Source organism: Solea senegalensis, linkage group LG1 (assembly GCF_019176455.1).
Source record: "Solea senegalensis isolate Sse05_10M linkage group LG1, IFAPA_SoseM_1, whole genome shotgun sequence".
NCBI lineage: Eukaryota > Metazoa > Chordata > Actinopteri > Pleuronectiformes > Soleidae > Solea > Solea senegalensis.
The window spans coordinates 1,661,142-1,713,959 of record NC_058021.1 but is presented as its reverse complement, the minus strand read 5'-3'; the positions used below and the strand labels follow the sequence as shown (position 1 = coordinate 1,713,959).

At 40.9% G+C, this 52,818-nt stretch overlaps 3 protein-coding genes across 3 annotated transcripts; 2 read left to right on the top strand and 1 right to left on the bottom strand.

Annotated features, from left to right (window-relative positions):
- Positions 1-3,496: 3,496 nt before the first annotated feature.
- Positions 3,497-19,227, bottom strand: blvra (biliverdin reductase A). The gene is made up of 7 exons (XM_044045035.1): positions 19,082-19,227; positions 10,945-11,068; positions 10,040-10,159; positions 7,237-7,334; positions 6,835-6,942; positions 5,515-5,680; positions 3,497-4,179 (listed from the first exon to the last, which is right to left on the bottom strand). Exons 2-7 carry the CDS (start codon positions 11,061-11,063, stop codon positions 3,924-3,926), a joined length of 867 nt encoding a protein of 288 aa, XP_043900970.1. The 5' UTR covers positions 11,064-11,068; positions 19,082-19,227; the 3' UTR covers positions 3,497-3,923.
- Positions 19,228-21,082: 1,855 nt separating this feature from the next.
- LOC122781521 (cytochrome c oxidase assembly factor 1 homolog) lies at positions 21,083-29,700 on the top strand. Its single transcript, XM_044045223.1, has 6 exons — positions 21,083-21,165; positions 22,308-22,376; positions 22,615-22,712; positions 27,381-27,532; positions 28,670-28,746; positions 29,469-29,700. The coding sequence occupies exons 3-6, from the start codon at positions 22,619-22,621 to the stop codon at positions 29,602-29,604; spliced, it is 459 nt and encodes a 152-aa protein (XP_043901158.1). The 5' UTR covers positions 21,083-21,165; positions 22,308-22,376; positions 22,615-22,618; the 3' UTR covers positions 29,605-29,700.
- Positions 29,701-37,739: 8,039 nt separating this feature from the next.
- On the top strand, positions 37,740-43,387 carry ccr12a (chemokine (C-C motif) receptor 12a). The gene is made up of 2 exons (XM_044019769.1): positions 37,740-37,784; positions 41,809-43,387. The coding sequence occupies exons 1-2, from the start codon at positions 37,766-37,768 to the stop codon at positions 42,897-42,899; spliced, it is 1,110 nt and encodes a 369-aa protein (XP_043875704.1). The 5' UTR covers positions 37,740-37,765; the 3' UTR covers positions 42,900-43,387.
- The last annotated feature ends 9,431 nt before the right edge of the window (positions 43,388-52,818 follow it).

Below are 52,818 nucleotides of genomic sequence, written 5' to 3'. Positions count from 1 at the left end.
GTGGGGTTGAGAAAGAAGAGCGAATGTCATCTACTTTTTGTGAAGTAGTTGACAAAGTGAATTGGTAGAAGGGAGGAGGGAAGAGGGGGAGTGGGGGGGTCAAGGAGGTTAGAGAAGATCGAGAAAAGTTTTTTGGGGTTAGAGAAAGAGGATTGAATTTTAGTCTGATAGAAAGATTGTTTGGCTGCAGAGATAGAGGCTGTGAAGGTGGAGAGAAGAGAGTGATAGGAAAGCAGGTCGTCAGGGTTTGATTTCCTCCCATTTCCTTTCTGCTGCCTGTATCGTGGCTCTCTCAGCACGAGTCAGACAACCACGGGGCTGGGAAGGACTTACGAACCCGCCATGAAGTAAGAGGACAGAGAGTCAATAGAGGAGGACAGAGTAGAGAGGAAGGTGTCTGTGGCAGAGTTGGGATGCATGAGGGAGAAGGAGTCAGCTGAAGGAAGTGCAAATAGAACAGTTGAGGACAGAGAGGAGGGAGAGAGAGAGCGAATGTTATGACGGACAAATGCAATATCTATCTATCTGATGAGATCATCAGATTGGGAGAGAGTAGGAAATGAAGAAATGATCAGAGACATGAAGTGGAGTTACCTTGAGGTCGGAGGTGGAGCAGTTTCTGGTGAAGATGAGGTCAAGGTGGTTGCCAGCTTTGTGAGTTGGTGGAGAAGGAGCAAGTGAGAGAGAAAGAGACGAAAGTAGAAGAAGTAGATCGGATGACTTCTCTGACTGGATGTTGAAGTCACCAAGAAGAACAAGTGGTGGGCCATTTTCTGGGATGTTTGAGAGGAGGACATCTAGTTCCTCCAAGAAGTGTCCCAATGGGCCTGTTGGACGGTAGATGACAACAATGATTAGTTTGACTGGGTGAGTTACAGTTACAGCATGAAATTCAAACGACTGTGAAGAGAAGTGTGGCAGTGGGTAAAGAGAGAAAGTCCAGTTGGGGTTGATGAGCAGACCTGTCCCACCACCTCTTCCAGTGGATCTGGGTGTGTGGGAGAAGGAGTGGGCGGAGGAGAGCGCCGCAGGGGTGGCTGTGTTGGAGGGTGTTATCCAAGTCTCAGTGAGAGCAAGGAAGTCCAGGCATTGCCCAGTAGCAAAGATGGAGATGAACTCAGTCTTGCAAAAAGGTGTTGGATGTGTGTGGAGCGGGTGGGATAGATAAGTGAGGACAGGTTACGGTGATGCTGTGAGTGATTGTGAGGTTTGTAATATCTATGAGAAGAAACATGAACAGGAATGGAAAAAAGGCACATATGTGAAAGGTAGAAAACACTTGCAGACAGGTACTTAGCCTCGTTAGCCTCCTTGTGAGTGCTGCTTTTTAAAAGACACCTGATTAGGTGCTGATTGGTTGCAGCTTTGTGGCCACTCCCTGTAGCCAATGAAACTTCAGTGAAGCTGATTGGTTGCAGCTGTGTTGGCCACTCCCCTGTAGCCAGTGAAACTTCTTACCTGGTGATGGTGATGGCTGAATAGAAACTATGTCAAAACAGCAACAATAACAACTTTCTCTTTGACCTAGCAGACAAAATATCTTTAAAAACCTTTCACCTTAACTAAACAGACAAGTCAAAAGTCACAAAAGTCAAGCAACCCAGCTAGATACAATAGCAATTTATGAAATAGCAACCAAATAAGAAAGACCTACAGAAGTGATACTTAGCTTAACTCCAATAGTCCTATGAGATACCCAGATAGTCCAAATGCACACTCGCCGTGTTCGCACCACTTCACATCAGACTGCGGCCAGCGGTCGCCGTATTTAGTCAGCGAACATATTTCACCGACGTACAAACACACACATTGTTAGGAAAAGGTCAACTGACCATTCTGACCATTCTGACACATCCTAATTAAAAATATTTGTTCAGTATGTCCTCCATGACCGGAGCACAGACTCAGTCTGATACAGTCACATACAGCAGCTGTTTATGCAGCTCGCCACTGGAGATCAGTGGTGGCGATCAGTGGTGCTGTCCCTAAGTGTTTTTAACTGATTTACAGTCGGCACTGTTCGGCTTGATCCTTGATTCGGACGTCTCTTCCTGTGACGGCACTGTTTTCCGTGCATGCTGCCATGTTGATATTGTCAGAGAACTAGTGGAGGGAGGGGGAGAGGAATGGAGCGGAGGGAACAGGAGCTGAGCAAGTGAGTGCAGTAAAAAGGACAAATCAGAAACCCCCTGGAAGAAGTGGGGGGGTGTTTGCCTGTGTCTCATTTGCATGTAAAGGGACCAGGCACAAAACCGAGCGTTCTGAAAGGGGCGGGTTTAGCAGGGTTATTGAACTGCTATGGTGCTTCATCCTTACGGTATTTTGACCAAAGCATGTCACACACATGTTCATTAGGACACCAGGGAACTATTTTAACTTGGGGAAATAGGGTATAATATGTCTCCTTCAACAAACATCCATAAAACTGAAGACATCTTCAGTTGGTGGTAAACACTGCCCTCTTGTGGTTATAGTGCACCTGCACCACATTTCCAGCCCTATGCACCCAGTGGTAGCTGCAAGATCACGGCTTGTTCAAAGTCCGACCCATCGCTCTTGAGTACTGCGGTTTCATTTAGGCTGTGCTGTTTACATTAAGAAAAACAAAAAAAACAAAAAACATGTAAGTATTAAAATGGAATAAAAAGAGGTGAGTACTATGGCCCTGCACTCATTTGTAGTCATTTGGTCACATGATCTGGAAGCTATTGAGCTAAAATGCTAATATTTATATTAAAAAATTGATAAAGAAATATGGGAAGTCTTCAAATTGAATAAAAAGAGGTGTGTCCTGCGTGCAAAATCCTGTCAGATGATGTAGTTGGTGAAAAAAAAACCATATCTCTGTCCTGGTATCATTGACGTGCACATGAAAAACTATATGGGGATTGTTGCTTGGCAATCTGTCACGGCATGAAAAAGGCACAACTTGTGCTAAAAAAACACAACACACAACAGAAAATATTTTCTTTATTAGAGGGAAGGTATATAGAGCACATTGAGCAACATAATCTGCCAATTCAGATTCTGGACAAAAACCCTCAAACCCTCAGTTCAAGCAAGCCAGATGAATGAAAATAAAATGATAAATATTAGACCGCATGCAATCGTTTCCTTACAGTTAACCACACTGTGGAAAAAGACACAGTGTCATCGCCATGCGTCCTTCACAAATGAAGGGGCTCAACATCCTTGTTCATCACAGTGAACTATGCACACTGCAAGCACACCACTGGTTGGTGGGGGAGGTATACTGTATGACTGTTTCTCATAATGGGAAAAAAGAAATCAAGGGACATTTAGAATAGATAAAAATGTGTGATTAATTGCTATTTATCGCGAGTTAACCATGGCATTAATGGGATTAATCGTGATTAAATATTTTAATTGTTTGATAGCACTATATAATATAAATAGTCACTACTATACTACACTACTACACAGCGAGATCAAGTATAAGAGTATTATTGAAAGACAAGTTGAGAAGTAGTGCACATTTGAGGAGGTAATTTATATTTTATTGTTTTAGGAATAATTTAAATCCAACGCTTACAAAGAGGAAAAGCAAAGTAAAAACATAAAACAAAAGCCAGTAACCCAACATGCTCTCATTCATTACACACAATGCAACACTCTAATGTTTAGGTTGATTATTTGTTGTTGTTTAACTTGTTTGAAATAAAAATAATCTAGTGTGTGTCGTGGTCGTCTCTCTTCGACAAAGCACAAGTTAGCTCCACTTTAGACGACGACTTCCTGTGTTCAGAGGACAGAGTTTGGATGAAAGGACTGAGAAGAGGAGAGATGGATGTATCAGTTGCACTTTGTCAAACTGGTTATACTTCACTAAACGTCACAACTTACAGAGCCTGTGCTGAAATATGCTAAAAACTATTAAAAATTCAAAAATGAGCCGTCCCTGTTTATTTCTGGCAGATATTTTGTATCTTCTCTGCCAGCTCCAAGCAGTGCAGGATACGGATCTTCTCCCTCTGCAGGTCTTCGACGCCCACTTGTCCCAGAATCTTGCAGGAGAAGTGGATCATGTCCTGCATGAAGAGGCCCCCAGTGCCCCCCGCTGAGGGAGGTATCTGAGTCAAAGAGCAGGTGGCAAACTGAAAGTTGATTTTCTTGCCTCTGGGAAGTCCTGGTCCCCGTTCCTCAATCCACGTCAGAGGTCTGCAGAGACATATCAAATCAGCTGTTGTGTTGTGTTGTGTGTGGTTGTACGAGGAACAATCTTCAGAGATCAGAACAAAAGATTTCAAAGTGACTGGTGAAGGAGAAATTGCTGTTGGCAAGATAGAGCAGTGAATATCATGTTTAAGATGTTATACATGCAGATGATGTCTCGTCACTGTGTTCACACATGAAGAGTAAAATCAGTGATGGTTTGGAAAGATTCGTTTGAGTCGTTTAAATACCTTGAAGACTGTTTGGGTGACTAAAAGCTTTGACCAGACAAAAAACAAAATGACTACTTCCATTTTCTTTGAGTTTGTGGGGTTTGTCGTGATAAACTGTTTGCTAGCGAGCTGAGATGTTTTTGTTTTGGAAAACACACTTTATTTATTTATAATTCCTAAAGATGAGGAAATGAAGTCGAGAAGAACACAGAGGAGCAGACTCCTGCTGTGAGGCTGCAGTACCACTGATGGAGAAAGAGGGAGACAGAGAGCAGGACTACAGCCAAACCGGCTCTGTGTTTGTGTACAGTATGTCATCAAACTGACACTCATGGTGAAACTGTTTGATGAACAGGAAGACACAGGAAACCAGTGTTCAGGTTAGTATTCTGTACAGACACTGATGAACAGCATCAGGTGCAGGTGAACCTCGCTTCTCTACATGTTTGTTGAACAGGAAGTTCAATAACTGCGTTTAGATTTAGATCTTAGACAGACACTGACGAGCAGTGGTGTTTAGCATCTAGATCAGCTGGTGCGCTCGGCTTCTCCGGAGAATGTTGTGGTTGTGTTAATTCATTTCTAATGTCTGAAGTCCAGTCCTGCTACCTGGTTTGGCCAAAAGATGTGGCTAAGGGCAGAACCTTGCAGATGAAATGCAGAGGCCCTGGAACTGAGTCAAATCAAGAGCTGATCTAGCAAACGGGGGAATTTGTGGTTCTTTGGTTAGAGTGTGCTTTCTATGATGGTACGATCAGCCGCAATAGTATGTCCCCTTTCAGTTTGTTGAGGCAGTGTCATGTTTTGGTCAGTATATTTTGAGTACAGTTCTGCTCAGTTGGCCTCTTCAGATTTCTATTTACTTGCACAATTATCATTCATTTGTAATGTTGACATTTTTATGCTTTTGACAGCTTGGCCGAAACATGTCAGCACAAAATATTTTCCTTCTTAGTTTGGACACACGTCAACACGGTGGATCAGCTTCCATCTCTGACAGACTCTCTCACATTACATTACATTACAGGTCAATTAGCAGACGCTTTTATCCAAAGCGACTTACAATGGAATTGAGTACAATCAGCCAGGGGTGGAGTTGAACTCTCACCTGTTATCCCGTGTCAGCAGCTTTGCTGTCATCTTGCTGTAGTTACTGACGGCATCCTCTAGGGCGGCTGCGGTCACGACCAGCTCACCAAACAACTCAACCAACCAGGTGAGGCGAGAGATTCCGCTGAATGATGGGAAACCAAAGCCAGGTTTCAGAGGTCCACCTTCAACACACGCACGCACGCACACACGCACACGCACACACACACACACACACTGTTAGAAAATGTATTTAATCTCCATCAATTGCAAATTTCCAAGTCACTGTCACTTTGTTTGTTTGTGTGCGTGTGTGTATGTGTGTGTGTGTCGCGTGTAGCCGTGCAGTGATGACTTTGCCCACGTTGAGTAGGTACTATTTTGTAGTGGAAACATAACCTAAACGAGGAAAAGGGCTTATAGATAGTGCTGTGATTCATTAATTATGATATGTAATTAATTGATCTAATTAATCTCATTTTTTAAATCGCACCTAAAAATGACTTAGAAAAGCCCTCAAGTTTAAATTTTCACTTAAATTAATTATTACATTATTGTGGCTGATCAAACGATTGATATATAACAAAATAAATGGCTTTATAGAGTCATTTATTGCTTTAACAAACGTGAATTTACATTCCGCTGTGTTCTTTTTTCAAACTCCAAATAATTAGATTAAATACAAATCAGTTTAGTTTGGTGAAGAGCTTTGCTATGGCTCGATATACTGCTAACGTCTTCTATCGTTAGCTGTGGCTGCACTCGCGACTGGGTGCTTTGCATTGACGTGGTAGGCTAAACTTGGTAAGCTATCTCCTTCTATCACTTTACCTGTGTTAACGGTGCCGTTGGGGTGTTTTTGAAATGTAAATGTCCCGTTCGTTGGGCTGAGAACTCGCATACAGAAACTGTAAAGTTAGAGATTAAATTTTAATGAATTAATCGCAATTAACGCGATAATTTGACACCCCTAGTTATAGACACAGGCAGAGTGTGTTTCTTTCAGCAGGAAAACATGTCTGATTTGTGCCAATGGGAATGTACATTGTTTCCTGTGCTAGTTTTGTTTGGAAGAACTAGAACCTCGGGCCTGGGCACAGTAGACCTATTCAATAATCCACAGCTCATCACCATCACAGTATTATCAACATTTCTGCATATCCCATGATTTAATGACATTATTCATTTCTAGAGTAGCCTGATGAGGAAAACCAAACATTCATCTACTTAGAGCAAGACGAAAGCTTAGTAAAACATGGCTGTGACTGTTTAAAAATAACAACAAATAAAGTATCTTTCTTTTTGTTGGAAAACTCTGGGTTCAAAGTTCCACACTTACCTGTGAAGTGCAGAGAGCCCTCCTGCAGGCTTTTACCCTCCACCTCCTTCTTCAGTGCTTTGAAATCTCCTGTCAGCAGCTCAATGTGTTCCTCATGGAGAACCACACCTGACACACACACACACACACACACACACACACTTGTTTTCAGACAGTAAAATGGAGCAAAGTTGTGAGTTAATGACTTTGTCTTTAAGTCGACAAACTTGTCACTAAACTCAGTCAGAAACTTGCCATGAGAGAAATTTTTATGCTAACACCATAGAGGGCGCTATGAAGAAGAAGATATGAATCATCTAAAATAATTTATAAAAACAAGCAACATTTAAATAAATGGGTTGCTCTCTCTCATTACATTACATAAGATTAATATCAAATTGTTATTATTATTATTATGATAACCTTTGTCCTGAGCCAAATCCCACAGCTCCACAGCGGTCTTGTAGCTCATGGTCATCGGATACTCGACGCACACGTGTTTTCCTGCCTGCAGAAAAGCTCTGTCGATAAAGAACAAATGTGTTTTCCTGCTCAATGCAATGCAATATGGAGGACAATGAATGCCATAATAATAAAATAAAGAAAGAAATGAATTAAATGAATAAATAAATAAAATAATAAATAAAATAAAAAAAATAATAAATACAAAAATGTATTTAATACATGTATTTATGAATGTGATTTGTAATGTAATGGTAGATCTTTATTTAATTATTTCCTCATTTATTTATTCTTTTATTTCTGTTTCATATGCTTATTAGGTGGGAGGGTCTGAGGCTCAGTCTGAAGCTAGGATTGGTCAACTTGAGTGTGAGGATTCAGTTTGACTACTTCTGCCTGGTTTACCTCAGTAACTCTTGTTACTTCTGCCCAGTGGAGATTTTCCCACTCTGGGAGGCGTTTGTAAAAAATACTGTTTCAGGTCCTAAACAACGTCTCCGTGTGGACAGAACTCCTGTAGAACCTGAAATAATTTCCTGATAGTGTAATAAAAATGTGCACTTGAGTCCACTGAAAATGTAATAAAACCTGATAATGTAATAACTTCCCCATTATGTAATAAAGTGCATTTCCCAATAATGTAATACACTTTTTACCAATAATGTAATAAAGTATCACATTAACAGGAGGTTATTACATTATCAGGTTATCCTTCATTTCGCAGGTCCTGATAATGTAATAATTCCCCAATATTGTAATAATTTAACAGCAGACCACCCGTTACTTGGGTTCAAGTGGTGATACTGTGTAAGCAACGCAAGCTCGAGAGCTCTAGTGCCACCAACAGGACAAAGTTGGACATGCATGTATGTACATCAACTTTTGACTTGTTCATCTGCTTTTCACAAACAACGCATCACTGGGGAACCCTTGCCAAGTTCAATGCATCCTTAATGTTTTTTCGGCCATATTTGATTTTCTGCCATCTTTGATTTGATCCAGATTTTCTTTAACATATTTTAACCACACTTGGTACATAGATTCATGACATCATCATTTGGTGACCTTTGACCTCTGGAGGGATGTTAAACAGGAATTTAGCTTATAGCTCTGCAAGGTTTTTATTTATCCAAACCAAACTTGGCACATAGTCTTAAGACCCCCATCCTGATGATGCACAAATAACTTGGTGAACTTTGACCTCTATAGGAGCATTATAATCCCAGTGAGTGTGATCATATCACAGTCGATCTATTACTTATTAATTATGAAACTGATGTTAGCATGTTCCATCCAGTTCAAATGCTTGTGCTTGGAGACCACAAGGAGTGATGGAGGCCTGGATGCCAAAAGAAAGTTCAAATCCATATTAAAAATAGTCATGAACCAACCATAGAGTTCTAAGTTCTAAAATGAGGTTGCTTTTCTGGATATAAGTTACTTGTGTGTTGTGTGTGTACTGTTGTGTGTTGAAAGTCGGATACAGTCACATACAGCGGCAGTTTATTCAGCTCGCCGCTGGCGATTGACCGTGACGATCAGCGGTGCTGTCCCTAAGTGTTTTACAAATGATTTACAGTTCGGCAGTGTTCGGCTCGATCCTTATGTAGGACGTCTCTTCCTGTGATGGCACTCTCACTGTTTTCCCGTGCACGCTGCCATGTTGATATTGTCAGAGAAGTAGTGGAGGGAGGGGGAGAGGAATGGAGTGGAGAGAACAGAAGCTGAACGAGTGAGCGCTGTAAAGAGGACAAATCAGAAACCCCCTGGAAGAAGTGGGTGTGTGTTTGCCTATGTCTCATTTGCATATAAAGGGACCATGCACAAAACCGAGCATTCTGAAAGGGGCTGGTTTAGCAGGGTTATTGAACTGCTATGGTGCTTCATCGTTATGGTATTTTGACCAAAGCATGTCACTGACATGTTCATTAGGACACCAGGGAACTATTTTAACTTGGGAAATAGGGTATAATATGTCTTCTTTAAGTAAACAGTTTAAACACAGCGCCCCCAGAGGTCAAAGGTCACCATTTTTTGTGGTATCCCCAGGATGATGTCATGAATCTATGTACCAAGTTTGGTTAGCTATGTTAAAGGGTTGCAGAGAAATTGGCTTACTTCCTGTTTGGTGACCTCAACGTCACGTTTGATTGGCTGCCACGGCCAAGTGCCTTTGAATTTCAAGATGTTGAATGCATTCGTGTGGCATGGTCTGAAGATCATCTGAACGATGTTTTGAGAAGATTACACAAAATGTGTGACAAGAGAAGCCTTTAAAAGGTTATGGATCAAATCAAAGATGGCTGAAAATCAAATATGGCCGAAAAAAACATTAAGGATGCGTTGAACTCGGCTTGGCCCAAGGGTTCCCCAGTGATACATTGTTTGTGAAAAATGGATGAACAAGTCAAAAGTTAATGTACATACATGCATGTCCAACTTTGTCCTGTTGGTGGCGCTAGAGCTCTCGAGCTTGCGTTGCTTACACAGTATCACCACTTGAACCCAAGTAACGGGTGGTCTGCACCTCTGCTGAGAGGTGGAGACAACAAATCAACAAACAAACAATAGCAGTAGAAGAAATATGTTAAAATAAACCCAACAAGCGTTTCCTCTCGCCTCGCCTCGCCACGGCATGGCAGGGTGCCGAGGCGAGGTTTAGTACCTGCTCTAGTGAGGTTCCAAGCTAGCTGAGGCGATACTATAGGTATTATTTTGTATTGGAAAACCAACTGTGCCGTGGCGAGCCAGGGCTATACATTACCTGATGTTGTCCTCATGGGACACATTCTCAGTGCAGATGAAGGCCGCCTGAATGTCCTCTCTGCTCACTGCCTCCTCCATGGAGATCTGACTGACTCCCTGATGAGTGCCCACACTCCTCCTGGTTACAAACACACAGACAACACGTTACACTCGTGCTACAAGGTTCACTCACACGTCCACATTCTCTCAGTGAGAGCCCGTCTTGCATAAAGTACTTGAAAGCGATACTTGAGTAAACGTACAAGTATCTTAGCAGAAAATGACTTTGGTAGAAGTTACCTTTTAGAATATGACTTAAATAAAAGTCTAAAAGTACCTGACATTTACTGTACTTACTTTTATTTAAGATTTTCACAACAAACACACAATACAGACAATAACTAATCCCTAGTCACCACCACCCCCCACCCACCAGACCTGTACCATGAAATAAAGACAGTCATTTTGCATATTTGTTGATAAGGCAAACCATGTAAATAGATATAGCAGGGACACAAAGAACATATGTACCAACATAAATAAGAGGTTCTGTATTATAGGGTTACATATTCAGTTTCCATTTGAGTTTCCAGAGTCACTGCTTCAGGTTAAACCCAATCTTCCAGATACCATCATTTTTTTAGTGGTTCCATGTATGTATGTGTGTGTGTGTGTGTGTGTGTGTGCGTGTGTGTGTGTGTGTGTGTATTTGGACCTTGTCAGGACTAGTCGTCCTCACAGAGACTAAAACCGGGTCTTCAGGCAGAACATAATTTCTGAGGAACTGGTTGAGTTTAGGACTAGTATTTGAATTGTGGTTAAGTCAAGGTTATGGTTAGTCATTACCTGGTTATCGTTAAGGTCAGGGATAATGCTTTGTTTAGGCTGTCCACATGAATGGAGATTGATGTGTTAGTGTGTTACCTGGATACAAATCCTCTGACTTGGAGCTTCTCTGCAGGACTTCCAGCCAATGGAGCTAACATGTCTCTGATCCTCACGCCGCCTGCTATGCCAAGGCCAACCACCACAGCTCCAGACATACTGACTGAGAAACAAACATCAGAGGGAGGGATGGAACAGTATTGTCATGTTCATAATATTGCTTAATATAATTCATTTAACAATAATTGTAAAAAATGATGTAAAAATAAAAAATAAAAAATACTGCTTGTGTCAAGAACCTTCTAGGGACATATTATGATCATGAGAGTTAAAACACGGTGGAAGGAGGTTGTGATTCAGCTCACGTGCTGTCACTAAATACGCCAGACTCTTCTGTTAAAGATTAGGATTTTAGAAATTTCCTTGCGAAATGTTGGATATGAACATGTGTTTTTTCTGGATTTTTACGTCTTTTTACGGCATCGTGTGGTTTGATTCTGGTGTCGTGTTGGACTGTCAGGGCTCTTCCAGCTCTACCAATCAGTGGCTCAGCTGCTTGGAACCTCATCAGTGCAGGTTAGGGTGACCACCGCCGGTCATACAAAATGTGGGACAAGTAGTATGGTAAAGTGGGACAGACGTAATAAATTTAAACTTAAGATATATTGTCTATCTAATTTACCAAGAAACATTTTTCTTGGTGGGATTTTTTAAACCCACCGAACAAAAGATTAAGACACTACCTGACCCAAAATATAACCCAAAGTTTCTTTAGGCCTATAAAAGACAAAACACCTCGTCTTTATTGGGACTATCAAATTAGTCCCAAAACTGTCCAAAGGACCAGGCATTATGCAACTAAAAGAATGCTCTCAGTGAATCAAATTCACCTTAAAATAAAAGAGAGAATGGCTCTCTGGGATAAAAAAAAGAAAAAATCTTCCAATCAAGCAGACACATATTTCGCCTCAGTGTCAACACAATCCAGATTGTAGCAGGCCAATAGCATTCCCCAGCACCATGGATAGCACTTTTCTGAAACTCATGGGTAGCAGCAAACCAACCAAATAAAAACCAATCTACTGTAGCAAGAGAAGCACAAATGTATATCCGAAATTGTACACATTTACGAATGTTCATTTGACCTTAATTGTTGTTCTTCTTGAATTTATACTTTTTGTCTGACCGTACTGCATCCAGGAGAGTTTTCTCTTTCAATGCATAGCTGTAGAACTCTGTGCAGCTACATCCAAAGTTGCTCTTGACTTGAATCTCACTCTTGATAAAATCCACAGAGCACCGGTTTCGTTGGTCAGTCCAAGCTGCAGTCATCAGTGAAAACACTCTTTCCACATGTGCATTTGTCACAGGGATGCTAAAGAGAAAGGATCCAAGTACAGTTAAATTTGATTTGTTTGTACCTTGGAGCAAAGTTGACCACTGTTCTCTTTACAACCTCCCTCCTGCTTATCTCTCACCTGGAGGATCTTCACCACATCACAGAGATGGGAGGATGTGAATTCACTCTTAAGTCCTAACAATCAGTCACATGCTTGTGAAAGTTGCTGTCTGAGAAGTCATACCATTTGTCAAGGTAGTTGAGTGAAGTACTGTAGAAATTAGAGAAGTCCTGCTTGATTGCTATTGCTTCACAGTCTGGAAACTGTAGGAGACGTGCACTGGTTTCTACTCCAAAAAAGGAGTCTGGCTGCCACTGCTGGAGCTTTCTCTGAAGAGTGGAGAGAAAGTCATATAACTCACAGACTCCAACAGCAGTATAACATCATGGAATATCTTCAGTGCATTATGGAGGAAGTAGCTGAAGAGGGAGCCCATCACCGTGTTGATCCTTTTTAAAAAACTTCCATAGCATCCTTGGACAATGTTCCTCTCCTAATGACAGAAAGTAGGCCTTCACTGCAGGCCAGCTGACATGAAGCCTTGAGACAGCAGGCCATATACTTAGCCATCTTGTAGGTACATGCCTCAGTACAGCATGATAGTCTTGAGCCACAAATTCAAACAATGATTTCAGTTCTTCAGTGCGCTTTGCAGATGATGAGTCTGTAAATCTTGTTAGTTGTACATTCGATGTCTCCAGCATATTTCGCACAATTATGCACGACATGAGCCATACAATTAGCCTTGATAGCCTCTGGAGGTGGTGTCCAGAAAACAACATTGGGTTTTTAGATAACTGGCAAAACTTCTGGGGGAAACCTGGTCTCATGCGGAGAGACGGCGTCCATCCCACTTTGGATGGAGCAGCTCTCTTATCTAGCAGCTTAGGGCATTTTATAAGAAACCCATGACAATCCAGAGTTGAGACCAGGACACAGAGTTTCAGTCTTTCATGCTTCTCTGTGCTTCTTTTCGAGCAGTCACCTATTAAAAACCCCATAGAGACTGTGTCTGCCCCTCGACCTACTAAAGTAAAAACTAAAATAAATAAACCAATAACAAACAGAAGAGGAGTTAGACATTCTAACTTAATAAAGATTAATACCAACAATAAAATAGAGTCAAATAATACCACTTTCAAATGTGGACTATTAAATATAAGGTCTCTCTCCTCAAAATCTGTTTTAATAAATGATCTTATCTCTGACAATTGTATTGATTTATTCTGTGTAACTGAAACTTGGTTACATGAAGACGATTACGTCAGTCTAAATGAATCAACTCCACCCACTCATGCTAATACCCATATTCCTAGAAGCTCAGGCCGAGGAGGAGGAGTAGCAGCCATTTTTAATACTAGATTATTAATCAATCCCAAGCCCAAACCAGGATATTCATCGTTCGAAAGCCTTATTCTTAATCTATCTCATCCTAGTTGTAAATCACAGAAACCAATTATAATAGTCACAGTTTATCGTCCACCTGCACCTTATTCAGAGTTCCTATCAGAGTTCTCTGAGTTCTTATCTGAGTTGGTGCTTAAAACAGATCAAATCATAATTGTAGGAGATTTCAACATCCATGTAGATGTTGACCGTGATAGTCTTAGCTGCGCATTTAACTCGCTGTTGGAATCAATAGGTTTTATTCAACACGTAAATGAACCAACTCATTGCCTTAATCACACCCTCGATCTTGTTTTAACTTATGGTATTGATATTGATAACTTAAACATAGTTCCTCAAAACCCTCTCCTTACTGATCATTATTTACTCACATTTAACTGTTCAATAATGAGCTACAGTAACATAAATAAGAAATACGCCTCTGAAAAAGTGGTGAATCAGATGAGACGAGCACCATGGTTTAACTCCAATACTCGTGCTCTTAAACAGACGTTACGTAGATTAGAAAGAAAATGGCGTTCCAGTAACCTAGAGGAACTTCATATAGCCTGGAAAGATGGTTTTGTAGCTTACAAAAAAGAGTTGCCTATTATTCTTCTCTAATTGAAGAAAATACGAATAATCATAGATTTCTTTTCAGCACTGTAGCCAGGCTGACACAGAGCCACAGCTCCACTGAACCATCTATTCCTTTAACTGAGTTAACATCATTAGTTTCATCATCTAAGCCATCAACCTGTCAGTTAGATCCTATCCCCACCAAACTGTTTAAAGATGTGTTTCCTTTAATTAACAACTCTATATTAACTCAAATTAATCTATCCTTATTAACTGGATATATGCCCCAAACGTTTAAAGTAGTAGTTATTAAACCCCTTCTAAAAAAAGCGACCCTTGACCCAGATATTTTAGCTAATTACTGACCTATATCTAATCTTCCCTTTGTCTCTAAATTCTTAGAAAAGGCAGTTGCTAGTCAATTATGTGAATATTTGCGCATTAATGGCCTGTTTGAAGATTTTCAGTCAGGTTTTAGATTAAACCATAGCACAGAAACAGCACTAGTTAAAGTTAGTAATGATCTTCTCTTGGCGTCAGATAATGGTCTAGTTTCTTTACTTGTCCTGTTAGATCTTAGTGCTGCATTTGACACCATTGATCATGATATTCTACTGCAGAGATTGGAGCAGACTCTTGGTATTACAGGTGCTGCCCTCTGCTGGTTTAAATCATACTTATCTGATAGATTCCAGTTTGTTCATGTTAATGATAAAGCCTCACTACAAACAAAAGTTAATTGTGGAGTTCCACAAGGCTCAGTGCTTGGGCCTATACTTTTTTACCTTATATATGCTTCCTCTAGGGAACATTATTAGAAAGCATAACATACACTTTCATTGTTATGCAGATGACACACAGCTATATCTATTGATGAGGTCGGATGAAATAAATCAGGTTGTTCAACTCCAGGAATGTCTCAGAGACATTAAGTCCTGGATGACCTGTAACTTTCTACTTTTAAACTCAGAAAAAACTGAGGTCGTTATACTCGGCCCTAAACACCTCAGAGAAAAACTTTCTGATCACATTGTCACTTTAGATGACATCACCCTGGCTTCCAGTTCCACTGTGAGGAACCTTGGAGTTACTTTTGACCAGGAAATGTCTTTTGAGTCACACATAAAACTAATTTCCAGAACAGCCTTCTTCCACCTGCGGAACATTATGAAAATTAGAAACATTCTGTCTTTACAGGATACTGAAAAACTAGTTCATGCTTTTGTTACATCTAGATTAGATTACTGTAACTCCTTATTATCAGGATGTTCCAACAAGTGTGTTAGAACCCTTCAGTTAATTCAAAATGCTGCAGCACGAGTTCTGACAGGAACTAGAAAGAGAGACCATATAACTCCAGTGTTAGCTTCTCTACACTGGCTCCCCGTACAGTTTAGAATTAAATTTAAAATCCTCCTCCTCACGTACAAAGCACTTAATGGTCAGGCCCCTTCATACCTGAAAGACCTAGTCTTACCCTATCACCCTAATAGACCACTTAGGTCACAAAATACAGGTTTACTTGTGGTTCCCAGAGTCTGTAAGAGTAGAATGGGAGGCAGAGCCTTTAGTTACCAGGCTCCTCTCCTGTGGAACCAGCTTCCAATGATAGTTCGGGAGGCGGAGCCTCTCTCTGTATTTAAAGTTAAACTTAAAACTTTCCTTTTTGATAAAGCTTATAGTTAGAGCTGGTTCAGGGAAACCTGGACCATCTCTTAGTTATGAGGGAGTTTTTTCTCTCCACTGATGCCTAGTGCTTGCTCATTGTGTGAACTGTTGGGGTTCTCTGCTCTCCTTGATGTTGTCTATGTACAGTGCCTTGGGATAATGTATGTTATTGTATGTGATTTGGCGCTATACAAATAAAATTGAATTGAATTTAATTGAATTGATAACGCCAGCATTGTCTGCCTTCAGCTTCTGATAAACAGATTTGAACTTTTCATAATTCACACTAGCGTTATGAGCAGTGTAAGCAGAGATCATCTCCAGTCTTCGGCCATTCTCTTTCAGTTCGTTAGTAATCTGGCGGTGAATTGATTCTGACGTCTCTGCGCTATCCTCGTAAAAATCAACAACGCTCTTCTTTAACCCAGGGGTGCCCAACCTTTTTTGACCCATGATCTGCTTTTCAAGTAGCCAACCTCCCGAGATCTACCTGTCCAGTGTCAACATTGCAAACCCACACACATCGTTTCCAGCATGCAGTAACTAACCTCTGTCACACCCTGACTCTAAAGGCATGACAAGTATGTGAGATACACCACTTAACGAAGTCATTTATTGAACAAAAGTCAAATTACGAAATATTTACTATATAATTACTATATGTAATACTACTATATAAATATAGTGTGAATATCAGTGCAGTCAGTAGTGTAAGGTGTGCATGAGGGATAATGTGTGTGCAACTGACCTTAATATCAACCAAACAGAATAATAAAGGCGTTTTTGTAGGGAAATCCCTCTTGTAGCTCCCGTGTACTGTTTTAAAAAGCCGCTCCAGGTTCCCTTTCTTTGCCAACGCCGCATAACACACCCAAAAAAATTTTTTTATCTATTCCAACACCCCTCGCGGTCAACTTGGGATCAGTCTGCGATCTACCAGTAGAACGCGATCGACTGGTTGGGCACTCCTGCTTTAACCCAAGCTCTGGGGTCAAGTATCTCACTGCCAAGGGGAAAAGCTTGGTGCTGCCGTGGTTAGAAGCATCAGACGCCACTGAAAAAAAACGGTGTGCGCGTTCCACCCACGAGCATGGGTGATGTCAGTTCTTCTATACATTTTTCCACTGAGACTGGAGCAAGGACATCTGTTACAATAGATGCTGCTTTGGTGCGGCCACACGACATTTTCTTAGCTATTTCAGAATGTGGAAAAATGACTGGGGCTACCTTGTTACTGCAGTTGGTAGAGCGACATGAATGTGTGTGATGTACGGCATGAGAGATGCTCGTCACTTCTGCTGCCGAAACTTTGTCAGCCTGTGGGTCATTTGTTTTTTTTGAAAAAACGATTGCACTGATTTGCATGTTTCTTGATGATGTGCTTTTTTTCTGTCGGACTCACATGCACCATGTCACTTGACGTTGTATTCTCCACAGAAAAACTGCTCTCTCTGCTTCGCCATCTGCAGGGCTTAACCAAGAGTATGTTGCGGTCCATTCGCTATTAAAAGTGCATCTTCTCTTTTTCTTAGATTAAGATTCTTAGATTACTTAACCTGACCGAACAGTGCGCTCTCCAGTTTGAGATTGTTGACTATGTTGAGGAGGAGTTTGTTTACCAGTCAACAGTTTGATCGTCTCAGCCTATCGACTATCATATCGACTACCGCTTTTATTACTCTCCTCTGTTGGACATACGTTAACAGTACACCTAATGGACGTATCTGTGTATTTATTTGAGGGTGGAATGAAAAAGCAGGACAGATGCTTGTGTGAGGCGGGACAAAGGGTAAAATTGCTGTAGGGGAGACTGGGGTAAGTTGAGCCAAAGGGTAAGTTGAGCCACCCCTTGTTGCTAGGAAACGGTAAAAAACATTGATCATGTGACCAAATATTTAGGAGGAAGGCATCATTTAATGGAGTCTGTGAAGGTATGAACCACATGGGTAAAGTGGTTAGACATTTATTTCCAAAAAAACATTTTTCACTCTTGAAAGTGAATTTAGTCTTTCATACGTTTCAACTGTGTTTAGACCAAAACAGACCATTTTAAATGTGTTTTATACATCAATTGTGGTATCTATGTGCTACAACACAAGGTCATAAACATAGCATAAAAGTGCACCATTTTATGAGGTGGAGATCATGCCTCGTGTATATAAGCGCAACACAAGCAGGGGAGCCACCACTGATGTTCTTGAAAGAGCCACCAGTGAAGTGAGAGAAGGGAAGTCTATTGGAGCAGCAGCAAAGGATGCCAAAATAGACAGAATGACACTGACGAGATACATTGACAAAAAAGAAAATGTACCTTTGAAAAAGACAGGCTATGATGGAGTAGCAGAGGCTAAAAGGATTCTCTCAGATGGCATGGAGTCTGAACTTGCCAAACATTATGTATAATAAACAAAATACACATGAATGTGAAGAAGTGACTGCTGACTATTTAAGGAGGGAGGTGGGGGGGATAGGCATAGGGCTCAACTTACCCCATACACGGGGTATGTTGAGCCACAAGACCACTTTTCTTGGACATGCTATATTATCGAAGCAGTTATGTTTACACTCATTCTGTTTGTTTGAAAGGATGCACAACATCCTGCAGTATATGCAGATATATTAGTTAGTGACAAAACTATGATTGCCTTGATGTAGTGATCCTAACTATGAAAAATGGCTCATCTTACCCCAAGTCTCCCCTACAGTACAACGTAAAGCGGGACAGGTGGTCACCCTAGGGCAGGTACTAAAAAAGTACCAGTACCAGAATCACGCCGGGCTGTGCCGAGCCGTGCTTTAACTGTACAGTGGAAACATGACACTTGCTTCTTCAGTATGACTCTAACACATAAATCTTTACTAAAAGTTTGGAAAAAATCTTATACAGCAGCACAGTCAGTGAGTGATCCTTCTGTATCTGCAGTAAACACTGCTAACAAGGATGGAATACACCCTGACACTATTCAAACACGTCAAACGTGTTATCCATCCACCCATTTCCCTCCGCTTTATCCTCCACATCAGATGTTATGTAATCATGGCGTAAAGGTATGACGTCACACAGAGTGCCTCGTGCTGCTCTGTTGTGTTGGCACGAGGACCGCTCCAAAGTCCGACCTTTAACCTCTGACTGCGGCACATACCTGCTTTCCGCCGCACACACAGATCGATCGAGCAGCCGCGACACGATCCACAGCAAAGACAGAAGCAGGAGAAGCTGTTTTCACTCTGACACTGTTTCACTCTGCGAGCCGCAGCGACACGGAGGTGCGCTTCATACTCTGCACGGGTGGGACAGGCGGAGGGGCGGAGCTGCTTTTATAAGCCTCACAGTCAGTGTTGAAATGTTGAAGTGCGATAAATGGAAAATAAAAGCAAAGCCAGTAAGAAGATCACATTCATTCATCACCCCAACTGTAGTTCTCTATTTCTGTTGTATCATTTGTGTCGTAACAACTTTGTTGCATTGCATTTTGTGTGTTTGTTTTTGTTTATGTTTGTGTCATGCCTGAGCTGTTGAACAATCATTAACAGCTCAGGCATGATACATTACAATAAAGTATAACTCTATAAAACTTAAAATAAAAAATATGGAACAGAAAAACCTCACCATTCTACTGATAATATATAGTTAGAATAATAAATAATAATATAACATACTGACCAGGACTTAAAATACATATAGTAAATATAAAACACTCTATAAACATCAGACTGACAGACAGACAGATAGATGTTTGGTTACACCACAATGCACAATGTTGTCCATGTCCACACAATGTCCCGAGTACACATTTTCAAATGTGGGTTTATCTGGAAGAACACAGTGCAGTTAGAAAAAGGAACAGTTGAATTTGATGCATGTTCAGTTTCCTTGCTCTCCTGTCTGAATACTTATCATCTTTACAGTGTCTTTCTGAAATGGTGTTGTGTTCTCAGGGTGTGGTCACCTCCTCTTCTTGTAAACACCGTGTGTGTGTGTGTGTGTGTGGCTGGGACGCAGACATAATACTTCATATGTTTGTTGGCTATATTTTTTTATTTTTGGGTTATATTTAACACGTTATTAAATGTGTCACATTCAACATTAAATCATATACATATAAGCTGTAATTGTAAATTCAACTGTCTTTGTATATTGACTCTTTTGAAATACCCCTGCATCCTGTTTTCTTTCCCACAGATGATATCACCATTTGTGGCTTCCTATTTTCACATCCCATTATTGATCCTGCAGGCCATCCCAAATGAGAAAAACTTCACCCTCGACCCTGTTACAAACAAAGAACATGCCAGGAGGTGACATGATCAAGGATCCTTTTGATCATGTCTAAGGAATTTAATTGTGATCTCGATACCTTCCGGTTTTCCACATGTTATTATATATATATATATATATATTAATTCATTGCTTTCTATATTACTTGATTCATTTTGCATCATAATTCTGCTTTTTTATTGCAAACGATACATCATTCCATATCAAAACAAAAACTGTGTTTTGTTTCCTGTTCAGCAAACACTGACCCTGATGATAAGCAGACACTTCTCTATCTTCTGTGTGACATTTACAGTGAAAGCACAGAACTGGAGGCCGTTCTGAGTTTGACCCACAGTCACATTTACTCCCAGGTCTGTAATATGTAGATAAGGTAGATTAACAACTGTTCCTCCTGTCCAGGGAGTAGCCTGCCTATAGCTCTATGTCAGCTGAGAGCACGTCAAAGTGTGCAGGAGTGTTAGTAAGGGTAAAGCATGCTTAAGTAATGCTTAAAATAGTGTGTTATGATACATAAATGAAGTGTGACTTAACACAGAAACCTTTAATAAATGTTAACTAAATAAATACATTTACAATTACTTAAAGCTTTTAATGTAATTTCTAAACTGACAGTTAACAGTTGTTACTGACATTTACAGTAGGTTACATACCTAATACATTAATAAAATTATTAAATTAACTACAGTAAAGTGTTAAATAAATTATATTATATCATATTGTATTATATTATATTATATTATACAATATTATATTATATAATTCCTCCGTTATAGTTCGCTATATCATGTCCTCATGTTCTTGACGTACAGAGGTGCAGGTAACAGACACCGCCTGGCAAAGTGAGCCAGAGCACGAATGGAACGAACCTACACCTGATTGGCTACAGTCTGTGTGACGTTTGCGGAAGTAAATGGAGCAGCGTCGTTTGACCGATGGAAACGAGAGGTGAGTTTGTTGACGTTAATATCAGTGAGGGACTGTGTGCAGATTATATATAATGTATATATACAGTCATTATTAAGACATGTAGAGTCTTAGAGAGTAGGTTAATGTGTACGGGCAGCCGCAGTGACATTGTGTTTCTTTAACAGGCGACATTGACATTGTTTACTTTTTTTTGGTCATATTTAGCTGTAAATCTTTGTGTTAGCTCGTTACTGCTTTGTTTGCTAATATTTATGGTGCTAATGCGCATTCACCTGTGTCTTGTTGTTGCACCTCTAAGTCTTTACATAAATAAAGTGCATTAGTAGTGTTATCATTTATAATTGAGTAAATATTATTCAGTCGTTTGACTGGACTGAATTCATCAAACAAAATAAACAGAGGTACATGCATATTCATTATTTCATAAACAGGTTTAAAATAATCTAGATTAGCTAGAATACTTAAAAAAAAAAATAGCTTGTAAATCTGAAGACTGAAGATATGCCTTAAAACAGGGACAAACAGGCCAAAAACTAAACAAGACTGACCTAAATGTACTTAAAATCAGTCTCCCCTCATTGATTAACTTGACTTTAAAAATGTATAGCTGAGGATTTCTTATTTTGCACACACACCAGTTGATGATATTGAATTTTACTTATGTAAATGTGCTTATGTTATGTACTGAATACACATCAGTAGCGAACACACAGCCCAGGAGCAGCAGCAGCAGCAGCAGCAGCAGGGATTTCATGTAAAGCACTGTTTTAGCTTGTTACCGGTAATTTAAGATTAGGTGGCTAATCTTAAGGTGGTCTTAAGATAAGGTGGCTGCAATGACTTAGTAAGATGTAAGTTAGACACTTTATTGATAATTAGTTTTTGCTGTGAAAGCTCTCAATAATTATCCATCCAATAATTAAGCATCCATCGACTTTACTATCATAAATAGCTTATGGTTATTTGATGCTTAAATACAAAACCTTTTTATTTACAGGTCACACTTTGGGAATCACTGTTGTAAATACTGTGTATTAAATAATAATTTATCACCTTATCACCACAATGTTACACGATTTAAACCTGGTTTATCTTGTGTGTTGCTTCTTTGTTTGTTTGTGCACTTCTAAAAACAACATTTTGGGGACAATGTTTTTAAGTCTTTTTCAGGCAGGACATTCACGTGTGAGAGGAAAACATAGAGGGTTTGACTCCAGGTGACTCAACAGGTGAGCGCTCTCATGTCCCTGTACAGGTTGACCATGTCTACCTCTGTGAGTGTGTTATACTGTTGTCTTTTACTGGGTTGTTTAACATGAAAATAATTGAAAACAATGTGTACTTTCTTGTAAGTCCCAATTGATTTAACAGAATCTGTTCAGATCAGATGAAATGATAACTTAGGGATCAACAGTGAAAATGTCAGTGCCAGGTGATACTAGACTGTGTGTATGCACTCTTACACAGAAGGATGAGGGTCTCCACCAGTCACCTGCAGCAGCTGGCCATCTTCACCACTGTGCTGACCGGTGCAGGGGTCGCCACCATGTACTACCTGATGCAGAGTGAGTATAACTGATTCAAATGCAGTTCCACCGCTTCACATGATACTGTTTGTGTTAGAAAAATGTAACGGAGCAAAGAAGAAGTGTATTAACTTCTCTCTCTCAGGAGAGGGTTATTTAGGGGTTTAGATGCATCACCTATTTACAACAGGTTCACAACAGAGGTCGATAGATCAGGCCTGGACACTGCCTTGTTGCTCTGGTAAGCCCAGAGAATGTACATACATACATATATATATATTTATATATGTATGTATATATATATATATGTATATATGTATATATATATATATACATACATATATATATATATACATATATGTATATATATATATATATATGTATGTATATATATACACATATATATGTGTATATATGTATATATACATATATACAGTTTAGCAACTATGCTTGTTTTTCAGGGACAAGGCACCTGGACAATGGGAGACAGAGGAGGATCATTTTGGTGTTCACTGTCTTATCACCGGGTGGCTTCTATATTAAGATAGAATACCTAAAAAGGACAAATGTGAGGTATAGGATGATGTCAGAGAACTTTTAAAAGCATGCCAGCAGAATTGTTTCGGAGATTCAGCAGGAACACAGCAGCTCAGTGTTTGACTCAGTATGGATTGGGTGCCAAGAGAGAGAGGAACTGTGGTGTTGTATGAGGAAGTGGAAGAGAACGATGTGAGGGTGGTGCAGGACACACCTGATTCCGATGAACAGCCTCGATATCAGGCTTCTGCAGAGATTGATGACGAGCTGACCATCTGAAGCAGGTGTGATGGAGCAGGGCAACATCTAAAACATGCAAGGCAGTGTTCCCTGAGGACCAGGGTTGGGAAATGCTGTCTAAGAGACAGGAGGCGCTGGAGCTGGAAGAGCTGAAGTTTTTCAGTGGGAGTGATCAGGACGGACAGGGATAGAAACGAGCGTATTCAAGCTCAGCTCAGGCTCAACAGTTAGGCGGAGCTCCCAGGCAGGAGGAAAAGAGGAAGACCACAGGGAAGGTTCATAGAGGACGTGAGCGAGGACAGTTGCTGTGGTGAACGCTAAAGGGAGAAGCCGGAAGAAGAAGTCTAAAAATACACACTTCTCAAAACCCTGAAAGGGCCCTTATACAGTGCCCTCCAAAAGTATTGGAACAGTGAAGCCAACTCCTTTATTTTTGCCGTCACCTGAACACATTTGGGTTTGACATCAAAACATGAACATTTCAGCTTTTACTTCCAAGTATTTACATCAGAAACTGACACACGACATAGAAGATGGCACCTTTTGTTTGAAGTATTGAACCGGATAGACTTAAAAAGGACTAAAGTGAATAAGACTTCATATTGGCCATGATGTGACCTCCACCGTATTTCACATACAAGCTTGTATGTTTGGGATTCTTTCTCCAAACTTTGAACTTTCCATCACTTTGGTAAAAGTTCATCTTTGTCTCGTCAGTCCATAAAAACATGTTTGAGGCTCGTCTCTGTACTTTTTCTTCATTGTTCTTCATGCTAATGAGAGGTTAGCATCTTCTGGTGCAGCCTCTGTGCATTTGTTCATGAAGTCTTCTGTGATACCTTCACTCCTGCCCTCTGGAGGTTGTTGCTGATGTCACTGACAGTTGTTTTAGGCTCTCTGATGTTTTCCTTGGTCTACCTGTCGGACACCAGTGGGTTCTTTCTTCTTCAGGACGTTCCAAATGCTTGGACTGGTTCTGGCCAATGTTTGTACAATAGCTCTGATTGATTTCCCATCTTCTCTCTTGTGGTTTCACCCATAAACAGCTCTGTGGTTTTCATGTTGGTTCCACTTTTAAATGCAGTCTGCACATGCAAAAACCTGTCCTACCCAATCTGATACTGAGCTATTTATTGTTTGAATAAACACTGTAATAGGACACACCTGTCAGTCACATGTTCACATAATTTTGCTCACATTAAAAATGGGTGGGTTCAAACTAAAGGTGCCATCTTCTGTGTTGTGAATCAGATCCAGATATAAAACCTGGAAGTAAAAGCTGAAATGTTCGTCCTTTGATGATCAAACACTCAAACAATATAAAATATCAATAGTTTACCTGTATCCTCATGAATAACTGCACCTGCTCTGCTGGCTTGCTGAGATGTCTCAGTTAACCACCAGATCCTTACTTCCTCCCTTCAAGAACTAGGTGTCTCAGGTTCTGCACTTACCCTACTCTCGTCCTATCTTCAAAACCGAACATACAGAGTAACCTGGAGAGGATCCGTGTCGGAACCTTGTCCTCTAGCTACTGGGGTCCCTCAGGGTTCTGTCTTGGGCCCTCTCCTCTTCTCTCTATACACCAACTCTCTTGGTTCGGTTATTCGCTCTCATGGTTTTTCCTATCACAGCTACGCCGATGACACCCAACTCATTCTCTCTTTTCCCAGCTCCGACACACATGTAGCAGAACGGATCTCCGCTTGTCTGACCGACATCTCTCAGTGGATGTCTGACCATCACCTGAAACTCAATCTCGACAAGACTGAGTTTCTTTTTCTTTCAGGAAAGGGCTCTCCCACCACAGACCTAACCATCACCCTCGACAACTCTGTGGTAACTCCTTCTCATACCGCAAGAACCTGGGTGATGACCATCTCTCCCTCACTGCCAACATTGCTGCAACAGCTCGATCTTGCAGATGCATGTTGCACAACATCCGAAGGATACGGCCTCTTCTAACCCAGAAGGCGGCACAGGTTCTGGTCCTGGCTCTTGTCATCTCACACTTGGATTACTTCAACTCCCTCCTGGCTGGTCTCCCTGCGTGTGCCATACGACCTCTGCAACTCATCCAGAATGCAGCAGCTTGACTGGTCTTCAACTTACCAAATTCTCCCACACGACACCGCTCCTCCGCTCCCTTCACTGGCTTCCTGTAGCTGCTCGCATCCGCTTCAAGACTCTAGTGCTTGCGTTCCATGCTACAAACGGATCCCGTCCAGCTTACATCCAGGACATGATCAAAACCTACACCCCAGCCCGCCCACTCCGCTCTGCATCGGCAAACCGGCTCGCTGCCCCCTCACTGAGAGGATCGCAGAGGCATTCGCAGAACTCGAGACTGTTCACTGTCCTCACTCCCAAATGGTAGAACGAGCTCCCCATCAACATCCGGACAGTGGAAAGCCTCCACATCTTCCGCCGCCGACTAAAAACATTTCTTCCGACTCTACCTCGACTAAGACGACAAAAAAAAAACAAATAAAAAAAAAACTTGTACATCACACTTATGACTAGCACTTCATAGTTTGATCTACTTGAAGCTCTTACTTACTTCTAGCTCTTATTTGTACCCAAATGTTTAAATGCACTTTTGTAAGTCGCTTTGGATAAAAGCGTCTGCTAAATGACATGTAATGTAATGTTATTATTATTATATATAATATATGTTATTATAATATAATATAATATAATATAATATAATATAATTCAGTTTGATAGCAGACGGGTTATGTTAATATTCTGATCAAACACTCACACACCTGCTTTGATCCCCACCAAAGCATGTGTGTGTATGTAAATTGTAAATGGTTTGTTTTTACTTTATGTAGCACTTTTGTAGTCTCGATGACATTCACCCATTCACACGCTGCCATCACAGACATCAGTAGCAATGTGTGGGGTTAGGTCGGTGTCTTGCCCGTGGACACATCAGGGGAATCAAACCCGCAACCTCCCAGTAGAACTGTTTGTGTGTGTGTTCTTGAGTGTGTGTCTTTGTCAGGACCAGAAAAACCACATCAATCACAGGGAGTGAGGACATTTTCTTTGGTCCTTACAACTTTAAAGGGATTTTTCAGGGTTAAAAGCAGGTTTTGGGGTTGATTGGATTTAGGTGATGGATAATGGTTTCAAGTTAGGGTAATGCATTATGTGCGTGAGTGTCCTCAGAAAGAATCATTGTGTGTCTGTGTGTGTGTGTGTGTGTGTGTGTGTGTGTGTGTGTGTGTGCTTGCTTGGCTCCTCCAGTGCACACGCGCGCTCCCAGTGTCTCCGAGCAGAGAATATCGCTTCATGTTAAACACTTTTTTGTTCCTTCATGTTTGGCAAAAATGCTTAGTAACACATTTTGCTGTGGGATGAAAACCTCAGAATTAATCATCAACTATTTTAATAATTGGTCAGTTTGAGTTGTTTTTCACAATTTAAAAAAATAAATAAATAAATGTAATCATTTGGGTTTTATACAAAACAAGAATGTCGTCATTTTGAGGTTTGGAAAATACGTTTTCTGTCATATTTAAGGATTATTCAGTTGGTTTTCAGACAAAGTTGAAACATTTTGATCATTGTTTTTGTGATGATGTTTTTAAACGTGTTTTGTTCACAAACCAAGATTCTTGCAAAGAAACCAGAAAACATTCACATTTTAAATTTTAGCCTCATGTAAACATGATTGCTGTTAATGGAAACAAAATGACATCAGTTTAAGTTTCCGGGAAAAAAACTGATGACAAGTACATCAACAGCAAATTGTGGATCAGTAAGTAGGAAAGAGACTCTTGCACACTGTTGATACTTGCATGAAGGATTTTATTGTTGTTCAGACCTTCATAAGGCAAAACAAAGAACACACACATTTCTAACATTTCCACATTCTCATGTTTGTGCTTTAATAAGTGACATTTCTGTCTGTTCCCTCAGAGAAATTCAGCGAGTCAGACTGGCACAGACTGGCTCTGCAGAAGTTGGAAGCATGTCCAGCTGCCTTGGAAAGCCTCGGAGTTCCACCTTTAAAAGTCTACAACATCCACCTGACGGACAGACACAACCATCTGGATCGGGACAGTGCTCGGGTCGGGTGCTGTATTTAACTACGTCGTCAGTGTGTGTGTGTGTGTTTCTCTGGATACTTCATCCACATGAGACATTAGATTTATTGGAGACTCCAAATTGGCCATGATTGTTTTGGTTTGTTTGTGTCACTTAAATAAATCTGTGCCAAGTATTTTGATCATGAGGTCACTGAATAACACATTTGAACTTAGGTCAAGGTCAAGGTATCTTTATTGTCCCAAAGCAGGGAAAATAGGTTTGCAGCCAGGAAGATGCACACACATTGATAAATGACCTGCTATACAGCTCCTGAATGGCAGTGGGGACAAAGGAAACCTTAAATCTCACTGACGGCCTGACGGCCACAGTACTAATTCAGACTGAAGAGGGTGATCTCCGCAGTCCAAAATCAAAGAAGCCTTTCTGCACACTTGTCTACTATACAGGTCAGTAAGCTGGACTTGACTCCTCCCTGTAACATTACCGGCCACTTTAACAAGGTTACCAAGCCTGTTTCTATTGGCCAAGGTCAGGTTTCCATACCAAGCAACAATCCAGAACATAAAAACCGACTCAATGAAACTTCTATAAAAGAGGGTCATCGTCTCTGAGCAGACATTAAAAGATGACATTTTCCTCAAGAAATAGAGCCGTTGCTGAACTTTCTTTGTTGTGGAGGCAACGTGAGCATCAAAGCATCATTTATCATCCACAACCACGGCCAGGTATTTATAGCTGTTCACCAGCTCAATATCTGCACCTTAAATGCAGGTCAATACAGGACAAGGACTGGACTTCCTAAAACTGACCATCATATCTTTTGTTTTGGACACATTCAGTTGGAGGAAGGATTCAAGATACAAAGATGGAGGAGCAACTCCTACATGTTGCGATATGAAATTACTTGTGACAGTAGTGTCGTAGTTGTTGTATGAAAAGTGTGAGTGAATGGGTGTGACTGGGTGAATATTATGTATATATATATATATATATATAGATATATATGCATATATATATATATATATATATATATATATATATACATACATACACATATGAAGGTATTGTTTACCTTTTGTTCCATTTCCATGTGTATAGTCAGCTCATCCACAGAGTGTTAGAGCAGAGCTGTAAGTCAGGTCCTGTCTGTGTTGCAGATGAAGATTCCTGTGACTGGGTCAAAAAGCGGTGGTTACGTGTTTACTTCTACAACGAGAGACCCTGACACCAACAGGTCAGTGTCCCAGCCTGTCTTCACTGGAAATGACATGTGACAGTTGACCACAGGGCTACGATTAACCATTATTTTCCTAATTCCTTTCGTTGAGTATACTGAGTATAACTGAATGACAGTAAAGTCTAAGTCTAATCGATGAGTCAAGAAAATAATCGATTTGTTGATTGGCTCAGAAAATGTCCATCGTTTCTTCCCAAACCTTGAAATGATGACGATGATATTGTCCACAAACCAACATGATTCAGTTCGAACGACTTCTTTGTTCTGTGGAGCCAACAAACCAGAAAACATCCATTATTCTGAAAGATGAAAAATCGATGATTCGTTTGTCAAGATAGTTGCACATTCATGTAGTAATCAATGAGTTGTTGCAGCCTTAGTTGACAATGGCAACCTTTCGCAGACAGTGAGGTCACAGAGGTCAGGTCTATTCAGTGATGTGTTGGTCGATCTCCGTAGATTGAAGCTGAACAGTGAACTCTCAGAACTGGTCCCTGGTTCTGTTTTGCTGAGTCTTCGGCTGCCACGTTTGGCATGTCTGCATGTTTGAATGCTTCCACATTGTTTGTCTTTTTGCTTCATGAAAACTTTAATTTGCTTCCCTCTCCAGCTTTATTCGTTCTGTCTCAGCTTCTGTGATTGTGTAGACTTTGTATTGTCTACAAAATGAAAAATGTAAAGTTCTGATAAGGCCTAAGTGTGTCTTTGGCCCCCTGCAGGTGGAGACTGAAACGGGTGGTGCTGCAGCTGCGTGATGGACAGATCATTGACCTGCTGACTCCTCCCCCTCCTGCTACAGAACAAGCCCAGACTTCAGAGCTCACACATGAAGCAGACACTGACCTCTGGCACTGACAGAGTTCCTGTTGTTCTGATGACGGAGGTGCATGTGACTCACAGTCGCTGAGCTTCGGTACTGTATCTGGTTTTGAATAAACAGTGTGATTGAAAGTTGTGTTGTTGCACTGATTGTTTGTTGTTTGGCTTTTCATTTATTTTTTCATAGAAGAAACAGAGAGTGAAGAACCACCCAAACGTGGAAAATAGAATAGAATAGAAATACTTTATTCATCCCCGAGGGGAGCAAGCAATACAATACAAAAAATATTTAACTTAAAATGTACAACAGTGGGCCACACGGTGGTGTAGTGGTTAGCACTCTCGCCTTGCAGCGAGAAGACCCGGGTTCGAGCCCCGGTTGGAACAAGGGCCTTTCTGCATGGAGTTTGCATGTTCTCCCCGTGTGTGCGTGGGTTCTCTCCGGGTTCTCTGGCTTCCTCCCACAGTCCAAAATCATGCAATGTGGGGAATAGGTAAATTGGACACTCTAAATTGACCGTAGGAGTGAGTGTGAGAGTGAATGGTTGTTTGTCTCTAGTTGTGTGTGGCCCTGCGATGGACTGGCGAACTGTCCAGGGTGTACCCCGCCTATCGCCCGATGTAGCTGAGATTGGCACAGCACCCCCCGTGACCCTCTGGTGGAGGATAAAGCGGTTAGATGATGACTGACTGACTGACACTATATTATATATAATATAATGTAGTATAGTCGTGGTCCTCCTTCCCCTATTCATCAGAGACGCTATGAGAAGAACAACAATGACGAACGTGATCGGCACTGCTCCCCATCACGCCCACCCTACCAGTACTCCAGGTATGGTCACCATGACGATGACGTTAATAGACACAGACGCAGTCCTAGTCCAGCTCCATGACATCATAGAGATGCAAGTCCACACAATAGGGCCAGTGTCCGCTTCAAATCTCCTGAAAGGCAAACTCCAGCTCCAACCAACAGGGAAACTTCCATTAGCTGCTGTTGACGGGCAAACATCAGCTACTGCACCAATGTCCCAGAATGATAGCCAACAATTACTGTCTAATGACAATGATGCTGCACCTGATAGCTCTCTTTCATGTAGTATTTTTGCTGCTGTTGAGGGCACTGAAGTGTGTGCTTTAATAGACTCTGGCTCTTTCGTCTCCATTGTGAGTGAAGATTTTCGAAACTCTTATCCAGCCCTGAAAAAACGCCCCATGACAGCTTCCTCTGTCCCAGCTCGTTCAGTCAATGGACAGTGCCTGGACATCTTGGGCAAGTTGACCAGTGGCATAAGACTTGGAAAACAGGTATGGCAGCAGGAATTTGGAGTTCTCAGAGGTGCTTACCAGCCAGTTATACTAGGTTGGGATTTTCTGGAAAAACACCATGCCCTCCTGGATGTCAAAAATAAAGTACTCAAATTTTGGGATATGAAAATTCCCCTCCTGCCCAAAGGACATGAAGTGGCCGCCTGCTGTAATCTGTCTGTGCTAGCACCCACTAGGAGTGAAAACCTCATCACAGCCTGTGTGTCACCAGCTACACCTGCCTCTCCTATACCAACTGACTACTGTGGTGTTCTCATGCCCAACCCAGCCTGCGACATCATCGTGGCACACTCCCTTACCGAAGTTCAAAATGGCACGACTGTTGTTCGAGTCTTTAATCCCTCCAGAGACAACATTGAGCTGCATTCTGGTCAACACCTTGGTGAGTTTCATTCTGCTTCATCAGAACTGGCCTACTCCATGGTCTGCAACAGAAGTAAGAGCATTCTTAGGACTTTTCTCATTTTACTGCAAGTTCATCAGGAACTTTGCACATCACAGTGTACCACTACATGCACTCACTGAGAAAAATGCACCCTTCCAATGGACGCCTTTGTGTCATGATGCATTCAATTACCTCAAAAATGCACTCTCAAACCCTCCAGTGGTTACATTTCCATGTTTCACCTTACCATTCTCCCTCTACACTGATGCTTCATGCTCTGCTATTGGTGCTGTGAGACAGGGACATCAGGAAAAAGTAATCGCCTATGCTAGCCATGTTCTCACAAAAGCGGAAAAGAAATGGTCAACCTATGATAGAGAGCTGTGGGCCATTGTCTGGGCGGTACAACATTTTCACCACTATCTTTACAAGCAGCCCTTTGTTATAGTCACAGACCACAAACCTCTCTTGGGTCTCAGGAAAATACCCATTGACAATGACCGGACCGGCCGTCGTGCACGCTGGGCTCTTGAACTCGATCCTTTTGCGTGGACTGTAATTCACAAAGAAGGCCACCACCACCTTAATGCAGATGCAATGTCAGGTCAGAAACCACCATATTGGCGCATTAAAACACACAATGGTTGAGAAAGCACTTTGGAAAGAGTACCACAGACTCACCTTTCATAATGGGTTACTCTGTCGCAAAGTTTTCAACCCATCCACTAAGTCAGTGTTGCATCAGGTTGTTGTCCCTCATGCTGTAACAGACATCGTTCTACAGTTGCTGCATGGAAATCCAGTAACTGGTCATCTGTCTGCAGATAAAGTTCTGAAACGTGCTCAGCAACTGTACTACTGGCCATACATGTCACGTGACATCAAAATGTTCCTTGTTTTTTGTTTGTTTTGTTTTTCACATCATTGTAGATCTTTTATTTCATTTTTAAATTTTTTTTATTAACTTATTATTCAACACTAGGAACACAGACATTTAGCCACAAGGATATACAGAAATTAGTATACAGATGAATACAAAGTGCCTATCAGTAAAACATGTAAGAAGTAATACAAATCACATATATACTAAATAAAAAACATAAAAACAAATAGTGCAATTTAAATAAAAAATTAAGTAAATAAACACACAAAAAGAAAAGCCATAATGTCTTAAATAGAGGCTACGGAAAATAACTCATCAAAATACAGTAATGTGCGCTCGCTTTTTTTGTCTGACATATAGGATAAAGTATCTATGTACAAGTTGAATTCAACTGTGAAACTGTTAATGTTAGGGAAGGATTTAGAGAATCGTGCTTTATGAATATTGAATTTGCCAATTGCAAGAATGAGATTTGCCATGTGATTTAAAGATCTGTTGCCACAATTAAATTCAGTGACAATATCCTTTGGGGCAATTGCTATGACATGACCTGTCCTGTTCTGAATAAACTTTTCAATAAACAGTTTGGCATCAATGTCAACAAATTTGGAAATGATTGTGTTTCATGGGTAAATAATAAATAATAATAAGTAGAAAAGGCATTTGAGGATCAATATTTTGATGGCCAAGGTGACATTTCATTCATTCAATTATGCCTGTGGGAATAGCTTTCATTACAGAAATAAACTCTTTATAAATGATAGGAAAAGATTGTGTTCTTAGAAATTGTTCATAACTATAAAGATTACCTTTATTATCAAACAAAGCAGAAACATAGATAATACCCCTTTCAATCCAGGCCGCCTTATATAGACTTTTCTTGTCAACAGTAATATCACTGTTATTCCAAATAAGAGTTTTGTGTGGTGAAAAGTTGTGAACATAACACAGTTTCCAAGACAATAAAGCCTGAAATGTTGAGTGTTTTAGTGGCAGTTTAGAAATGGAGTAGTTAACATCCCAATATAAATTTTAAGCCACCTACATTTTTAAAGATATTATATGGTATAAAATTCCATAGCGATTCCGGACATTCCAAACATTTCTTAAGTCATTTGAGTTTAAAGGTGCAATTCAAACTGATAAACTCTAAGATGCCCAATCCTCCTCCTGCTCTCTCTAAATTGAGAATTTCTTTTTTGAGGTAATGTCTCATAAATAAATTATTGATTTCTTTGCAGAACATATCACAAAAAGTGACAAAGCAGGATAAACTAATCTTGATACACCTTCAGCTTTTGACAATAACACTCTACCAAAGATTGAAAGGTCACTCTGAAGCCATAAATTAAAAATTGTCTTAGTTTTCTTAATTTTGTGAAGAAAATGTAGATGTTGTCTGAGAGTCATGTCCTTCAAAATGTGAACACCAAGATATTTAACACACTGTTTCACAGGAATATCAAACATGAGTTTCTCTTCAGTCTCATATAAACATAAAATTTCACTTTTGTTGATATTAAGTTTAAAATATTCACCAGTTGCACGTAATGCACTTTGTATTTGCCCTTTATCCCTTATAAACAATACTGTCTGTGGGAGATATTTAACAACAAAAGTTCAGCCACAATCAAAAATAAAAAACAAGAAATAGGACATCCTTGGCGTACACCTCTTGAAATTGGAAACCTTTTGGAAATGTTGGGATATAAAATGACAGAGCTGTTTATATCTTTATAAAACATTATAATATTATTCATAAAATTATCCCCAAAACCAAACATTTGCAGTGCCTGTATCATGAAAGAATGTTCAATTGAATCAAATGCCTTATAAAAGTCGAGGAATACAAGCAGTGCATCTGACTTTATGTGGTTCAAATAGTCAATTAAATCTAATACTAACCTGACATTAGAGCTAATGTGACGTTTGGCCATAAAACCATTTTGGTATTCGCTTATTATCTCTTCTAGATCTTTCTTCAAACGTTTAGCATAAACCTGTGAGATAATTTTCTAGTCTATATTTAAAAGAGAAATGGGCCTCCAATTTTCTCTGTCACAGCTGTCTTTGAAAGTTCCAGAAATCAGAGGAGTAAACTTTTTATATGCTCCATAAATGCACTGCTCTTTAAGTGATTCAATTCAGATGTATATAATTTGCTATAAAAGGAGGTGACGTAACTTGCAATATTATTGTGGTCTGTACTGATGATACCATTTACTGTATATTTAGGGATGTAATATTATTTATTTTCCTATTTCGCTTTTCTAAACCAAAAAAATAACTAGTATTTCTTTCCCCTCCCTCTAACCACTTAGCCCGAGACCTTATGAAGGCACCTTTGGCCAAATTGATAAACATTCTGTCAAGCTCTTCACTAAGATTCTTAAGCAATTTGAATTCATCCTCAGATAAATCGTGCCTAGACATTAATTTGTGCAACTGGCTCATTAAAAGATCTTCTTTGCTGGTATGTATTTGTTTTATTTGTTTGCTACGCTGTATTGCAACTTCTCTAACTTTACATTTAAAGAATTGGAATCATATCTTTTTCACAAAAAATGTCTTTTGCGAGCAATTCTACACTTTTTAAAAATGTTTTGTCGTCCAATATATTATTATTTAATTTCCAATAGCCTCTGATGTTTGATTTTTCTTTAGAGCCCTTTACTCTAAGACTTATCTTTTTATGATCAGACAGCGGAGCATGAGAATGAGAAACATCTCAAATGAACTGTAGTCCATGTGATGACTCTAAGCTTCTGCTAGAATTGGTCCACGTATAATCTTTGACACTGGGGTTCATAAATGTCCAAGCATCTGAAAGCAGAAGATGATCTCACACTCAGGATATGATTATGACTTTTTATATGTCATTAACCTTGTCTCTTTCTCTCCCTAGTTTTTTTGTCTTTCCTTCCTTCCCCCTCTCTCTCTGTATTCTCATCATGCAGGTTGCAGGATCAAGATCCAGTTTTCGAGGCTACGCTTATCGTCACCATTATTATTATTTTGTAATTAAAAAGTCGATATCAGTAACTGTATAAACTTGTAACTTGATACAGTTGTTGTGTATCTGCTGCTGGTCTCCCTCTCTCTCTTCTGTCTCTCCCTCATCTCCCTCTTGTCCTTTCTCTCCCCCTTTCTGTCCCCCATTTTCCTTTCACCCCAACCAGTCGAGGCGGATGACTGCACTGCATCTCTGAGCCTGGTTCTGTCAGAGATTTCTTCTTTCCATTCCATTCCATGTGATGCAAGACGGAGTCCCACACCTCATCGGAGAGCTCCAATGAAAACAATTGTGGCTACTGAGCCATTACAAAAGGTCGCAGCTTGACCTTTTGACCTTTTACTTGAGCTCCCCATCACAAGTCGTGGCAACAGGTATGTGCTAGAATGTCAACCTTTATGCCATTCCAGACCAACGCTCCACAACAGTTGCAAAATGTCTGTTTGAAAACTTGTGCACACGGATCAAGGACGTCAATTTGAGTCAGACTTGGTGAAACATCTGTGTGAACTGCTGGGCATCCAGAAGACATGCGCCAGCCCTTATCATCCTCAGTGTGACGGCATGATTGAGAGATTCAACAGAACACTTATTGATCAGTTAGCCAAGTCACTTCTTCAGCAACCCGGTGAATGGGATGATTGCCTCAACCAAGTTGCTATGGCGTACAACTCTAGCCCACATTCTACAACGGGTTACACCCCATTCTTTCTCACACATGGACATGAAGCCAGGATGCCTGCTAACCTGCTGTTACCTAACAACTTGCCATCCTCATCTACTTCAGGTTCTCCTGCTGACTGTTTTGCACAGCTAACCCAGAAACTTCCAGTCAGCCTTCAGTTTTGCTGCATGGAACAGAGATTGTGCCCTTGACCAGCAGAAACAGCAGTACGACAAAAGTGTCAAGCACACTCCCTATGTTTCTGGAGACCTTGTGTGGTTAAATGACCCCACTACATTAAAACACCTTGTGTCACCTTCTTGCCGGACTCAGTGTTTGGCTCCTCCCCCCTCTGGCCTGGTGATGGGTCCCCACTCTGACACAGTTCCCTCTGCCACATGAGAGCAGGGCTCTGGTTCCCCGGTAGACGTCAAGTTCAACCTCCCAGATACCTTATGGACTATGTTCTAAAGTGAGACTGTTGCTATGTTCTTGTTATTGGCAAGTATTTGTTTCTGTTTGGTGTATGTGAAACGGGGACGTTGCTTTAGAGAGAGGGGAAGGAAATGTAAGGTTTACAAGTTGTTAGTTTATATATTTTAGTATTAAGTATTTTAATTTGCTAAAAAGAAATTGTTTATACAGTTGGCTATTTACACATTAATGTTCCCAATTGTTATTTTCAAATTTATATGTTGAAATATTTACAGCAGCATGTTAAAAACTTAAAAAGGAAGTAAACAGGAAGTGTTGTTGTGAAGCTGCTGAAGTGTGGAGAATAATAAAGTGCTGCTTAAGGAAATATCCATCTCCATCTGGCTGTCTGTTCACATCTAGAGTGATCCAACCACCACACATTACACTAACAGATCTGAATGAGCTTTCCTTCTGAACAACCACAAATTCCACAGGTGCCTGCGTAAACTAATGGTAATACCATCTATGTGACTTAAGGACAGGACTGCAGTATCTCCCAGTGTCTTAAACCCAGAACAAAGTAAAACTTGATTAAACTAAACTTGCCACCCATGTTGTTATAATTCGAATGTTTATTGCGTTTAACACTAAACTAGCTCTAAACTAGCACAAAAAAACAGAAAAACAGACCAAAAAATAAAAAAAAAATTTTTCAACTGAATGCAATGCGCTTCCGTATATTTATGTATATACATACATTGTACCAATCTCAGCTACATCAGGCGATAGGCGGGGTACACCCTGGACAGTTCGCCAGTGCATCGCAGGGCCACACACACACACAGATAGAGACAAACAACCATTCACTCACACACTCACTCCTATGGTCAATTTAGAGTGACCAGTTTACCTAAGGCAAGAGTGCTAACCACTACACCAACGTGTGGCCCCTATACTGTATTATATTATATATGATATACATATAAAATATTTAGCAATAATAATCTAATCTATAATGACATTATAATGAATAGTTTGATTAGGTGAGATTGTTTTCTACACTCTTGTGTGTGATGAGGTTTGTGAGAGTGGATGTTAACACAGCTGTTAAACTCACAGAGCCGTCAGTTCCTGGAAGGAAATGAAAAACGGATGTAAAGACTTTGTAACGTGTCAAACCTGCAGCCATCCACTGTCCTGTATGAGCTTATATTCCATGATAATAAGATATCATGTGTATGAGGACTGTATTAAATGAATACAGTCTTTATTACAATAAATAATAGAGTTAGAGTTGAGCCTTGTAACTCAACTCACCCAGTCTCACTCAGGCTACTGCTGCTGACTGGTGACATAAGTTGCATCATCATTTGACTTCCACAGAAATCTCACACATACTAAAGCTAAATTGTTTGAGTGTTGGAGGACAACCCCTTCACCACCCCCCCCCGAATAAAGTGATGAGTGATGAGCCACAGTGAGATCACTTCAGCTCGCTTCCTCATGCTGCAAACACTCAGTGGTGAGTTGTTGTTTTTCTTATTATTATTTATCAATAGAATGATTTGTTTCCATCATATCAGACAGAGTGTAGAGGTCAGGAAAAAAAAAAATATCATAATTTTTTTTTCTCTCAAAATTGTTTAGTTTAAAATGGATCAAACAAAATTATTCCAACTAAACTTCTGTTCATATGAGCTAATGTAAGGAAATGTGAAAAGTAACCGACTATGAACGACAGTTTTGGGTTACAACAATTATTCAACTCAGCAATCACTAAATGAACTATCAACTATTTTAATAATCAATGTGCAGTCAAATTTGTCCCTTAACCAACTACTGTATACTGCACGTGATTCAGTGCTTTACAGATTGGTATTTATTAACATATTATATTGTGTATTGGTATAAGTACTCAACAGCCCTTGGTGAGATTTTGTACAGCCCGCAGCTTCAGTTTTATAATGTATTATTTATGGTCGGGGAGGGTCTTTTTTTTCTCTTTCACTTCTGCGTGGCCCCACCAGAGGGTGCTGTTGTGCAGGGGAGAATTATAAGCTTTTCCAAGTTTTCCAGTGTCAAAAATGTCATTGAGCACTAGTTAAGCTTGAAAACATGGAGTGGCCAGCACAGTCTCCAGACTTAAACCCCATCAAGCTGGTTTTAAAGTTAGTTAGTTAAGTTAAAGTTAGTTTTTTATTAATCCCCTTAGGGAAAGTATTCCTCTGCATCTGACCCATCCTTGAATTAGGAGCAGTGGGCTATATATACATATATATATATATATATATATATATATATATATATATGTATATATATATATACACACACACATATACATACATTTATGTATATATATATATGTATATATATATATATATATATATATATATATATATATATATATATATGCATATATATGTATATGTATGTATATATAAATCTTTGTACATATACAGCATATTTCATACAGCATTAAGCACACACAGAGTACGAGTATGAGTCACTGTTACACAGTTGTTACCAGTTGAAACTGTCAGGACTCCTGCAGTCAGCACTTTCTGTTCCCTGCTGACAGTAAATACCACAGATGAATCATGGCGTGGTTAGTGTGATGTTTCCTAACACCTCTCTGAGTTCAGCCTTTAAAAGTACTTAACTCCTCTGTGTTAACATTGTAGTCAAGGATTGAGATTTAAGAAAAATAAAAATAAGCACGTTTGTCAGCAAACCTGGCATTAGAATGTGTGCTCTATGATCAGATACTGATAAGATAGCACTTCACCACATGCATTCACACTTGGTATTAACATGCATTCACACTTGGTATTAACATGCATTTACACCTGTACTTACAAGTGGTCAAGCGCTATCTGATTGTGTTTAAAGCTACTGTCAAAGGTGCGGTCTGGAATTAAAGCTGGGGTCAGTAAGTGCAACTGATATATCTCACCCTCTCATCAAAAGCTCCTCCTCCTGCCTGAATATTGCATGTTGCATATGTACAGTACATAGAACAAAATGCTGAAACATGATCTTATGCACTTATGTGTCTTCATAACCTCAATTCAAAGAACCAGCTGAGAAAACACACATAAATATGTGTGTAAATATGCTGAACAAAGTCAGCTATGGACTTTTCACAGGAGGCAGATTTATTCCCACTAAGATCATTTGCTCTTTCATCACCCTCCTCTTCCTCACATAGCTTTCAGACCTTTCACCCAGAGATAAGGTGACTCTAAATATTAGTATTGTATTTTTCATTTCCTACGCAGGTCAATAGTCCTCCGCTCCACTGCAATAACATACCTTGGTTTATATAATAGATTATATATCTGAAGGTCTAGTTGATACAAATCTTATGGCAACACTTGAATCTGTTGTGAAAGTAGTAGCAGAAGCAGAAGCAGCAGCAGCGGCTGCAGAAGCAGAAGCAGAAGCAGCAGCAGCAGCAGCGGCAGCAGCGGCAGCAGCGGCGGCAGAAGCAGAAGCAGCAGCAGCAGCAGCAGTCCCACCTGCAGTGCTTCTGCAACTGTCCTGCTCTGCTTTATGATTCTCCTTTAATTTGAAAAAACAAAAACAAAAAAGCTGATTATCTGTCTGCAGGTTTTTAACATTTCTGAATTGTTTTAGTTTTGAGTTTGCTACAGGCTGACTGATCCAAACCGACCAAACCAACTTAAATCAGTATACTGGCCAACATGCCGATACGTCCGTGGGGAAGACACTTCACCTCATGTTGCTCCTGACGGCTGTGCAACATGATGAACAGATGCTGCACATAGAAAACTGGAGGAGTGTAAAGCATTAAGACTAGAAAGGCACTATATTAACCCTCGGGTCGTGTTCATCTCCCGCCTCTTACTTTAGTGTTCCCGGTCAAAATTGACCGGTCTGTTTTAACTGCTCTTAAATTACGACAAAAAAACATTTTTCACCACAAATGTATTCAATATACTCTTTAGCTGTGAACAATGTTGCAAAGTACTGTTTAACTTGAATTTACAGCATTAGACATAAAATAACTGCAGTGAAAATACAAATCGGCACTGAAAATATATTACAAAATGAACATGTAATGGAAAAAATTAATGGAAAACCAAAGACAAAACTCAGCATGAAGGTGTGTGTGTGTGTGTCTGTGTGTGTATTCATGCACATGACTGGCATGTGACACTCAGGTCAGAGTGGGCCTTGCAAACAATATTGATATTGATATTGCAAACAATATTGTGATATTATGGCCTTGGAGACCGGTTGTCATGTCCAGCACAACACATAGTTGCCCGGAATATAGGCCTGCCAGACTCTGCATCCCACAGACTTCTTGTAGCCTCATTGTTTGATCGATATAATCCTCCTAAAATCAACAGACCTATGTAGGCTTGGAGTTCTACCAGGTCAATTTCTTTCCAGGTGTCCCCAAACACACGCTTCCCTTCCAGGTTTGTCATTTCGAGTATAATTCCCTCAATGGACTCTGGTAAAAAGAGTTGGAAGCTGGACGAGATATTGCATATCGTGTTGGCCCTGGCGTCATCTTTATGACATTTTACACTCTAGCTCTACTTCCTCTGTCCCGGGGGGATGAAGACCAGAGCAAGTCTCCACTCTTGGACTGGACTGACTCTCTTTAGGTGCCTGTTCTTCAGGTGCCTCTCCCTCTCCATCTGTTGACTGGGCAATCTCCTCATAGTTTGGATCCAAATCAGTGTTGTCTTCCACTTCGGAGACATCCTCCTCTATCTCTGGATCTATTTCAGTGCCCTCTTCATCGTGTCCAAAAAGCTGGACGAGAACCTCTTCCACAGAGAACCTCTTGGTCAGTCGCCTACTCATTGTGCTCCGAGTAAAAGGAGTGCAAGGCAAACATCAAGCTACTGTATATATAGAGGGGTCTGTGTGAAAATGATACATTGTTTCATCTGGAAGTTGGTTCACATGGAAGGATCGGCACATAAGCGCGGGAAAAAGAGGGGTTCACATGACAGACACCTGTCTAGTTTGTGAAAAGATACTATAAGTTGTTTCATCAGGAAGTTGGTTCACGTGGGAGGATCGGCACATAAGCACGGGAACGAGATGTGAACCCGCAAAAGACATTGTTCAGTCTGAAATGTGTGTGTGAGTGAGTGAGTGAGTGAGTGAGTGAATGAGTGAGTGAGTGAGTGAGTTGGGGTGGTGTGTATGGGAATGTTTTCTGTCTGATGGATGAATATAGCCTGGATTCCCATTCATTTCCTATGACGGTCACTTTTGACCGGGAACACCACAGGTGTAACAAAGTTGATTAAAACACTCAAAATTCAATGAAAGAGGTGATCGTCACTTTTTATATGTGCAATTGCATTGTGTGGAGGATATCATGAGGCCTTGAGGCAATCGGATGTAAAACACAATATTTATGAGTGTTTTAAGTTTAAATCGGTCAGATTTGTCCCGAACACGACCCGAGGGTTAACAGAGTGTTTGAGCTCATTGATTGATTGTGATTTAGACAAGCTGTCACACTGACACAGGTCTTTCTTGTCTCTGTGTCACAGCACCAGCCATGGACACAGATGAAGACTCGTACGCAGCTTTCCTGGATCTGTTCAATGACACAAACACGTCTGACACCAGCTACGTGGTCAATGAAAACGTCAAGATCTGTTCAAAACAGGTCGTCAACCAGTTTGGTGCAAGAATCATCCCGGTCTTCTACTACGTCAACTTCCTCCTGAGTTACCTTGGTAATGGACTCGTCCTCCTCATTATCTACAAGTACGAGAAGCTGAGCACAGTGACCAATATCTTCCTGCTGAATTTGGTCCTCTCCAACCTTCTGTTTGCCGGCAGCCTCCCCTTCTGGGCAGCATACCACCAGAGAGAGTGGATTTTTGGCAAAGCTCTGTGTAAGATGGTCAGCAGCGCCTACTTCATTGGTTTCTACAGCTCCATCCTTTTCCTCACACTCCTGACCTTTGATCGGTATCTCGCGGTGGTGCACGCGATTGCTGCTGCCAAGAGCAGGAAAAGAGCGTACGCCGTTGTTGCATCAGTGACCGTGTGGTGCGTCAGCGTCGTGGCGAGTGTGAAGGAGCTGGTTCTCCAAAATGTGTGGGACAGTCCTTTCAACGGGCTGGTGTGTGAGGAGACGGGATACAGCGACAGTGTGATGAACATGTGGCGCCTGGTCAGCTATTACCAACAATTCCTGCTCTTCTTCCTCCTCCCTCTGTTCATGGTGATGTACTGCTACGTGAGCATCACGGTGCGGATACTGTCCACGCGGATGAAGGAGAAGTGCCGGGCTATCAAGCTCATATTTGTCATCGTCTTCACCTTCTTCGTCTGCTGGACCCCCTACAACATCGTCGTCCTCCTCCAAGCTGTACAGATCTCCAGTCCCACAGAGGACGACGATTCGTGCTCCGAGCGCTTGACCTATGCCCTGTACGTGACCCGCAACATAGCCTACCTGTACTGCTGCATCAGCCCCGTGTTCTATACATTTGTGGGTAAGAAGTTCCAGAGCCACTTCAAACGGCTGATGGTGAAGAATATCCCGTGTCTGAAGAGACACATGAGCCCGAGCAGCTACAGCACGAGGAGCACGTCACAGAGGACGCCACACTCGGCTTATGAGTACTAGACACACAGACACTCTGGTTTCCAATGACTTCAGAGGACATAACATTGACATGCATCATTTCCAGGAGCCTTACTCTAATCTTCATCATAACTAGGACAAGTTTGAATTCACCAGAATCGCCAAAAAACGGCCGTTCAACTCAAGATGGCGACCTTCCTGTAGGACTTACGGCAAAGTCCTCATTGACTTTTTGGACCGTCCTGACATGACTAACATGTGTACCAACTTACGTTCATGTACATGAAACGCGACAAAAAGTCACCTGGTGAAAGCGGATTTTCATTTTCATAAGACCCTCCCACATCCAATTTTCAACGCTACCACCACCAGGAGGCACTGTTTTCAAAATGTACCGTTTCAGCAACATAGTTGTCTTCAGCAACTAACCATCATCAACTATAGCAAGTTTAGTTGGGATAAGACATTCCATCGCGAAGTTAAAGGGGACATATTATACCCTATTTCCCCCATTAAAATAGTTCCGTGGTGTCCTAATGAACATGTCAGTGACATGCTTTGGTCAAAATACGATGAGGAATCATAGTAGTTCAATAACCCTGCTAAACCCGCCCCTTTCAGAACGCTCAGTTTTCGTGCATGGTCCCTTTACATGCAAATGAGACACAGACAAACACACACCCACTTCTTCCAGGGGGTTTCTGATTTGTCCTCTTTACAGCGCTTTACAGCTCTATTCGTCTCCCCCTCCCTCCACTAGCTCTCTGACAATATCAACATGTCAGCGTGAGCAGAAAACAGCGAGAGTGCCGTCACAGGAAGAGACGTCCTACATAAGGATCGAGCCGAACACTGTCCAACTGTAAATCAGTTAAAAACACAGAACTGCTGATCGCCAGCGGCGCGCTGAATAAACTGTATGTTGCTGTATCAGACCGGAGATTGTGCTCCGGAGACCTCACCACCGCTGACCAGCTCCGGTGCTCCGGCGAGCTGGCGATCAGCGTTGCCGATCACCGGTGCTGCACTCTCTGTGTCACCGCTGATAACCAGTAGCGGTTTGTGCCGGACAAAGTCAGCAAACGTGTGTTCGCACCACTTCGCATCAGACTGCGACCAGCGGTCGCCGGATTTAGTCAGGGGACGTATTTCACCGACGTACAAACACACAAATTGTTAAGAAAAGATCACATAGAGCTCATAACTGACCATTTTGACACACATGACCGGAGCACAGACTCAGTCTGATACAATCACATAAAGCATCTGTTTATGCAGCTCACCGCTGATCGCCAGCGGCAGTTTAGGCTATCGGTGAAACAGAGAGTGTAGCACCGCTGCACAGAGAGTGCAGCCCCGCTGATCAGCGGCGAGCTGCATAAACAGCTGCTTTATGTGATTGTATCAGACTGAATCTGTGCTCCGGTCATGGAGGACGTACTGAACAAATATGTTTAATTAGGACGTGTCAGAATGGTCAGTTATGAGCTCTATGTGATCTTTTCTTAACAATTTGTGTGTTTGTACGTCGGTGAAATACGTCCCCTGACTAAATACGACGACCGCTGGCCGCAGTCTGATGTGAAGTGGTGCGAACACACGAACACACGATTGCTGAATTTATCCGGCACATTAGCTTCATATATAAAATCCTCTGTAAAACACTGTGCTCCACTGTGCAGCCACCAACAGCACACTTGTCCCGCCGCGTTGACATAATACCACTCTTTCTCCCTCGCCTGCACTCTCGCAGGGACAAGGTGGAGCTTGCGAAGTAAACATACTGGTGGGGCGGTAACATTCGCGGTGAAATGCGCATGCTGACGTCATAAGCGCAGGGAATTCAACATCGAGCGTTTTATCGCCTATACTTACACTAAGCGGAACCACGAAAACATGACTGAGTATTGTTTTTCCACACTTTGCCGACTGGTAGGGCCCCCAGAGTCCCAAATATCAGTATTAAAATGGTTAAAAAGTTGATTTTGCATAATATGTCCCCTTTAAAAGAGTTTTATTGTCTGTTGTGAAAAATCAAAATTATCTGCAACTTTGGCGCCCCCTATCTCGTACGCCATATAACATTTTAAAAAGCTTTTGATAGCTTTTGATGCTCAACTCGTCCACAGTCATCTCACCAAGTTTGAAGGTGATCGCACAAAAGCTCTAGGAGGAGTTAATTGAAATACTGGCTGTCATATTGTCTGCTGTCTGCAGGGGGCGCTGTTTTCGAAATTGAATATTTTCATATGAACGTCTTTAGGGCCAGACTATCATCTATCCTAGCAAGTTTGGTTCAGATCGGACCAGGATTCGCAAAGTTGTAGCAGTTTGATTTTTTGTCCCAAAAATACGACTTTGCGTCGTTGCCATGGCAACACGATTACTGCAACTCCCTCCTGGCTGGTCTTCCTGCATGCGCTATACGACCTCTGCAACTCATCCAGAATGCGGCAGCTCGACTGGTCTTCAATTTACCAAAATTCTCCCACACTACACCGCTCCTCCGCTCCCTTCACTGGCTTCCTGTAGCTGCTCGCATCCGCTTCAAGACTCTAGTGCTTGCGTTCCATGCTACAAACGGATCCGGTCCAGCCTACATCCAGGACATGATCAAAACCTACACCCCAGCCCGCCCACTCCGCTCTGCTTCGACAAACCGGCTTGCTGCTCCCTCACTGAGAGGATCACAGAGGCACTCGCAGAACTCGAGACTGTTCACTGTCCTCGCTCCCAAATGGTGGAACGATCTCCCCATCGACATCCGGACAGCTGAAAGCCTCCACATCTTCCGACGCCGACTAAAAACACATTTGTTCCGACTCTACCTCGACTAAGACGACAAAAAAAAATAAATAAATAAATTGTATTGCACTTATGACTAGCACTTCATAGTTTGTTCTACTTGAAGCTCTTACTTACTTCTAGCTCTTATTTGTACCCAAATGTTTAAATGCACTTTTGTAAGTCGCTAAATGACATGTAATGTAATGTAACCGTTAAACGATTTGTCGTCATATTGATCACGCATCATCTACCATGTGTTTTGACTGTTGTCACCAATTTTGAGTACGGTACGATTACGCTGTTTTCAAACTTCACCGTTTTTTCATAGACGTCTTCAGCCATGGCCCATCATCAATGGTAGCCAGTTTGGTTCGGATCGGACCTTCCATCGCAAAGTTATAAGAGTTTTGTTTTACTGATGCCAAACATCAGAATCATCACAAACTTTGCCGCCCCCTATCTCGTGCGCTGTGCGACATTTGAAAAAACTACCGTAAGCTCCTCAACTGGTCCACAGGGACCTCACCAAGTTTGAAGGTGATCGCACCAAAACTCTAGGAGGAGTTAGTTCAAATGCCATTGCTGCGAATTCGCCAAAATCGCCAAAAAATGGCCAATCAACCCAAGATGGCGGATTTCCTGTTGGGTTTGCATCGTGGTCATAATGTAATTTTTTCTTCATCCTGACCCACTACACATGTGTACCGAATTTCAGGCATGTGCGATAATTGTGTTGTGGTCATGGTGAATTTGGACAGGTAGCGCGCACTTATTGGCCCCTCCCACATTCAATTTTCGACGCACATTCCCTGAACCTTTTTCAGACGTAATTTTACACCACGATTGATGCGGTCACAAAAATCTGTGAGTTTTGGGGTATGGGAAAGGCCTCAAAAAGGCGATTCATTTGGGGGAATAATAAGAATAATAATAATAATAATTAAAGCTGCAAGCAGCGTTGTACGGGACCTCGCGGCCGCCACCCTCTACCGGCATGTCATGTATAACGTGGGCTCTGGCCGGGTTACTTATCTCACATGTGAAGTTTAGTGCAGATTGGTCGACGTATGGCAATGTTACGGGTCACTTCCTGTCCGGGAAGACCTACTTCCTGTGTGCAGGTCATGGTTTACAAACATGTTCAGGGCGGGCCCTTGGTGTCACATATCAAGTTTTGGGCCGATTGGTCAATGTTTGGCGGAGTTAAAGGGCACTTCCTGTTTTGGGCGACCTACTTCCTGTGTGCAGGTGATGTCTTGCTGATGTGTTCAGGGCGGGCCCTTGGTACCACATATCAATTTTGGAGCTGATTGGTCAATGTACGGGCAAATTACAAACCACTTCCTGTTTAGGGCTACCTACTTCCTGTGAGCAGGTGATGTCTTACAGTGTTCAGGCGGCCCTTGGTACGTATCATTTTTGGTGTTTGGCAGGGCACTTCCTGTCTACTTCCTGTGTGCAGGTGACGTCTTGAAGGTGTGTTCAGGACGGGCCCTTGGTCTCACATATCAAGTTTTGGGCTGATTGGTCAATTTTTGGTGAAGTTACAGGGCACTTCCTGTTTAGTGGCGAAACGTGCAATTCAAAATGGCCAACATCGCATTGGGGTCAAGTTCGCATTTGTAGACTTGTTCAGGGGCGGGGTCTCGTGTCACATATAAAGTTTTGTGCCGATCAGCGAATGTGTGGCGAAGTTATAGCACACGTCCTGTTTCGTGGCGAGCCGCCGAAATTCGCCAAAATTCCGATGGCTGCCGTGGCCACGCCCCTTTGAATCTGCGAAAGCTTCCTATAACTTTTGATCTTGGATGGATCTGGAACAATTTGACGCGTTTTCGGTGTTGCTACGATGAACGCCCTCAGACAAGTTCGTTCAGTTACGAAACTTGTAAAACGCCATGGTGGACGCCAAATCCAAGATGGCCGACTTCCTGTTGAGTTGAGGTCATGGTATCAAATGGATTTTTTGTTCGGCTTGCGCTGAACAATCACCCCACCAAATTTCGGGAAATTCGGTGAAAATAAATTTTACCTGCTCCACAGGCATGTGACCTGTGGGGGCGCTACTGAGCCATTTTTCATATATATATATATATATATATTTGTATGTATATGTATATATATATATATATATATATATATGTATATATATATATATATATATATATTTGTATGTATATGTATATATATATATATATATATATATATATATATATACATACACATATCCTGGTATGCCAAAAAAGTTTCTGACTTCCGCGTTTATGTCCAGGTTGTGTAGAGCATGAGCATGCGCAGTAGTGTTACCCCATGATGCCTTTGGGCTACGTGAACGAGCCGCCTGCGTTCTCGCCTGGCTCTGCGCGTTACAAAACGTATAAGAAAACTCCTAATTGCCTTCATTTGTTCACATTTCTCGTAAAGTGTTCACATCGTCCCTGACTGTAGCCGTTCCCGCGACGCCACATGACCGCGCTTTGCTGTACCCGTACTCAGCTGTGACGTCACTCTGAGAAATAAGATTTCACTGGGATTTAGGAAGGTTTTTCAAATATGAAACTCTATGAATTCAAAATATAGAATATAAAGATCTATACATGACTCCATGTCTGGAGGTGTCCTGTGAACAGTTTTATAGGCGTCTCTTTTACTATTGTGGTCAATGGGAAAATTGCTTTGTTGCAGTTCATGGAAGTGGCCACCATTACAAAATTGTCTTCAAGGCAGAGGGGGCGGTGCTCTATCCAGTTCTTATAATACATCCATGGATTAAACAGATTCAAAGAGGGATGCTGCTTTGGAGCACATTTCCATTCACCATAGCATCCAAGATGGCTGATCTGACCTATAACCTTGCCCACATGACTTTAACAACCAAGGGGTTTTCAAAATAAAAGAGCACCTTTCAAAATAAACTAGGAGTCACTGCTGTGTCACATCACAACATTCAATCCACAATTGTTTTATATTGTAGCATATCTTGCATTGTGTTTTATTAAATTTGGTCACATGATGAAGACTTTCTACCATCGAGCTAAAGAGGTTCTGTGGTTATATACTGTTTGTAAATATATAATTTTGAGATATATGATGGCATTTCCACTTTTTCTGTTTTATCTGCTCCATTTGTTTCATATACCTTTTAACTTTTTTTTAATCTTTCCTATGAAGCACTTTGAGTCACATTGCTTTGCAGAAAAAAATACTATGTAAATAGTCAGTTTGGTTGATTGATTGATTGTATAAAAACAATAAAAGTACAATACAGCAACACAACCCGTGACTACCGATATTTGTAAGTGACGTCACAGAAAAACAAGCCCAACGTCGTTTAAAGTAAGTGGACTTTGCAACTATGGTAAGGAACCACGCCATGATCTTGAAAATCCCCGAGTTCCGACTATAAATGGACCATAAAATAGACTGGTGATTTTACAAGACAACATTTTAAAAAGGTCCATGTTTATGTTGCTTGATGATTTCATTGATGACTTTCAGTATATGTACATGTAATAAATAAGTGCTGCAAACTGAAATGTGCTCGCATTGCAAATAAAAATGAAAATCTGTTTTTTGTGTGTGTGTCTTTGTGGGAGTGGACCAATGATGGGATCAGTTCTCGTTTCTGTCAGAGCATCTGGACCAGGTTCCTGTTCCTCTAATGAGTCACTAGTATGGACAAACAGCACTGAAGCAGTACGTAGACAGAATCATTAAAACGGTGTGGAACTGAGGCCTGATGAGTCAAATGAACAGCATGTGTGTGTGTGTTAGTGTGAATGACAGCTGTTCCACTGTGGAACTGAGGATTTCACATAAAAGATTGTGAATTCTAAAACATCCTGCTCTTTAGTCTTTAGCATGTGTCAAGTAGCTGATGTAAAAAACATTAAATGAAATAATGCAGACAGATATCATAAGCACTTATTTCATTTATTTTTGTTTATCGAGTATTAGGGCCAAACAACAAAGAAAATAATCCCATCTTGCGAGAATAGAGTCATAATACTACGAGAATAAAGTTGTAAGTCTATGTTTCCGTCTTCCAACCAAACTCAGTTTCTTGCACAATATTTTCAAAGTCCTGATGCTAATGTGGTATTTCCTTATTTGTGTGTATGTAATGTAATTAGAGACACACCTGTGGATGTATTTTAAGACACACCTGAAACACACTGCTTTGTTTGTGTGACATCATGGGAAAGTCAAAAGAAATCAGCCAAGATATCAGGAAGAGAATTGTGGACTTGCACAAGTCTGGTTCATCCTTGAGTGCAATTTCCAGATTGATTCAGAAGTAGTATGCTTCGGGTCATTGTCCATTGGGAAGACCCATTTGCGCCCAAGCTTCAACTTCCTGGCTGATGTCTTGAGATGTTGCTTCAGTATTTCCACATAATGTTCTTTCCTCATGATGCCATCTATTTTGTAAAGTGCATCAATCCCTCCTGCAGCAAAACAACCCCACAACATGATGCTGCCACCCCTTTATTTCACAGTTGGGATGGTGTTCTCAGGCTTGCAAGCTTCTCCCTTTTTCCTCCAAATGTAACAATGGTCATTATGGCCAAACAGTTTGATTTTAGTTTCGTCAGACCACAGGACGTGTCTCCAAAAATGAAGGTTTTTGTCTCTGTGTGCATTTGCAAACTGTAATCTGTCTTTTTTATGTTTCTTTTGGAGTAATGGCTTCTTCCTGGCGGAGTGGCCTTTCAGCCCATTACAGGAAGCCAGTGAAGGGAGTGGAGGAGCGGTGTCGTGTGGGAGAATTTTGGTACGTTGAAGACCAGTCGAGCTGCTGCATTCTGGATGAGTTGCAGAGGTCGTATGGCACACGCAGGTAGACCAGCCAGGAGGGAGTTGTAGTAATCCAAGCGTGAGATGACAAGAGCCTGGAACAGAACCTGTGTCGCCTTCTGGGTTAGAAGAGGCCATATCCTTCTGATGTTGTGCAACATGTATCTGCAAGATCGAGCTGTTGCAGCAATGTTGGCAGTGAGGGAGAGATGGTCATCAAGTGTCACACCTAGGTTCTTGCGGTATGAGAAGGAGTAACCACAGAGTTGTCGAGGGTGATGGTTAGATCTGTGGTGGGAGAGCCCTTTCCTGGGAGAAAAAGAATCATATGTGTCTTTTTATTTAGTGTATGTAAACTTCTGGTTTCAACTGTACATATATGTGTATATATACATGTATATATATATATATATATATATATATATATATATATATATATATGTTTATATATATATATATGTTTTTATAAACATATATATATATATACATACATATATACACACACACATACACAGTTAAATTACATATTAAAATGTTCCTGTTTCGGTGCAGAGATGTGCTTTCTTTCAAACGTGCTTCATCAATAACCTTAACTTAAAACAGACTCGACAGCACCACCTAGAGGAGCAGAGGAGAACTAGTTGCTTTGATTACTTTATGTCCATCCATTCACGCTCTCCTCCACATGAGGGTCGTGGGGGGTGCTGTGTCAATCTCAGCTGACATAGAACAATGGGCGGGGTCACACCCTGGACAGTTCTTACTTAAAGGGGACATATTATGCAAATCAACTTTTTAACCATTTCAATACTTATATTTGGGACTCTGGAGGCCCTACCAGTCGCCAAAGTGTGGAAAAAGAATACTCAGTCATGTTCTCGTGGTCCCCCTTAGTGTAAGTATAGGCGATAAAACACTCGATGTTGAATTCCCTGCGCTTATGACGGCAGCATGCGCATTTCACCGTGAATGTTACCACCCACCAGTAAGTTTACTTCGAGAGCTCCACCTTAGCTCCACCTTGTCCCTGTGAGAGTGCAGGCGAGAGAGGAAGAGCGGTATTATGTCAACGCGGAAGGACAAGTGTGCTGTTGGTGGCTGCACAGTGGAGCACAGTGTTTTACAGAGGATTTTATATATGAAGCTAATGTGCCGGATAAAGTCAGCAAATGTGTGTTCGTGTGTTCGCACCACTTCACATATTTGCACTAGAAAAAAAAACAAAAACTGAAAGGTTTCAAAAATGTATCATTCATTCATTCATTCATTCATTCATCCTACAGTAATGCTGCCGTTCCATCATTTGCTGCCTCCTCGCGCTAAAATGAATTAGATGAATAAATATCACATTTCAGTTTTTACATTTATACAGTTTTATATAAACATAATTTGCACAAGATGTATTTGTGATTACAGATATATTTGCTGGAAAATAAAGTTTGTAAATCATTCACTCACACACTCACTCACTATAATGTACTTTAGTCTGTTTTGGACTAAATTTTTGTAAATGTTTCCACATATTAAAGTAAAATGAACTAAAAACAACCAACAAATCACATAAATACAAATGTGCACATGCAAGTATGGGACACTGCAGTAAAACACCATGGACTAATTCACAGTCCTCAGGAAATATTTTTAATAGTTTGATGGAAGACGTTACGTTTGAGGTGGAGGACTTTAGCATAACATGTGTTCAGTGTTGGATCTGAAGATGCATTCAGGACACACTGTGTATTGTATTTTATGGAGGACTGAAAGTGCCAAAATTAGATAAATAAATAAATACATCATAAAATAATTAATTAAATGTGTCATTAATTAATTAAAAATACAAATTCATTTTATGTAAAAAACATAATTATTTCACTATTTCATTCATTAATTATTTAATGGTGCGTTATTTATGTAATTTTGGCACTTTTGGTCCTCCATAGTATTTCTACTTTGTACTTTATTAATCCCGTCAGGGACAAATGACACCAGCATGTATAAGCGTTGTATAACCGCTGTATACAATTATTGTATGGTTTTCGTAGCCTGAGAAAAAGCCATTTATAATAATAATAATAATATAGTCGCAGTCCTCCATAATCATGACACACAGTGTTTCTACAGGAGCCTGATGTGGACAAACAGGTTGGGAAGGTGTGGCTCCAATGAAGAAGAAACTATGTCACATGACAGAGGTGGTGAGAGAAGTTAAATCTGTTGTTTTAGCATTTTAGAGGATGGGGATTATGTTTGAGTTGCTGAAGAAAGAGCACTAGAAATAAACCCAGAAGTCCGGGTCTAACTGCAGACCACGCCCCCCAGGGAATGACACACCTCTCCCAAGGCAAGAACACATTTTGATATTGAACTCTGTACGATG

Coding starts and splice junctions, on each gene's coding strand:
- blvra (XM_044045035.1), bottom strand. CDS start 11,063: ATGTCTGGAGCTGTGGTGGTTGGCCTTGGCATAGCAGGCGGCGTGAGG. Junction 7,335..10,039: donor TCCCATGAGGACAACATCAG/GTAATGTATAGC, acceptor CTTTATCGACAG/AGCTTTTCTGCAGGCAGGAA. Junction 4,180..5,514: donor CTGCTGACACGGGATAACAG/GTGAGAGTTCAA, acceptor ATGTCTCTGCAG/ACCTCTGACGTGGATTGAGG.
- LOC122781521 (XM_044045223.1), top strand. CDS start 22,619: ATGAGGGTCTCCACCAGTCACCTGCAGCAGCTGGCCATCTTCACCACT. Junction 22,713..27,380: donor CATGTACTACCTGATGCAGA/GTGAGTATAACT, acceptor CTGTTCCCTCAG/AGAAATTCAGCGAGTCAGAC. Junction 28,747..29,468: donor AGAGACCCTGACACCAACAG/GTCAGTGTCCCA, acceptor GGCCCCCTGCAG/GTGGAGACTGAAACGGGTGG.